This window comes from Pinus tabuliformis, chromosome 1_2 (assembly GCF_031772625.1).
Source record: "Pinus tabuliformis cultivar Carrire ecotype Pingquan chromosome 1_2, CPIR1, whole genome shotgun sequence".
NCBI classification, from domain to species: Eukaryota; Viridiplantae; Streptophyta; class Pinopsida; order Pinales; family Pinaceae; genus Pinus; species Pinus tabuliformis.
The window spans coordinates 1,184,378,756-1,184,450,844 of record NC_142298.1 but is presented as its reverse complement, the minus strand read 5'-3'; the positions used below and the strand labels follow the sequence as shown (position 1 = coordinate 1,184,450,844).

The window sequence follows — 72,089 nt, the reverse complement described above, 5'->3', positions numbered from 1 at the left end:
CCAGGCTAGATCACATGCTCATGAAAAATACTGCCTGCCCTCCAAAAGCAGTGCGATGACCTAGAAAACCACCTCCCCCCCAAGCCAAAAACCACCCACTGTTCATTTATAGTTTCTGTGCCAAAATGTGACCTTTATCCTTTAAAAGGCTAGAGAAGCCCCATTTCACTCTTTTCGCTCATTTTCATTGTAACTACTGCTCAAGCCATTCTATGACACCATGAATCTCTGTGACTAAATTGACCACCGTCTGCTGCCTGAAGAAGATACAGACACCCAATTCGAGCATCCAATTCAAAGTTGAAGCCATCGTACCCTCTGCACTCACCATTGAACTCAGTTTGCAAGCCATACCACCAAATTCCAGGTATTCTTGGGAAAACCAGAACGACTCTTTAATTTGAAAACATACAATCCAATTGAAAGATTAATTAATTGAAATTAATTAATATATTTGCCTAAATTGAAGAGTAATTTACTTATATACCCCAAACCCTTCCTTTACAGACTGTAACTACCAACCTATTGTTACATGGTTTCCATACCTCACTTCTACAACCACTACAAGCCTAATTCATATCCATAAACGCAGTCATGGCTTCCCAGACCTCTCTGGACGTGAGACCTCTATCAACCCCTCACCTGGACATCGACCACTTGGAATTAGTAGACAAAGATTTTCAAATAAAAGATACTGCTTCACCAGCTTACCTTCTAAAGCTCCACTACTTGAGTAAGGACACATTCCTAAACCAAAACAATGACATCCACATTTGGGAATCCAATTTACCCAAATATTTATTCCCAGAAGTACACCCATTCCCTGACATCATACATTTCTGTCATGCCTGCTACATTCCTAGCCAAAGGGCTATTGTCACCCCTAACCAGCAAGTGTTATTCACTATCACTGCAGAATCCATCAACCAAATGTTACAGGTCCAACCCAACCCTAATGAGACCCCACTGTCTATTGGTGACTTGCTGGATTTATATGTCAAGTTAGACCTGGCCAAAATAGCCCAAATATTCCATAATTTCATCATAGAAGACTGCCATACTTCCACAAATAGTCCCCCTTATGTTGCCACCATTTTTTTAGAAAGAGGCAGATAGATAATTACTATGCTCTCTTACATCCTAGGATATACCTCAGATGAGCATGTGGATGAGGTTGTACTGGCCTGTCTTTCCATTTTTAGCCCAGGCCAACCTCCAGCTATCATTTACAACTATGCTTAGTTCATTGCAGACAGGATGCATGGACAGTTCACAAGACTGCCAACGGAGAGAGTCTTCAAGTACTCCTCTGTGTTATTTCATATGTTTTTATATTATCAATCATATAAATTCCCTGTTAGCATCCAGAAATTGCATACCAAGGGAAATAATGTTGGGTGTGGAGCGTGATTATCTTCTATATTCAAAGGTATCGCCACATAGGACCCCAGTTCGAAATGGGGGCGGCAACGCCGCCCGTAAAATATTCGCTGCAGGGGGGGTCCAGGGGGGGCGGCTGCGACCTTTGGGAGCCCCCCCTTGGCGGGGGGTTTCGGGGGCAGCGCCCCCGAAGATAAAAACAGCTGTAAAATTGCCTTGTAAAAGTATAGTAATTTCTAGTCAATCTGGGCCGTTCATTAGGTGGATGATCTGATGGTAGAACTTATGTTTAGTTTAGGGTTTTTTGCCCTAGAAGGCAACCCCTCTCTTTATATGAGGGCATTGTATTTGAGGCTGTGTGATAGATGTGTATTCTGTGAGCGAGAAATAGAGAGGTGAGACTGTGAGAGGAAATAGAGGATACTACAGCAGATTTGCTGTAGGTTGTGTCTCTTCATTTTGCTGGATAATAGAAAGGAAGGACTGGCTGTTTGGGGTGGACGTAGCCCAAACTGGGTGAACCACGTATATCTGTGTCTCTCTTGTTTTGTGCGTTTTCTATGTTTATATTTCTACAATATTTTATGTGTTCCATTGCTCCGTAATATATAATTTTCTAACAACTGGTATCAGAGCCGAAGGTCTATTTGGTTGATAAAATCGCAGGAAAGAAGGGTTCCTGGTTCGAGTGGGAGCAATGGTGGAAGATGGTAAGTTTAGGGTCAAGAAATTTAATGGCCAAAACTTCTCGCTGTGGAAGATGCAGATGGAAGATTATTTGTATCAGAAAGATCTATACCTACCATTGGGCGGAAAAACAAAGATGCTGACGGGTATGAAAGACGAAGAATGGAACCTTCTCGATAGAAAGGCACTCGGGACAATACCATTGTGCCTTGCTGCGTCAGTCACCTTCAACATTTCGAAGGAAACCACGACAGAGGGTTTGATGCAGACGTTGTCGAAACTATATGAAAAACCCTCGGCCTCAAACAAGGTATTTCTTATGAAACGGTTATTTAATATGAATATGTCGGAAGGTGGATCTGTTGCAAACCATTTAAATGATTTTAATACAGTTACAAGTCAGTTAAGTTCTGTAGGGGTAAACTTTGATGATGAAGTTAGAGCTCAGTTATTCTTGTGCTCATTACCAGAAAGTTGGAATGGTTTGGTAATGGCCATTAGTAACTCCGTTTCTGGATCTAGTACTTTAAAGTTTGATGATGTTTTCGATGCTATCCTTAGTGAGGAAATGCGACGGAAAAGCTCCGGTGAGACATTGGAAAATGCTTTGAGTGCAGAGTCTAGAGGAAGAAAAATGGAAAGAGGAAAAAGCTCAGGATATCGTAGTAAATCAAGGAAAGGCAGATCCAAGTCCAGATCAGGGATAGTGTGCTAGAAATATGGAAAGAAAGGACACCTAAAGAAAGACTGTAGATCTTGGAAGGGAAAAGAAGGAGATGCACAACAAGAAAACAATCATGAAGCAAATGTGACAGGTGAGGTGTTACAAGATGCTTTGATTCTTTCTTTCGAAAATATTATTGATTCCTGGGTGGTAGATTCAGGGGCTTCATTCCATGCCACACCTGATAAGAAATACTTTCATGACTATGTTCAAGGAGATTTTGGACAAGTTCGTCTGGATGATGATAAACCCTGTAAAATCGTTGGAATGGGTAAGGTTCTTGTAAAACAGCAGAATGGAAACCAATGGCTATTAAAGGAGGTAAGGCATGTTCCACATCTAAAGAAAAATCTGATTTCAACAGGGCAGTTAGGCGGTGAAGGATGTGTGACAACTTTCACAGATAAAGCTTGGAAGGTCACCAAAGGAGCCCTGGTAATAGCAAAAGGCGAAAAGGTTGGTACATTGTATTTATGCAATGGTATTTCTAACTCTGTTAATGCTTTAACTTCCAAAGGAGCAGATGCAGCATTATGGCATCATAGGCTCGGACACATGAGTGAAAAGGGGATGAAGATCCTTCACTCAAGGAATTTGTTGCCGGGTTTGAAAAATGTTGATTTGGACTTCTGTGAGAATTGTATTTATGGAAAACAGAAGAGAGTCAGATTTCTCAGAGTTGGGAAAGAAAAGAAGAATGAAAAATTAGAGCTTGTGCATACAGATGTATGGGGACCTGCTCAGGTATCATCTCTCAGTGGCTCTCGTTATTATGTTACTTTTATTGATGATGCAACTAGAAAAACATGGATTTATTGTATTAAGAATAAATCTGATGTATTTGATACTTTCAAGAAATGGAAAGCTTTGGTTGAGATTGAGACAGGAAAGAAATTGAAGTGTCTTAGATCAGACAATGGAGGTGAATATTGCAGCAAAGAGTTTGATAGGTACTGTTCAGAGCATGGAATTTGCAGAGAGAAGACAGTTCCAAGAACACCACAAGAAAATGGTGTGTCGGAAAGGATGAACAGAACAATCATGGAGCGTGCAAGGTGCATGAGATTGCATGCAGGATTGCCTTTACAGTTTTGGGCAGATGCTGTAGATACTGTTGTTTATCTAATAAACAGAGGGCCTTCAAGTTCCTTGGATGGTGGTGTTCCAGAGGAAGCATGGACGGGTAAAAAGGTAAACTACTCTATTTTAAAGCCTTTTGGTTGTGAGGCCTTTGTCCATATTGATAAAGAAAATAGAACAAAGCTTGAGGCAAAGTCAAAGAAATGTACCTTTATCGGATATGGTGTTAATGATTTTGGTAATCGCTTATATGATTACGAAAATCACAAAATCATTAGGAGCAGAGATGTAATATTCAATTAAAAGGTCTTGTATAAGAACCAGTTGTAGGAAAAGAAACAGGAAAAGGAAAACAAGGAATACGCAGTTCTTGATGAAATCACTGAAAAAGGAAAGGTGCCTGAAAATAATAATAATCAGCAACCACAACAACAGCAACCACCACAACAACAACAGGCACCCCAAACACCTGAAAGTGGTGTTAGAAGATCTACCAGGATAAGTAGACCCCCTGAACGATACTCTCCTTCATTATATTATTTATTGTCGACTGATTCCGGTGAACCCGAATGTTATGAAGAAGCAATGCAGGTTGAAAGGAAGAAGAAGTGGGAGTTAGCCATGGAAGAAGAGATGGACTCCTTAATGCATAACCAGACTTGGGATTTAGTCAGGTTGCCTATAGGAAAAACTACATTGAAGAATAAATGGGTTTACAGGCTGAAGGAAGAAGATGGAGGAAAACAGAGGTATAAAGCTAGACTTGTGGTGAAGGGGTTTGCACAGAAGAAAGGTATTGATTTTGATGAAATATTTTCTCCTGTTGTTAAAATGACTTCAATCAGAACCATTTTAAGTCTTGTAGTAGCTGAAGATTTGCATCTTGAGCAGTTAGATGTAAAGACAACCTTTCTCCATGGGGATTTGGAGGAAGAGATATATATGCAGCAGCCACAGGGATATGAGGTGAAAGGGAAGGAGAATCTAGTGTGCAGGTTGAAGAAGAGCTTGTATGGCTTAAAACAGGCTCCAAGGCAGTGGTATCTAAAATTTGACAAGTTTATGTCTGAACAAGGTTATACTAGATGTCACTCTGATCATTGTGTTTATTTGAAAAAGCAAAATGATGGCAACTATATTATATTGTTATTGTATGTAGATGACATGCTTGTTGCAGGATCTAACATGCAGGAAATAAATGTGCTCAAAAGAAAATTGGCAAATTCATTTGCAATGAAGGATTTGGGAGCTGCAAAACAAATCCTTAGTATGAGAATAACTAGAGACAGGAAAAATCGTAAATTAACATTGTCTCAGAATGAGTACATACAAAAGGTGTTGAAAAGATTTAACATGCACAATGCAAAACCAGTTAGTACACCTTTTGCTAGCCATTTCAAACTTAGCAAGGAAATGTGCCCAAAGACCCAAGAAGACATGGATTATATGTCTAAAGTTCCATATGCATCAGCAGTTGAAAGCTTAATGTATGCAATAGTCTGCACAAGGCCTGATATTGCACATGCAGTGGGAGTTGTAAGCAGGTACATGAACAATCCAGGAAAGGAACATTGGATGGCAGTGAAATGGATTCTCAGATATTTGAAAGGTACCACAAATAAAGCATTATGCTTTGGTGGTTCAAACATCTCCCTACAAGGATATGTTGATGCAGATATGGCAGGTGACAGAGATAACAGGAGGAGCACTACAGGATATGTATTTACTGTTGGAGGAACAACTGTTAGTTGGGTTTCAAAAATCCAAAGTGTTGTTGCACTTTCAACAACAGAAGCAAAGTATGTTGCTGCTATAGAGGCTAGTAAAGAGATGATTTGGTTACAAAGGTTTATGGGTGAATTGGGTAAGGAGCATGATATGGGCACGTTATACAGTGATAACCAAAGTGCCATTCATCTTGCAAAGAACTCAACATTTCATTCCAGGACTAAACACATACAACTCAACTACCATTTCATATGATCAGTGTTGGAAGATGGAGAGTTGAAGCTGGAAAAGATACACACTAGCCAGAATCCTGCAGATATGCTAACAAAAGTTGTAACCAGGGAGAAACTGAGAATATGCTCAGTTTCAGTTGGTCTTCAAGGATGACGATGAAGATGAGAAACAGCCAGGTCCAAAGAGGAGTAATTTTCCAGCAAATGGAGCAGCGGTGGAGTTGCTACAATCAGTCTCCAAGTGGGAGATTGTTGGGTGTGGAGCCTGATTATCTTCTATATTCAAAGGTATCGCCACATAGGACCCCAGTTCGAAATGGGGGCGGCAATGCCGCCCGTAAAATATTCCCTGCAGGGGGGGTGTAGGGGGGCGGCTGTGACCTCTGGGAGCCCCCCCTTGGCGGGGGGTTTCAGGGGCAGCGCCCCCGAAGCTAAAAACAGCTGTAAAATTGCCTTGTAAAAGTATAGTAATTTCTAGTCAATCTGGGCCGTTCATTAGGCGGATGATCTGACGGTAGAACTTATGTTTAGTTTAGGGTTTTTTGCCCTAGAAGGCAACCCCTCTCTTTGTATGAGGGCATTGTATTTGAGGCTGTGTGATAGATGTGTATTCTATGAGCGAGAAATAGAGAGATGAGACTGTGAGAGAAAACAGAGGATACTACAGCGGATTTGCTGTAGGTTGTGTCTCTTCATTTTGCTGGATAATAGAAAGGAAGGACTAGCTGTTCGGGGTGGACGTAGCCCAAACTGGGTGAACCACATATATCTGTGTCTCTCTTGTTTTGTGCGTTTTCTATGTTTATATTTCTGCAATATTTTATGTGTTCCATTGCTCCGTAATATATAATTTTCTAACAAATAAAAGGTCAATTATCTATTGGACACCCTTGATCCAGATATACTCCACTGTATTCACCTATAAGGACTTCATCGATTCATTTGTCCATCCAGTCATGAACATGTTGACCAGTAGTCCTTAGCCCAGAATCAGCCAAGAGATCAAGAGGGTGTTACAGTTGGCCAAGAACAACAAGGTGGGAGACTGGTATCTGTACCAGAACCACACAGAAATTAGAGTTTATGGATGCCAACTTGCCCCTTATAAACTGCCCAAATACCTCCCTATGAGGATATTTTCACTGGAATATTTTAGGTAGATCATCAATTCAGATGAAGCCAACTTCCTAGCAGCTAGGAAGAAAACCCAATTTAAAATGAAAAATCAATTGGGCCCCTTCATTTGTAATAACAGAGAAGCTGGACCTGAGGCAGACAAGATGTTACAGGAAATGAAGTTCAGGAACAGTTTCATGTGGCAGTATGACCCTCATGGGGTCATAAATAAGTTGAGAATCAAGGTCAAATTGGGACCTTTCATCCACCATCCTAGACCTGATATTGAGAGGTTTTCCAACCAATCAGAATGGTTGGAAAACACATTAATTGACATGGATAACACAGTAGTGGATGTAGAAAATACATTGTTTGATGTAGAAAAACAAATTGATGAAAGTTCTTTCCTGCAGGTTCTAGAACTAGGGGAACCCATGAATATTCCTCGTGTTTTATAGACCCCAGCAAATGAGGAGAGGAACCTAAAAAGAAACAGGGAGGAGGGTTTCAGTTGTGCTATGGAAACCACAGATGAGAATTTTGAGCTCAGAAAAAGGCCTAAGCTGAACCCTATGACTGAACAAGAAGAAACCATTGAATCAGTGGAAATCATTGACACTGATAGAATGGTGGAAAGAAGCAAAGGCACAATTTCTTTAGGAGAAACACAACAACCATCAACATCTAACACTCAACTGATTGAGAGACAGCTCAGTGTTGAGGGTTATTCTTTCACCAGGCCAGCAGATAAGGAAAAAGCTATCAAATATAGGTATAAAGAGATCAAGTTAAGAAATGAGAAGTTGAAGGCTGAAACATATGCCTAATACTTCAAGCACACACCAGCTAATGAGAGCAAGTTGATGTCAGCTTTTGACATCAAAGCAGGAAAAATGCAAGTGTCCTTCATGTAGCCAATTGTCCATCAGCCAAAGACATAAGTTGATTACAAAAAAACCGACTTCGAGGTGTTGGCCATGGATGTTCATCCCATTGACCAGATAGAATTTCACAAATAGGCTGGAGAGATGATATACTCCACCCTGACAGGAAAGGCCATGGCTGCACATAAGCTGCAGAGTTCACTAGATAATGTTACAGCCCAATATAAATTGGAAAAAGCCTCCTCACAGGCCAAGGACAATAGGATCAAGTCATTGGAGGACTTGGTAATTGAGCTGGGCCATGATCCAAATGACATCAAAGCTACTGAAAATTTGATCAAGAAGAAGAATGAGGACATTGCAACTCTGAAAAAACTACTAAAGCTGCCTCATTCAGAACACCCACAGACAAAAGAGGTCTTGCAGAACCAAACACATCAGGAGGCGATGATGGACTTGATTTTACAACTAAATGATCAAATGAAGGAAATAGAAAAGGAGTTAGATAGCTTAATACAATTGAAACAAGCTAGTCTTGACATTGTCCCTACCACTGTTATCCCAACAGTTACTACTGCAGTACCTTCCACTTTGGCATCATCATTAGCTCCTACAGCTCCAATGGCTACAACACTGCCAGCATCTACATCGTCTACATCAGCAACACGATCAATAGGTGATGAGGCAAGTAAGTTGGTCAAAGCAATGGAAGACATGTCCATTCAGACCACTAAAATGAACAAGCTCAAGGAAAAGGTGACTAGTCTAGAGACTGACTACAAGCTTGCCTAGATTATGCATAAGGAAGAAGTGTAGCAATCCACCAGAATGAATGAAAGAATAAAAAACTTGGAGAAGGAATTAACTTTGAAGGAACCCCTTGGACAAGCTAAGGAGCAATTGTGGGCCAATATCATTGACTTTGTCAATGATATTTGGCCATCCATCCAAGTGATTTTTATACAGATTGACTTAGTAAAAGAGGCTACAGAAGCCATACAGAGAGTAAAAGCAGAACTGGGAGACATGCCAGAGGAAGCTGCAAGGATCATTCACTTCCACAACTCCAAAAATAAGTATGAATTGCAAGAATTAGAGATACCTAATAGAACAGGTACAATACTGGAAGTGAAAAGGGTCCTCACCAAGAGGAATTTAATGCTAAACCTTGAAGATAAGTGCCAAACCATGCAATTGGCTATAGATAGGTTCATGGTTAAATTCGAAGTTTTGAGGCAAAAGGGTTTACCAAATCCCTTGGTAATAAACGATAAGTTAATGCCACATGAGGACTACAATAGAAAAATAACAGAAGTGGCCAGAGATCAAGTGAATACTTCATCTATGAAGGGGATGCCAACTGGCAAGGTCCTATACCAAACTTTTGAGAATTTGTTTTACCTCCAGCATGAGGTAAAACACCTTTTTGTGAATAATCCTACTTTTACCAAGTACACAGAGGCAGATGAGATTTACAGGAAGATGATAAATATCCAATTACCAAATGCTGAAAAATGGGAGAAATTAAATGACTTATTGTAGAAATACACGGTCAAAATGTAAAAATGTACAGTAAGATTGAAAAGCACAGTAAAAGGATAATGACAGGCCAGCCAGATGAAAGTGTATCAGGTAAAAGTGTATCAATTGAAAGGTCAGAGTGAAGAGAACATCTAGCGTGAAGACCAAATAGCAAAGAAGAGATTAAAAGGCAAAATATCAAAGATTAAAGACAACACAACCTAATAAATAGGGACAACAAACAACAGTTCAATATCTGTCTCTATCTTCTTGCATGAAGATATTTCTTTTTCCTAGATTAATTCCCAAGACAGTTTGGGATATTTTGTAAATTATTTTTGTATAAATACTTCATAATTCGAAGTATTGAGTGTGGATTGCTATACATTTGTAGAGTTATTTTGATCATAAACCTAAGGGTTATTGTACTAATTTTTCAAGTCAGCAGACTGGAGCAAGTAATAAAGAGATTGCATTACAGGATTCATGTGTTGAGCTATTGTAGTGAAGTATTTTCTTTGTTAGATTTTGTTATTTTCTCATGTATTTCACAAACTTAAATGTTATCAAACGTTGAATGAATTAACTGGAAATTTATCTCAAAATTTGTTTAAGTACACTCTGTTTTGAATAGTTGATCATTTCTATGTTTTCCTCTGATATCCAGGTTTGAGAATTTTTAATTACTCTCCCATCCCGGTTGACCTCTTTCACTTTCTTCATAATCCGGCCTAAGGAACCCTTAATTACTCCCTGGATCCGATTGAAAACCACTTCACCGTCCAGCCCTTGGGAACTGAAGTAACTTAACTATCTTGCCTTGTAGACACTATTTTTAGAACTTGATCTAGTCTTGTTTGCTTGACATTTGACGCCATAGCCCAATGGTAAAATATACCGCTCTACGATTTATGTTTATGTTCTATCTAAAATTTTCTTTAAAGCTAATGTGATTGCTAACTCTGAAAATTAAATAAAATTCTCTAGCATAGAACATACCTAAAATTAACATGGTATCAAAACTAAGGTGAAGACAATGTCCAAGCAAGAGTGAAAGAGCAACCACCAAAGATAGTTAGGAAAGGACAAAAGAATCAGTGGATTCCTCATCTCTCTTCAAATTCACCGAGGGTGAAGTTGAAGCAGAGAATATTATTAGAATGGTGCATCTTGGTAATATTTTTTCTGCTGATTAGGATCATAAGACTTCTTGGGGGAAACCAATCTTATGATGGTTGCTCTAAAGTTCCTATATCAACCTTTTTTATTTTCCCTTCGCTGGTCACAATATTAATATTTGGTTGCATAATTGAATTTGGGTCTTGAGGCTTAATATTAATTAAATTATCACCTTTATCTTGATTACCATCCTCCCACCGAGAAATAGGTCCTGGAAAATCCTTCGTAGCATGCGTATTAATTTGACAATGTGAACACCAAGGCCTTCTTTGCATCAGAAAATCCCTTGCAACATGACCTTCTTGATCACAATTGTAACATCGGATCAGGCCTCTTCCTCCTATCCTTCCTCACCTTGGAGCCCCTCCTCCTCACCCTCAAGGAGTCTAATTAATTCGAAAGGTCGAGCAATCTAGACAATCAACCAATGTGTTTAGAGAGTGACATTAATGGGTATGATGTGTAAGTGACCAACAAAATTTAGAAAACATATTGTTTGTCATATTGTAATAATTATGTAAAATGGGACATAAACGAGGCGAGAGGCTAAAATTTTGGAAAATTTCAAAGAATTCGTTCATAGACATATCTTGATGATTCGGGAAGGCATGATACTTTATATGCCATTAGAAGGGAAATGCAAAGGAAATCTGCACAAATCCAACACTATGTGGTGATAGCAGAGGAGGTCCCATTGGTGCACTAAATAGTCCAGTCCCCCTTAGTCGTAGTCATTCTATAATATGACGTCCTTCAATTTGATAGTGCATACACCAAACATGATGTCTTATTGGTCTCATTAAAGCAAGAGCCTTGAATTTTTCAGTCAGATTGGAAATCTGGTTTTGGAGACCCATAATAGCAAGATCAGTAGAGGAAGTACCTACTTTATAATCCTGTGGGTATCCCACCATGGCTTCTATCTGAATCACCTACTCCAAAGAATATTGTAATGTATCAGTCTTCGATTGCGACAGGGGAATCCTAGTCATAGACAACGAAGCCTTAATAAAGAAATCTCTTTGATGATGAGGATAAATCGGGTAAGATAATTTACTAATGGCACACTTAAATCTATGCATGCACTGCCAAGCAGATTCACCCTCCCTGTGGCGAATATCCAACAATTCTGCCAAGCCTTGTTGATTAGATCGGGGTAACTTAAACTCTCGAAGAAATTCTCATTTGACTACATCCATGGTAACATTAGGATTTACATCAATCCACTTGATAAGCCACCGATGTGCTCAATCTCTTAAAGTAGTTTGGAACTCAATAGGCTTGGTTGTGTCAGGAGTCTGATGAGCCCCCTATACAACTTCACACAAATACCAATGTTGTTTAATATCTTCACCACCTTTCCATGAAAAACTTTGGATACTGGGTAAGCGATCCAACCATGTTTCCAACCATCGTTGGTGGCCCAGGTCGAAGAATTATAAATCCCTTGGAACCCAGTTGAGAACAACTGGTTGAACTTGATTAAACACCACAACTAGAACTACTTCTTCCACTAGAACTCTCAGTACTATATCTAGAATGTACTCGCAGAAATTTGATAATATTATGTAACTTAGAAAACAAATGATCAGGGTTTTGATAAGTACTAGGGGAAGGTGAGGGAGAGGAGGAGTCACACCACTACATTACGGGCTTCTATGATCATGGATTAACTCATACTCAAAGAATAGTCGCCTTATTACAAAGTGCATATCATCATCTGTAACCAGTGTATGCTCACTAGACATCATAATTGACTGTATAAATGGCTTAAGTGTATTATATCCTACTGATTCTTAGTGGGGTCTGCTAGTCCCATCCAATCCTTCTACAATACTTCCATTGGCACCTCTTCTTTCTCCAGAAAGAGATCCATCGTTTTCCTCTTTTCCTCACAACTCAGGACTCTCCATCATCTTTCTCCTCAAGCTTGAACTCATTATTGCATCTCCTATCCACTGTAACTCCCTTCTTCTAAGCCTAATTTCCCGCAACATCCATTCACACCACTCATCGGTTATCCGTTCCCTCTGCAAAACTCTAAAATCTCACGCCTTCTGCAACTCCTCTTGATTCATTATAGTAGCCTCTTCATTTTCCACGACGATAGAACACTCCTCCCCCTAAATCCAACCCCCAACACTAAGGGTTTAAGTGGTCATTCGATCTTATTGGAACGGTAACAAGTTTTCTTCAACCATTAAGATCTTAATCCAAAGAAGGGTCTCTTTTAACAATATTCCCTACAACCCGACCTTAAATATTGCTTATGTGTGAGAGAAGGATTGATGGTTTTCAGTTGCAAATTCAATAATATTGCCTTCTAGTGTTGCATTCACCCATAAATCAACCCTTTTTAAATTTGTGTTTAATTGGTGAAGCTGAGTTAGATCAACCGTAGACCAGTTTCTACGCAACCCATGTCGACTTCCAACTTCGTCCTTAACCTACAGCCGCCTCAACCAATTATGTAACTCTTCATGGAATTTACACCAAAAGGTCCCGTATTGGTTGCAAGCAGGTTCAACATACAAAACTTCTTCTCTAACCCAATCTAGATTCTTTTGTCTCAATTGTGCCTGCTGCAAAATAAAGTGATCATTCTTCTCATGCCACCATTCCTGAATACCTCGACCAAAGGTTTTAGACGTCGTGATCTAGATCCCTTCTGAAGTTTGGGTCCCAACAACGGAACCATTTGTTGGCTGAAAATTTAGAATCATGATAGACCTAGGGTTCAGCTTGAGTTTGCCAACAAAAAAAGTCGGTGTAGTCTAGCTTATCACTGAGATTTTCACTTCCTATTTAGAAGGAGTGCCTCACAAATATATCCTATTCTTCTCCACAACTAATCTGTGAGTTGGTTTCAAAAATATTTTCAAAAAAATGAAGGACTCAACAAACTTTGTGCTCATGCATAGGTTATGAGCAGTGGGCTCGCCTCATGGTGCTTTCATTGGAGAGTTTGACAAACCTTATGGTATGCATTCAGCAGTGGGATTTGTTCGCGCCGCTTGGGCTGGAGAGTTTTGTATAAATTAATAAATTATAAAATAGTTTTATTAAATACAAAAATGATTTCTCTCTACAAATTTAAAAGACACGCCAGTGATGCTTTTGGCAATATGGAAGTCATATGAATTTGATGCCCTATGTTGGAAATACCGACATTTTTGTTTTGTTACTTGAGTTTTGGAACAAGTAGATGTCCACTGGTGTAAAGAAATAGAGAAGCTAGGAATCAGTGTCATCTTCCAAGACTATGTATTCACAAATGCAATCAAATATTAGAGTTGCTATGTGTGAAACATCTAATGTTTTTGGAGAGGCTTAATTCATCTAGCTATCCCAAAATCAAGCGGCGTGCAAGAGTAGTGGAGGATAATAAATCCAGGGTTAGGTTTATCCACTATTAAATATACACTACCTTAAGAAAATCCTTGGCATGGGTGAAAATGAAAGTGGTCATCCTCACTAAATTTGTTTTGGCTACACATCTATGACACTTGGATGATTCTTTAGTTCCACTTTGCAATAAGGTTAGCATTATCTGCTAGAGATATATGTAATTCATTGAATCTACTTTATCTCAATACCACTTGGATGATTCTTTAGTCCCACTTTGCAATAAGGTTAGCATTATCTGCTAGAGATATATGTAATTCATTAAATCTACTTTATCTCAATAAAATACATGCCACACCAACTTGCTCAGTCTAATGTAGTAAGTGTAGTGATACATTTTATTTATCCCAATTTTTTTTAAATAATCTTTATATAATATTTATTCTATTAAAAATAAGAAGTTTTATATTTAATTTTTTAAGATAATCTTCCAAAATCTATTATTTCTATATATATATATATATATATATATATATATAAAGAATCACTAGTTATACAATCAATACAATTTAACAACCAAATAATTGAAAGAATAACTTCGGCGTAAATCACATGTAGACAGACATTTGTCGACATGTTTCGAACCAACTAATGTGGTTCATCGTCAGGACAAGTTAACATAAATTTCTTCCCCAACGAGTAATGTCGCCACATTTTGAGTGCATGCACCACTGTCGTTAGTTCCAAATCTTCCAAATCATAGGCGGAGTATCAATGCTCATGCTCCTTTAGTTTGCGTGACTCATAAGCCACCACTCTATCATCTTGCATTAAAACTCCCCCAACACCTTCCTGGAAAGCATCCGTACAGATCACAAATTCTTTCCTTGGATCAACAATCTTCAATACCAGAGTTGTGCTCAGCGTGTGCTTTAATTATTCAAAGCTATGCTCACACTCTATTGTCCACTTAAATGCCCTTCCCTTCTTTTTGTTGAGGGACAAAGTCCCCTAGGGTTTTGGGTCAATACCCTAGCAGAGCGGGGGTTATCTACAGTAAAAAACAAGCATTCCACACAGCCATGATACTAAAATAAGCAAACTACGCGAAGAGAGGTGCACTTGGGGGTCCTTCATTCGGGTAGATCCAGCTAAGGTCCAAACCCTCTTGGAGTTCCTTTCGATCCTTAAACCTGCAAAACAATCAATTCAAAGAAGCATAGTATTATATGGACCAAGCATCATATAGAAACCAACTTCATAACATATTGAAAGGTAGTTAGTTATACAATTGAAACAATGATTTATATGCAAACCATAACGACAACATCATAAGCATGAAGAAGATTGATTTCAGGAACAAGACATGTGTTTCTTTATTACAGATAACTAAAACAAAGTAAGGAATGATAGCACCTGAATCTTCCTCTCGTTGCCTCCAAGCGGAAGGATCCGTCCAATCCCAAGTCTTCAAAAAGCTCCTTCCATGACTCACACAAGGATATCTCAACCAGTGAAAAGACATCATAACTCAAGGAAACAAGGGTTTCCTGTAATGGGGGAAGTGCCAAAAGCACAAGGATCCTCAGACCTGATCAGGGATAATCTCAGCAGAGTGATTTTTCTCTCTATTCTCTCCTCTTTTATGCCTTCCCATTGAAGCCTTTTTATACTTCTCCCAAAGTAGTTTTTTAGTTGGGAATGCATTGGGAATAGTTGGGCCACGGGCACTAATAGGTAATCAACAGGTAAAACCCGTGATCTTTGCCCGAAATTAAGGAGATTTAATTTTTTTAAGTGTTTTAAGACATATACGTGGGTTGGGTATACACAAACCCACGTACACACGCATTTATCTCAGGGCAATATCGCGTATAGGGAGTAAAACACTATTTTTTTAAGTATTTGGACCAGGTCTGGAAGGAGGGGTTGCCCTAGGCCATGAGTGCAGCATCACAAACATCAAGAGTGAGATTTGGAGCTATAACACTTTTGTAAAGAAGTGATTGGATAAGAAATTCATGAAAACCCTTATATAAAATGATGGTAGTACCTAACTAATCCCATAAACGATCTAATGTCTGATACATTTATGTGTACTGACCATTCCATGATAGTTCTGATTTTCTCTAGATCTACTGCTAACCCTTCAGAATAAATTACATGCCCCAGATATTGAATCTGGTCTTTAAAGAAATCACACTTGTTGAATTTAGCATAAAGTTGTTTTTCTCTCAGTGTTTGCAGCACTATCCTGAGGTATTCTTTGTGCTCTTCTACACTTTTTGAATAAATCAAAATATCATCTATGAAAACTAGGATGAACTTGTCCAAATATGGATGGAAAATTTCATTCATCAAACTCATAAATGTTGCAGGGGCGTTAGTTAAGCCAAACGGGAGCACAATAAACTCATAATGGCCATAACGAGTTCTAAATGCAGTTTTGTCGATATCTTCTTCCTTTATTCTTATCTGATGATAACCTAAGCACAAATCTATTTTTGAGAATACCTTTGCTCCCTTTACCTGATCGAATAGATCATCAATTCGGGGTAAGGGATATTTGTTTTTAACGGTCAATTTATTTAACTGCCTATAATCGATACATAATCATAACATGTCGTCCGTTTTCCCTACAAACAATATTGGGGCACCCCATGGTGAGACACTAGGGCATATGTATCCTTTGTCCAACAATTCTTGCAACTGTAATTTCAACTCCGTCGATTCTGGAACACTCATATGTAAGGAGTTTTTGACACAGGGGATGCTTCAGGTATCAATTCAATTGTAAAATCAATATTTCGCTTGGGTGGTAGCCCCAAAATTTCTTCTAGAAAAACATCACTGAATTCCTGCACCACTGGTATACCTTCCAGTGCAGAAAGCTTGTCCTTCGAATTGGTGTATCCAACTTGCACAATGTATATTTGATAGCCTTTCCTCATGCATTTGCTCAGTTGATTTGTTGTGATTGGACGTAGTCTAATTCCTTTCTTAATGCCCTGGATTTGTTGTCTATTTCCCTCTTCATTGAGGAAACTGATGGTCTTTTCTTTGCAGTTCACCACAGACCAATGTTTCTCCAACTATTCCATGTCGATCAATACATCATACGATCCTAATAGCAACACATAAAATGTTTCCTTAATCCACTGGTCACCAATTCTTATCACACACTCCTCTACCTTAGAGGTTACTTTTCGTTTTGTTCTAGTAGCTAATTGTACCAGCCAAGCGTTATTAAACTTAACACTTTGTAAATGATAGGATTCAACTATCTTAGGACTAATGTAACTTAATCTTTCACCAAGATCTATTAAAACAGAAACATAACGGTTGACTAATTTACCTTTGAATTCAACCATTGTTGGTTGATATTCAACTTGGTGATCCTCCAACGCTGCATTAATTCATGGAATGTTCCTTGCTATCTCTCCAACTGTAGAAACCTCTTGAATATTTGCAGTTTGCTCCGGTCTTCCCCGATGAGGACAATTTTTTTAGTAGTGAGGTTCTCTGCAACCCCAACACTGCAGAGGGGGTTTTGAAACCTGATTTGGATCAGGCTTGCTGGATGCTTCCATTTGTCGGGACTCATTAGGAATACAAGTCTTCTGTTGATTCTTTTCCAAAAATTTATTAAAGGGTCTTTTTGTGGAGTTTTTGTTGCTAAACATCTTATTTCCTTTCATACTTTTCATGCTCTTGTGTCCTTTCCTCTGTACCCAACTTTTACTGCTGTCATTTTTCAACTTTGTTTGTTGATAACAAATCCTGTCTTTCCGAGTTGCCTCGTCCATCGTTTTCGGATTGTCAAATTCCAATCTCTCCTTCATGAACACCGATAGACTACTAATAAAACGTTGCACCTTAGCCTTCTCTTCCCTAATGTAGGGTATGTATCTCAACAACGAGGTGAATTTAGTTATAAATTCATCCATGGTCTGCTGACCCAGTCTCAGATCATGGAATTATTTCACTTTCTCGTCATAAAAACATTCTGTTAGATATTTATTCTTAAAATTCTTTTGAAATTTGTCCCACGTTACTTCCTGCTCATCAATCTGCCTAATTTCTTTTACCTCCTCCCACCACAATGTGGCTTTATTCTGCAGTTGATATATAGCTAATCGAGCCTTCAAATTATCATCATACTCATATATCTGAAAATACTTGTTCATATTAATCAGTCATGCCTCTGCAGCTTCCTCAGCCTCCCCGTCAAATGTTGGGGGTTTTATTTTCTTGAACTCCCCATGCAACTCTACCTTCTGTTTCTTGGTTTTTCCACCAGATACATTTTCAGACTCCTCTTCATTATTCATTTGACTTCCTCGACCTCATGTTGTTCCTCCCCTTGATGATTCATTTTCGGTCTATGTCCATTATCAACACTTGGGTTTGGGTTCCTTTGGTTCTGTTGGTCTGACAAACTTTTTATGATTCTTTCCTGTTCTAATCTCAACCTTTCATTATCAGCTCGGAGATTGGTCATTTCTACTCGTAATTGTTGGACTGTTTCCAGTAGTAGTGCATTCACATTCCGATTGTTTTCCCCTAACTGGACCCACATTTCTGGGTTGGTTGTCATATGGAGTCTGGACTCATCCCTTGGTTATCCCAATGGGCTAGTTTCCACACCTCTTCACATGACACCTAGTCCTTCTCCTCTCTTTCTTTCTCTCTATGAATCACACATAAATTTTATTTTGTTATTATAATTTTTGATTTGGTGCCTATACAGGCCTCAACTTGTAACTTTGTTGTGATACCACTTGTAACATGTTTACCACAACAATAAATAAAAAACATAAATAACAACTAACTGCAATAACCAAACTTCATTAATATATCTATTACGTGCTTATACATATCTTATAAAATTTGTTTTCCTCGAGGGCGCTGCCAACATATATAGGTACACCATTCTTAATGTAATTTAAATGGTATCATTCACTATGGTACTACGAGACAAGGTCAGAGTGGGTGCCAAGCTAGCTACACCTGAGCGTACTGTCCCAAATCCCATGCTGGGACACTTGTAAATGTTTCCACTATCAATTTGATTAGGGTTGGATCCAACAACGTTTGCTTTTTCCAAACGAATTAGGTAACCACCCACTTCGTTTGCCTAGGAATCTGTCATTTGCACTCCGCCCAACCCGATGATATGGCTCAACAACCCACGTCGTCTTCTCAACCAGGCATACCAGGTAAATTTTGTGATTTTCCCCTTGCAATGTTACTTGTCTTTGCGGTAAGAGAGTTCAGAGGTCTGAAGGCATTTTCAAAGATGGTTTTCAAGTCTAATTTCTCTGCTTCTTTTCGCAAGTAACCTAGATCTGGAAGCTTCCATGGAGAATCCTGTCTTAGGATTCAATCCTGTGCCTACAAAATGCTTGGAACAGGTTAACCCACTTCTAGGTCGCTTTGTTTCTATCGATTTTATGGGTTCTGGGTTAGTTGTTCTGAGCCTTTCTCAATTCTGTTGGTAGGTTTCCAGTTGCAACCGTCGACATGAACATGTAGTCCCAGGGAATTTCTTATTTTTATTACAATACTTAGAGCAAACTGGTTATTCTTAGTCTAAACCTGCTCGACTTCTGGTGCAGGTTAAATTACTCTGCTTTCTCGTTACTCTACTTTTCTTGCAGTCATGGATAGTGTGGAGGGTTAACGGGACTAAGTTGCTGACCCCAAGTTCTTCTTTACTTCCAAGTTTCTCTTACTCGCTACATTTCTGGTTTTTATTTACTCGACCTCAGAGATTTCATAAGAGGTCAAGATACAACTGTGATCTATTGGCTTGTCTAGCACATTAGAGTTTAATGCATACAAGGGTCTGACAGTCAAGACTTAGATAATCTTAGAACAAGAATACTATCTAGCTTGTAATTTAATATTGATTCGGAATTGCCCACTGAGGGGGTTTTTAAGTTTACCTTTGTATAATTCCTTTTGTTTGAAGGATCCTTGCGTACTGAAAAAAAAGGATTCACCTCTAGATAAATTTATATGCTTCTATTTATTAACTCTGCGGTTGTAGTTTCATACTACTAGCATATTGCATTAAGATTTTTGTTCACTGCTCAATTAAAGAAGCTATTACTTCTCATGTTAACTACCAACTAATCTCTACATTTATTTCTAGTTCCATTGAGATTTATTGAGCTTGGAAACAGGAGCTTTACTCTTTTGGTAACTCGAGATATAACAATCAACACAATATTTAATTTATTTCTTTCTACAATTTGTTTATTTTATGAAATATTACTAATTCAATTATGGTTTAATGAATTTTTGTCTTTGTCTTACATTAATAAATCACATTTATTCAAAGAAAGACAGTAATATTATTAGTTACTTATCTATTTATGATATTTAATAGTTAGGAATGCTCTGTCTGAGTGTGCTTTCCTCCCAACCTATGCGACCGACAATTACGTCTGAGTCTCCCCTGAGCCCTCAAAATTCCATAGTTATTTCTAGTCTTTCTGAGTCAAGTATTCAGATATCAAGACCACTCGGGTCCAATCTGAGTACCTAGACCTTGTCTTCAATGGAGTAACTCCACCGGCTCCAACCAGCGCAAGAGTTATCCAACTCAGGTAGCTCCCTTGCTACCTCATTCCCTATGAGCCTTCCCTTTGATTTTCCAAGAAGAAGCTCCTTTCATTCATTGATATCTTTTATTCTCTAGAATGGGGTTTCTAGTCTTTTTGAGTCAAGTATTCAGATATCAAGACCACCTGGGTCCAATCTGAGTACCGAGAGCTTGTCTGTCAATGGAGTAACTCCACTGGCTCCAACCAACTCAAGAGTTATCTAACTCAGGTATCTCCCTTGCTACCTCGTTCCCTATGAGCCTTCCCTTTGATTTTCCAAGAAGAAGCTCCTTTCATTCACTGAGATCTTTTATTCTCTAGAATGGGGAACACACTCATAGGTTTGGTAATTGTTAGGAAGTTAGGTTTACTTATTCAAACATGAGCTCCTTCAAGAGTTCTTTTCTTGTTACAATGAATTTATACCGAAGGCAACTAAATGAAAACATGCCTAAAAATTGGTTTGACTTTTTGACAATAAAATTAAAATTTCTTCTTTATTTTTAACACTAAATTAAAATGAATTTATACATGTTAAGAAATCAACTACTTGAAAAAAAATGAATTTATACATGTTAAGAAATCAACTACTTAAAAAAATAGAAACATTTGAAAAATGGTTATAGTACAAATTCTATTATTAGATAATAGTTCATTTTTCAAGCAACAAAGAAACTTAGTTTGTCTCTTCAATTTCTTCTTTTAGTAGAATTTTTTTGATTATGCAGTGGAATCTTTGGGTGTCTTCTTGTACACCTACATGGCATTACAGAAAATCCACATGTCATTTTTATTCCTTCTATGTATCTTTACACTCTTAAGGACAATTGCTAGTAAATATATATATATATATATATATATATATATATATATATATATATATATATAATAATTTAATTTGACCTACCATAGAAAGTTTTTTTAGATTTTTAAATATATTTGAAGGTGAACAAAAATTCTAAAACTTTAAAAGTAAAAAAAACTAACCTTAAATTTGAGATTCAATAATTCAAATAAATAGTTTCACTATCTTGGAACTAAAACATGAAGATCTGCATCCTTATATTTTAATCCATAATTATAATTGGTTTATCCGTTTAAATTGATAAAATCTGAATATATTAACTATAAACTAAATGGCTCTCCAGGTGAGATACTTGAAGAGTGTACAAACACTCATGTAAGCCCGTTTACATTGAATCAGATGAACCTCAAATATATAGGCTTTCACACTAACAGGATGGTTTCAACCACTCCCTAGATATTAGGATATGAGGTCTAAGATTAGAGTCTCAAACCTATCATCATCATAACAATAATCTAAGTTTAGCTTTCTCCATTACTTCCAACACTCCCCCTTAATGGAGAAAGGGTACTAAACAATAACATATGCCTGCTAGTTTAGTCTCAGCTAGGCTTACAATTAAAACATGAAAAAACTTGGTAACAAAGGTTTTCATTTTGGTCTTTTTGCTTGTGAGTCCAGGCTTGTTCATCTTGAGTTGAGGCTTCATCTTCACTTTCTTCGCCATGAGGTAGTGATGTATCTTCACCTCATTTCTTCCCCAGTGAAGGAAAGCTTGAATTCTTATTCTTGCCCTTCTCAAGATTATGACAGGGTGGGTAGGAGAATTTTCCCTCTCAATATTTCCAGTGTCAAGCATCTAAACATCAGCTATGATGTCCTCATCATTCATTGATGTAATGTTTGCACACACAGAAATATTAATGAGATAATCACAATTTAAATTCTCTCCAACTTTGTCTTCTTCTGCCACGTCTTTGCAATAAGCTTCATGTGGCTCGTCCAATTGATCTTCAAAACTTTGTTCCTCTTTACACCCTTCCTGAAGATAAGCTCGTGTGTCTTCAATTTCTTCTGACTCGAACATACTACTCATGCTAATGCCTCCAAATGCCCACATGAGAAAATCATCATCATCAGAATAAAAAATATCTAAAAATATAGACATGTTGTTAAAGTCCAGCTTATCTCGCTTTATCTTGCTTCGAGATTTCTTTTCAACTCCACATGGTCCTCTAACGAGCTCCAACAACCTCGTTACCATGCAGGCGGGAAAATTCTCCCTTTGGCAGCTCTTCAACTGTAGAACCTTGTTGGCTGTGGCTTCTGTGCCACATAGGTCTTAGTGCCCTTGGCTCTGGTGACGAGCAACAAAACGACCTCTCACAAGCTGGAAACGCTATCAATATCTAATTCTGATGTATGTAATTAGCAATTTCTGATAACACATATTTCTAAAGATGGGTTCAAATCAACAAGAACTTTCGCATTTTCATTGTGGCATATAATAACTTAGAAGAAAATTTACCCAATTGGTTTTGGAATCTCCTCAACCTGCAACTTGAGTTTCTCAAACAATTAAATTTCTAGGACAAATCTGCTAGATGACGCTGACAACAATACCAGATCTATGGCCTGGATGATGATTCGGTTTGAAACTAGGCAGAGAATTCGTCCTCTCAAGCTGATTATATAATTCTGCCCCTCAAGAATTAATGCTCAGAACCGGGAGCAAATCACCTTGAATGGCGTTCACCACTTCAACGCAATCCTCCACACCACTTACGACAGATGTTTAAGGTTTTTCTTTGATTCAACGCAACAACATTCTGCAGCCTCCGACGATTTCGCGGCCTCCTGCACGCCTCCACAGAATTCCAACGGCCTAATCTGGAAATCCAATGATCCAACGTCTGGCAATCCAACAATTCAAGCTGCTGCCTATCTCCTAGCGGCTTGCAAACAAAAAACAGAGATCCAGCCTCCTCGGCCTCCTCCTCGCGGCCTTTGGGCAAGTCCGGCCTCTTGCGATCTCTTCACAGCAAAAGAAGTCACACAACACAATTTTTTTATTGTTCTGCACGGTTGGCACGATTTACCACGGCGGGTTCACGTCATTCAACCCTTCAATCGTGTCGTTCCACTCTTCAGTCACGTCATTCCGCCCTTCAGTCGCGTCGAAATGTCAAAATAAAATGCACGCAAGTCTCACAGTGGGATTGACGCGATTTTTCCACTAAACCACGCGACGATTTCGCCTCAGGCGCGTCGGGAAATCCTTCACTCATCATACAAGTTCCTCGACCCTGCAGCTCTGATACCATGATGAAATCTGAATATATTAACTATAAACTAAATGGCTCTCCAGGTGAGATACCTGGAGAGTGTACAAACACTCATGCAAGCCCGCTTACATTGAGTCAGATGAGCCTCAAACATATAGGCTTTCACACTAATGGGATGGTTTCAACCACTCCCTAGATATTAGGATATGAGATCTAAGATTAGAGTCTCAAATCTATCATCATCATAACAATAATCTAAGTTTAGCTTTCTCCATTACTTCCAACATAAATAAATAGTTTCACTATCTCAGAACTAAAACATGAAAATCTGCATCCTTATATTTTAATCCATAATTATAATTGGTTTATCCGTTTTCTTCTTACGTGAAAACCTTCTTACAAAACAAACTACTGCTCATTGCAATTTCACCAATAAATTTATTTTTCTGCAACCATATTTCACTATATATTGTCAATTTGCATAGTTTTAAATAAAACAAATAATAATATTAACCATTCCAATTATACATTTTTGTTAAATTTTAAACTGAAACTTTTGAATCTAGGTCAATTATTTAAATTGATAGTTATTTTCAACTTTTAATAAAAAAAAATTAGTAGTTTTACTCAATACAAATAATTAGAAAAGTGTCTTTTTAAATGCTCTATATTTAATAGTTAAGACTATTTTACAATGAAGTGTAAAAACAAGTGAGTAGTCTAATGAGGTTGTAAATTTGCCGAAAATAATGGAAATATTTTTATGATTTTAGTAAAATTTGGTGAATTTTTTTGAAAATCTAGGTTATATGTTAAACTTCAAAATTTTGAATACCTCATGAGTTTTTACTGGTGCTGAATCTATTTCCACCATCAGAAATAAAATTCAAACACCCCTACCTATTTCCACTATCAGAAATAAAATTCAAACACCCCTACCGTACATTATTTTTTTTTTTATTATTATTATAAATTTTAACTTGGCTAACAAATTTGGGGCCTCTTGGACCATGACGCTAAAGTGAATTTGAAATTCCAATGCATCCAGGCCTTTTTCATGAATTTGCCACGACTAAATTAAACGATGACCGTCTTGTGTTCCATTAAATTCCAGGCAGTGTCCACGTTATGTCGGATGAAACTTTTATGTTTGTTCTTTTAATCATCAAACTTCGTGGATACAGTTTGTTGATGTGACATATAGACTCTCTAGTGTGAATACAGCTCCAGGAAACGTTATCGGTAGTCGGTGACGTGATATTCTTTCATTTAGTGGAATACAACCTGTCTATATGATATATATAGAAGCTCTCCTCTGAACAAGTAATACAGCTAAAGCTATATTGGAGTCTGGAAGTCACATGTTATGGGGTGCCCCCTGGAACTATATGGGAACTGATGTGTTGAAAATCTCAAGTCCCTGACTGGCTGTGTAACGAGTTGAAGTTAGCGACTGGAGTCATTTTTCATCACTCTTTCAGAGTTGCCCCTCTTTCCTGCGTTATCAATAATTTATCAACCATGACTGGAAAAAAAAGCCGCTTCTTTCCTGGTAAATCTGCAAAACCTGATTCGTCTAATATTAACCCCTCTTCTTCCAATAATGCGGCGCCCTCCTCTTCTCAACGTACTGGAACATCATTTGCCCTCCCCATTACTCCTCAGGCCAATGCTCATCCTGCTCAAGACGAGATTTCAGAAGTAGGATCCTCTTTGACCTCTGATTCTCCCAGCCTTGCACATGCTGGTCGAGACAAGGTTGCAGAAATAGGATCTCCTTCGACCCCTTCTGCTCCCAGCCCTGAAAAGCTACGGGATCATGCTGAGAGGGCAAGGGAAGCCGCTGAACAATATAATCAGCGTATTAGGGAAGCCGCTGAACAATATAATCAGCGTATTAGGGAAGCCACTGAAGGACCTAATGAAGAAAGTGATGTTGACGATTTATATGCCGCCTTCAACCTCATGTCGCAGCTTTCCGATTTTATCAAGGTCTATCCCTATCTTCATTCTTGATGCTCTTTTCTTCCTCCATTTGTGTTTAATCCCAAGTAGATGAAAATCAGAAATTCGTTTAAGCTTTTTATCATGTTTCATCAAACAATTTTTTACGTGATTAAATAACAGTTATCTGTTTAGGCTGAGATAACTGTCAAGAAAATTTTTATTCTGTTCATAGGATTTTGAGATTTAAATATGTAGTAACATTTATTTAATTATGAGTGTAAGTCTTGTTTATGTAAATTACGTAGGTTATTAATTTTAAGTTGTGTTTTTTGGTTTTTCTAAAACATCTATGGTTCATATGCTCATAGGCGGGTAGATGCACAATTCTAATAGCATTGTAATATTTTTTTAGACGGGTAGATGCACAATTTTAATACGATTGTAATATTTTTTTTTAGAATTTATCTTTAATATACAATTTTTGAGCTATTGAGAATTTATTTTTAAGATACAATTTTTTGAGCTAAATTTTTTAATAACAAGATTGATTTGTATATCTTAACAGTAAATACTATTCATTTATAAATAATGAAAATATATTTATTAAATGCACAAGTGACATCAATAAAAACTTCCACAACAATTAATTCCACCAATACACTTTAAACTAGAGTTGATCAAACACAAATAGATGATTTACATGTTCATCAATCAACACAATAGGGCTATTTACCTTACAACTGCAACCTTATTCCTGGTTGTTCTCATAGTGCAAACCTTTGCTACCTTCGGAACACTTACAACCCTTTGTTGTCCTTTAGGAAAGACCTCTACTACTAAAAGAACTACCTACAACATTCAGTTATCCATCAAAGAGGAACTCCGCTACCTCAAGAACCCTTCAGCCCTGTGCTACCACAAAAAAGAGGGTTCCAGCCGTACACTGCCTCAATTGGAGACTCTGAGATATGTCGCTACCCAGAAATGCCCTAAATGTGGCCCATAACCATAGGGTTAGTTCCTTGCTTCCATAACAATTTCAGATGACCATGTTGCTATAGTAAATGGCCTCAAAGGCCCTCACTGCCTCAGGTAGAAGCTTCGTTGCCTTGAATAACCTTATTTTCCATATGGAAATCACCTCCTCGAGTAGGAAGCTTAGTTGCCTTGAATAACCTTATTTTCCATATGGAAATCACTTCCTTAGGTAGGAAGCTTCATTGCCTTGAATAACCTTATTTTCCATATGGAAATCACTTCAAGAGGTTCATTGCCATAGATCCCGGTATAAGGGGATTCCATAGCTAAATAACTAACCCCCAAATAATCTCACTACTACAGGAACCTCCTTTGCATTGCTTGGATTAGGGGTATTTTGCTACTCATAGACTCTCACTGCCCTGTAATTGCCTTAACATGCTTAGGTTACTTAAAAAAAAGGGCTACCTGTTGACTAGCTAAGGTCTTTGTTGCCTTTGGAATTATTTTAGACAGCTCTCATCGAAGTATTTTAGACAGCCCTCAATGTCACATAATTGCTCCTCAGACCAATCAATCCACATAAGTCCAGACCACTCAATCCACATAAGTGGATTTATTACCAAAATCAGAGGAAAGATGCCTAAAAAAATTATGCCAAACAAAATTGAGAGAAGTGATTGGTTAGGTAGAATCTTTCACCATCGAAATCAATTAAAAAGTATAGGGATTTAAAAACCTTCAAAAAGTCTTACTTCACAAAACAGAAATGCATGATGAGAAAAATGATTCTCTTTTCTTTTATTTCTTGAGGTTCCTTCTCCTAATTTTAATTTGAGGGACTAACAAGTTTCTCTCCACTCAAATTTAGATTTTTTCACAAGTTTTCCTCCAATTACCTCAATTTACCCAATAACATTAAATAATGGGGTACCTTATAAATGACTCTAGCCTATAAAATTGGATAAAAATTTTGGCGGTTCTTGAAACTTTAGGCTTGATTCCGTATCGATTTCAATGGCTTTTGTTATGCAGGGAAGAGTGGGGTTTTTTTTATTTTTCGTTGAAGTTGGGGTTCTTCGAGATTAGAGTTCAAAACCCGGTCGACCCTATTGCATAAAGTGGTTCCTCAGTTAAATTTTTTTTGCTGGGAAACCACCAATTGTATTAAATGGGTTAATGGCAGATCCATCCCTCAATGGTTTACTCTATGACTATTGTTGATGTTGAAGGAGATGAAATTGTCATCCTTTTGGGGCAGAGAAGGTGTTTGCAGAATTCTGTAGACAAGGAGCTTGCATTGATTACTATTTTTTTCTTTTTTATTTGTTGTTGCATGGTAATTTGAACTTCCTATGTGGATTTTTGATGTGTGGATTTTTAATAGTAATGTAATTAGAAGTTATTGGGTAATTTTTAAATTTTGGTAATATTTTTTATTAGGAGTTTTCAATTTTACTAGATTTTATTACTGTTTGTTTGCTTGTTTTTTTTTTAAGTTTTTGTTTTGATTCTCAATTAATTCCAATTTTTTGTGGATCATTTATATGGTTATTGTAAATGTTTTCTATCTTTATGTTTTTGTAGCTAGTCTTTTTTAGTTTCAAAATTTAACCATATTCTTCCAAGTTATTTGACTTTTTCTTCAAAGTTTTGGTCATAATTTCTGATTGGAGCTTTCAACCCCCATAGGCCTCATTTTTTTGCCTTTCAATACATTTTTATGGATCTTCTTTAGTTTTACCTCCAAAGTGTTTTATCGTTGGTGTTGTGTGTTGTGTTTAAACATTGACGTTGCTCCCTTTTAGGAGCCTTGTTGTCCTTTGCATTGCTAATAATTATCCCTTAAACATTTTGTACATCATATCTATGGGTCTTGTAGCCAAGCTCTACTTTAGAAATTTAACCTTTTTTTATGTTTCCTTAAATTTCCTTTAATTTTATAATTCCATAAATTTCCTTAGATGTGGAGTACATACTTGATTTAAATTCACTTAGATAAGATATTGATGTTGAGTTTGTATACCTTCCAATCACCTTCTTATAATATATATGCAAAGTAACCATCTTTAATGTTGGGCTTCTCCCAATTTATTATATATATATAGGTGCTATACTTGTAATTATACAACTCATATAAAATAGTTTTTATTTTTGGGTCAGTTTTTACTACTTTGTTTTGTCCTTTTTGTACATGGAGGTCAAACTAGTATATAATCTTGATGAATGTTTTTTTCTGGGTTACAATTATCTTTTATAAAATCTAATTACTTAAAATAACTTATTACAATTAACAATAGATTTTTATTTCTCTTAATCTTTTAATTATCTCTAAACACTATATTTGTAAATTTATTTCTAATATAATAATAATAAAATCTTATTTATTTAAAAATAATTATAAAATATAAGCTTCCACCCTGCAATATAATTCAAGATTGCCATTAAAATAGAGTCTTACGTATGAGGAAATTTGAGGTTCAAATCCCCCGATTCACCAGGTACTTACAGAAGAGGCATATATAAACATAAGATTATAATAATAACAATTGGAATTAACCCTAAATCAATAATACTAACAATCAAAATCAACCCCATACTATACAAATACAAAACTAACCTAAATACCAATTCTTTTAAACTAAAAAAAACCTAAAAATAAAATACAAATAAATAAATAATTAAAATGATAATTATAAAATATAATCCAAAACTATAAACACTATTTATCCTACTCAGCAATATCCCTTATATATCCAATATCCCATTTCATCATCTATCAAATATGATAGGTTATTCTTATCACATTTCTCGTTTGGTAGGTTATATCAATTCGCTTTAGCTTTCATTAATTAAATTATTATATATATAATATAATATAATATAATATAATATGAAATTTAAAAAAATAAAAAACGCTTTTACATCATTTTCAATTAATTTTTTTGTTTAAGTAAGTCAGAGGTTATATCATATTCGAGAATTAAAAAAAACATCCATAGATATTGTCCATGGTTGGTCTAATTGGAAGCCACACCATTTGTAAAAAATAAATTTCAGCCTTTGAAACTTTATATTGTCTTAAACTCATTATGCTATCAGACCGAAAACTAGAATTAAGTACATACTTGAAAGAAAAACACTAGTGAGAGGAGCTGCCCAAGAAATGACTATACAACTAACTATCAAAACCCCAATCAATGGATTTAAAATGACAGGCCCACTGGGTAGAGATACAAAAAAGGAAACAAAATTTCCAAAACATGGGACTTAGCTGAGCTGGGATAATCCTCGCCAATAGTGATGGGTTTTTGTTGGCGACCCTCCAACTAGAACACTATCTTGCTTCACCTAGTCGGGGTTAAGGACAAAGCATTCATCCCCTTCCTTATTCTTGATTGCACGACATTTGAGTTGTTCATAATGCAGCGAGTCCTGTGGTGCACCGATTCTACAAAGACTGTGAACTTCACATCCAGTAAATCCAACTTCTCCTCCAAAGCTTTTCTTGCTTGAGTATTCTCCTGCATAGCCAGACCCATGATGGTTTTCATGGTCCAAGTGAGCTTGATGGTGCAACTGTAAGGATTTTCACGAGCTCTAGTCAATCTCGGGTCCGAAATTCACTTGAAATGTTCGTCCACCTCTTCTATGCTGATATTCCTCCTAATTTCAGTGGTTTTCTCCTCCAAATGGTTAATGTTCTCTTTTACCTCTAGAGGGATGATGTTATGAAAGGTGAGAGAGGCCTTACGGGCTGCAATATCGACCTTAGTTCTTGGTTTCATGTTGTGTTGGCACCATTGATCCATATTTCGGCCTCTCGGTCTATGACTGGATGAGGGGCCTCAGGAAAAATTAAGGGTTCGAGCCATATGAGATCTAACTAGAAGGAGGGAGCTAAAAGGGATGGATTGCAAGGGACAATGAGCGAAAAACCAAGCAGGAGAAAATAACAATGGAAGGAAAAGCAAACTTGAGTGGGGGGTGACATTAAGCTTCCTGGGGTTGAGAAGGCCAAGGAGAATAATGGAGACATCAATGCAAAAAATCCTCGCATGTACAATGATATCTAGCTTAAAATTTGATTGATTCATTCAGTTGGTGGAAGGATGTGGTGGGCGGCTATTGCAATCATTCATCATTCCATAGTTCAAGTACTCATTAAGAGCATCATTTCGTCTCACAACCTTCAAAGTTTGCATACAAATCCATCAAGAAATGACATGCGAGTTGGTAGGATGGTTTGGAGGGTCATTAAGACCATAAATGTCTATGTCCTTGTGGTGGAGTTCTTCACATTCTTGACACATATTGTCGTCAGGTAATTCTTTCCATGCATGGGAGCTTAACGTGAGGTTGTCCTCTGTCCCCTCATTCGCCAGCCAGTTATCTACACAATTTTCCTTGTGCTTAACTGCACGGAAGTGAACCCCACCGATGTTGGTGATGTGGTGTTGAATGAGTTGAAGAGTCTTCGAAAGCCTCCAATTGGCGGTCACTTTGCTAACTAGAGTGTCATGTTGGAGCTTACGGGCAACAAGGGTGGCCAACATTGAGTCCCTTCGACAATTAGTGTTAATGAATTGCATGGACATGGCGATGTCGAGTCCATGCTCCATAGCCTGCAACTCAGCCACATTGTTCGTGTTGATCCCCAATTTCCCATAATAGATCCAATTGATTTCTCCCTTATTATTTTTGAAGATTCCTCCGAAGCCTACAGACCCAAGGTTACCCTTAAAAGCATCGTCATAGTTTAACTTGATAACGTTGATACTTGGGGGAGACCATGTGTCAGGGGTATCAAGGTTGATAGAGGGATTTTTAGTAACAATGGATAGAATGTTTTCTAGTTTGAGGAGCTAAAGGATATCAAGGTCTGAAGCTCGAGGAGGGCCTTGCAAAGGAGGAAGACTGGAAATAGAGTTAGAGTTTTGAATTATCTTCTTTAATTTGGTAAGTAGAATCTCCCCTGTAACCTGCATATTTCTGAAGATTCTCACATTTCTTTCTTTCCAAATTACCCAAGAGAGGGCCCCTGGAAACAAGTTCCAAGCTCTGTTGAAAATTAAATGAGATGTGATGTGAGGTCGCTAGTTGTCCAGGGTGCTCTGAATTGATGCCATTTTTCTATCCGAAGTTATGAATACCTCCATCCCCTAGTCCCATAAAGTTGAGGCATGAATGTAGGAGTTCATAAGTTTATTAGTGGTTTCCTCCTGTTTTTCACATAGACAACAACGAGATGCACCCAAAAAGCCATGTTTTATGAGGTTATCCCAGGTAAGGATTTTACCATAGAGAACCAACCAAAGAAAGAGAGTATTTTTTGGCCACTGTTATTTTTCCCATAGAAAAATCCACAAAGGACGTTGTTCCAATTGATTGTAGTTGTGCAAATATCCATAAGCCTCCTTGAGGATAAAGTCACCTCTTGAGTTTTTGTTATGAAACCAGCTCACAAAAAGATAGAAAAGAAAGATCAATACCTTAGAAATCAGTCTCTTCGAGGGGGCAACCTCCTTTACATTACACAAATGAACAATTCTTGGATGATACAAATAAAAAAACCTCCTTTCTATATATAGGAGTCTAAGGGGTCACAATATAATCAAAGCTGACATAACAATAATAATATAAGGGCACAATAATAACAATAGTGGGCTTCTACGGGGCACAACAATAACAATAAGGGCTACAATGATAATAGTAATGGGGGAATCACTAGTATTATAGGGACCTAACATGCCTTTCTCCTTAAAAAAAGTGTTTTCCTCAACGCTTAAGTAGTTCTAGATGATTCTGTATAAAATTCTCATCCTCCCATATGGAATATTCAACGGGTAAGTGCTTCCACTTGACAAGATACTCCGAAATTGATCGATTTCGTAGCTGTCGAGTTCTTGTTTCTGTGACTGCTTCAGGTTCCAATATGATTTTTCCTTCCTCGTCAAGTTATGGAAATATTGTTTGAACTGGGAGCTTGTCACAAGTAACCTTCTTTAAGCATGAAACATGGAAAATTGGGTGCACTTGGGAAGCTGCAGTAAGCTCCAATTTGTATGCCATAGTACTAATCTTTTGCAACTACTTGTACAGATCATAATACTTTGGTAATCATTTATTAAAATTCTTAGCTTGCCTGAGGGACATTTGTTTATATGGTTGTATTTGTAGAAATACCCAGTCACCTATATCAAAACTTCTTTCGATGCGATGTTGATCTGCTTGTTGTTTCATTCTATTATGTGCCAAAGTTAGGTTATCCTTTAAGAGTTGGATAACTTGTTGTTGATGCCCGATGTGATCTTCCACTGCTTGAACCTTAGAATTTTCTCTTAAATATGATGTGATGGACGGTAGGTGATATCCATAAAGTGCCATAAATGGGGTCATTTTTTCCGCAGTATGGAAGGAAGTGTTATAACACCATTCAACCAAAGGAAACCATTTGACCCATTGTGTCTGTTTATCAGATACAAAGAAATGAAGATATCCTTCCAAACATTTGTTTACTATCTCAGTTTGCCCATCAGATTGAGGATGATAAGATGAGCTATGAGCTAACTGAATACCAAGACAAGAAAATAATTTTGTCCAAAAATTTCCAGTGAAAATGGGATCTTTGTCGCTTACAATAATCTTTTGGTTTCCATGTAGCTTTTGCATTGTTTCCATAAATGCAGTAGAAACTGTATTGCCTTTAAGTGGATGAGATAATGCACAAAAGTCTGCATACTTGGTAAGTCTGTCAACTACCACCATGATGACACTCTTTCCTTCAGACTTGGGTAAACCTGTGATAAAATCCGTTGAAACCTCCTCCCAATGTTGACTTGGAATGGATAAAGGTTCTAATAGACCCAGGGTCTTAATTGTTTCAACTTTATTTTGTTGGAAAACCAAACATTTCGCCACAAACTTTTGAATATCAGATTTAAGGTCATCCCAAAAAAATTCCTTCTTAACCCTGTGGTAAGTTTTTAAAAATCGCGAGTGCCCTCCTAAGGGAGAGGCGTGCAATTCCATAAGAATATTTTGTTTGAGTCAGGAATTCTGACATAGGTATAAGCGATATTTGTACCATAACGAATCATTTTTCCAGCTAAATGTATCAGATGCACTGGGATCTTGTTGTAAATTTTGAATGAGTGCCCACGCTTTTTCGTCATTCTTCCATTCATCCCTTGCTTTGTTTATCCAATATGGTTGGATAATAGAAATGGCACAAAGCAACGCTTCCAGCTCCTCATCCTTTCTTGAGAGTGCATCTGCCACAACATTTTCCTTCCCTCTTTTGTATATGATTTCAAAGCCATAACCTAACATCTTTGTGACCCATTTTTGTTGTTCTTTTGAATATAATATTTGTTCTAAAAGGTATTTAAGACTATCATGATCCGTTTTTACCTTCAAGTGTCTTCCCATTAGGTATGGTCGCCATTTCTTAAGTGCATGTAGTATTGCCAACATTTCCTTCTCATAAATAGCTTTGTGTAAATACTTTCCTTTGATTGGACGACTTTCAAAAGCAATGGGTATTTATTTTTGCATTAAAACAACACCAATTCCATTTCCTGAGGCATCACATTCCACAATAAAGGTTTTTGTGAAGGCCTTCGCTGCTTCTGGAGTCCATAAAAATGCATCTTTTTTCAATAATGTTGTTAGAGGTGTTGCTATTCTCCCATAATTCTTAACAACTTGCGATAATACCTTGTCAACCCCAGAAATCCTCGCAGATGCTTTATGGATGTGGGGATTTTCCATTCCTTAATGGATTTAATTTTGCTAGGGTCTACCTTAACACCTTCATGAAATACAATATGACCTAGATATTCTACCTCTTGTACTCCAAAGAAACATTTGGAGCTTTTTGCATATAATTGTTTCTCCACCAATAGTTTGAGCACCCTGTCAACATGTTGAACATGATCCTTCCAACACTTGCTATAGATTAGTATATCATCAAAAAATACGAACACAAATTTTCTAAGGAAGGGTTTGAAAATGGAATTCATCAAACCTTGTAATGTAGAAGGTGCATTGGTAAGGCCAAAAGGCATGACCAAAAATTCATAATGACCCTCATGAGTTTTAAATGTTGTTTTCGGAATGTCTTCAGTCTTCATTCTGATTTGATGATATCTTGAACGAAGATCCAACTTGGTGAAGTAAACTGATCCATGCAATTCATCCAATAGTTCATCAATGACAGGAATGAGAAATTTATCTTTAATAGTGAGCTTGTTGAGCTCCCTATAATTCAGACACATGCGCCATGATGCACCATTCTTGTCCACCAATACTAGAGAAAGAACTTTGACTAGGTTGAATTATACCAGCCTCTAGCATTTATGCAACCATACGTTCAATTTCACTCTTTTGGGCATAGGGATATCTATAAGGCTTGAGGTTTGGAGGAACACTTCCTGAAATCAAATGAATAGCATGATCATGATCACGAATAGGTGGGAGACCTTTGGGAGTCTTAAATACCTTGGAATGATTTTCCAAGTCTTTTTGGAGATCTGGAGAAATAGATGATTTCGATGTGGGAACCTCTAGCGAACATAATTTTGCAATTACGCCTCGTTGTTATTTATTTAGAAGCGTTGTCATTCCATTAGAGCTGATTATCTTTCCTGGTTTCCCTGCGATACCTCTTAACTCAACTTCCTTTCCTTCCGAAGAAAATTTCATGAAAAGTTCTTGAAAAGTAGCAGCTATTGTACCCAAGGATTGTAGCCATTGGACTCCTAATACAACATCAACACCACCCATTGGAATTGAAAGCATTGGGCTATTCAATACATATTCTCCCATGGATAGCTTGATATTATGGCACTTTCCATAGCAATTTATGATTCCTCCACTTGCAACCATCACTTAACACTCTGGTGCTGGATATAGGAAGCAATTCAATTCCTTGGCTATCTTACAATGAATAAAATTATGGGTACTGCCAGAATCAATCAACACTATTACCTTTTTCTTCTTGATATGTCATTCTATCTTGATAGTTTGAGGAGTGGTAATTTCGGCCAACACATTACAAGATATGGTCGGATTCATTTCTTCTTTCTCTAGGGTTTGTTCCTGGTGTATATCCTGTTCTTTTGATGTTTCTTGTTTCTTCTCTTCCTCCTCTTCACAATCTATGTAAAATAATTTCTTCTCAGCACACTTATGACCTTTAGTGTATTTGCTATCACAACTATAACAAATCCATTTTGCTCTTTTTTCTTCCAATTGTTGGGGTGTCAACCTTGTAGGTTGTGGAAGGCTATGGGAAACAACACTTCCATCCTTATAGTTGTGAGTGGTAGGCTTCCTTGTTGCCATAATTTTGCTTTCCATTTTTCTTGCCAACCCGAATGCCTTCTCCAATGAGTCAGGTTCCCAAAGGCGAACCTCATGTTGGATGTTATTCTTTAAAGTCCCTATGAACACATCAATCCTATGCTCTTCTGGAATATCTTTTACCCTTATATTCAATTTTTGGAAGTCCTCAATGTGCTCCATCATTGAACCCTTTTGTTTGAGGTTTATCAATTGGCTAAAAAAAGTGTTTCTTTTTGTATCCTCATAATGTGCTATCATTTCTTCCATAAAAATTGCCCAAGTGACAATTTGTTTACGAGAGCAAAGCCATCGATACCATACAAACTGATTTGGTTCCAAATATAAATTTGCAATGCATACCTTTTGTGTGTTTTGCACATCATGGAGATCGAAATATTGCTCCATCTGTAGTATCCATGTTACCGGATCCTTGCCATCAAACTTCCTCATATTGATCTTTGGAACATGGTGGGTCTTCAATCCAACGTTAGAGTTTATGAAATCATGACTAACATTTATTTTGTTCTCATCATGAGTTTCCTCTACTACCTTTTCGCCATTAGGAAGCATTTCTTGTAGTAACTTTGCCACACCTCCTTTCAAACCTTCCATGTCTTTCTTCAAATATTCAATGTTTACTTCTAAACCATCCATCTTAGCTTCCACGCCATTCATCTTAGCTTCCACGCCTTTATTTAAACCATCCATCTTAGCTTTTGTTACCTTTTGTGAGAGTGAAATTTGTTGCACTTGGTCTCGTAATTTTGATATATCATGTTGCATTTCTTCCTCTTCTTCATGATTCATGCTAGAGCTTTCAGGTTGCTTACTAGGTGTTTCCATTTTCTTTCTTCGGGACATCAATTAATGATAATTATGCTTCATTGTGCCCTTTGAACTTCAAACTAATTTTTCAACCCAAACTTATGCAAAATTTTAAAAAGACTACACACATTTTTTTTCTTTGTAGAAGCTCGATATTGAATCTGTTGCATCTCTGTAATTGTGGATCTCCAAGGTCTAAAATTGCTTCCTGCGGTAGCCCTCTGAGTCCTCTTTCCAATGCCACCAGTATGATCAAAATTGGATTCTCCAAGAAAGAGTTATGCCCAATCTCTCAAGATAACCTGACTATATAATTTTTCAGTAGAGCGAACTTATACGATGTGCCATGTGTCACTGTTTCGACCTTTGTGTTGAAAATGCAACAAGATGATGGAGCTTAGTGAAAAGAAATCCCCTTCACTAAGTGGGCCCGCTGGGTATTTTTGGTGCAAAGTCTATTTTTAGACTATGTCTATTTTTAGACATATGGATCATAATCTATTCTCATGCAGGATTGCGCAGTGGAGGCAGGCAAACAGCGGAGGAGATTTGAACCTGTGATTGATTCAGATCTGAGCTAGTTTGTGTGTAGCAGGTGGAGATAGTACTGAGTACTTGCGAGGAGTATTGTACTATGTATTGTTACATGTTCTCAATCAATATAATATACAGATAGTAGGGGGTTTTCAGCTATATGCTTTCCCCAGTACATACTGTGTTGATATGTGTGATTGATGTTTCTATGTGTGCATGCGATTGTTTCTGATTCCGCAAAATTGATGATCAATAGTAGAGGACGTTATGTATTATGCATGCATTATGCAAATAGTGTATAATCAGGATAATCTCTGTGAATAAGTGTCATATTATTCAAAATTTCTACATGGTGTCGGAGCTATGTTGATCATCAGATCTATTATTCAGGAAGTGTTTACATTTTATTTCTTCAGGCAGAGTCTGTAATCGGGCCAGGTAGCTTCTGGATTCATCCTTCTTTTGGAAGGTGAGATATCCGGTGAATGCCCATACAGTCAATCTCTGTACGAGAAATACTTTGTTCTCACGAATTTTAGATCAGAAGCGGTTGAGTTTTGAGCTGGTGGAATTCGAATTTGTAGCAGTGTTTTCTTGGTGTCAAAGTTGAAATGTCTTTCAACGGATTGCGATTGGAGTATGCCCTTAAAGGCAGCTCGAATTATATTGCATGGAAAGACAGGATGGAGGCGGTGTTAGATGACAATGGGTTGAAGGAGTTCATAGATGCTGAAGTCCCAAAGCCTACTGATGCTGCTCAAGTTGAGGCTTGGCAAAAGAAGACAGCAAAGTGTCGAAGGATTCTGTTGGAGGGCGTGAAGGATCACATTGTATCCAGCTTGCATGGAAAGGCTTCTCCATACTTGATGTGGAAAGCGTTGACAGATTTATTCCAAAGCAAGAGCGACCAGAGGAAGTTGACGCTCAAGGATAAACTCAGAAACATTAAGTGTGAGAATGGAGACAGTATGCCCAAGTATCTCACGAAGTTCACCCAATGTCGGGATGAGCTGGGAAGTGTGGGGGTGACTGTCAATGATGAGTATTTGGTGAGCTTGGCTCTACTTGGTCTTCCGAAGAGTTGGCATTACTATCAAGACTCTATCAATGGTCGGGAGAAATTGCCAAGATGGGAGAGACTTTGGTCGGATCTTGTGCAAGAGGAGATCAGGCAGAATATCAAGGACGGATCTTCATCAAAGGCATCTGATGAAGAAAATTGCGCTTTGGCTGCCAAAGAAAAGAAGGGGAAGGAGAAGGTTTCTCTTTCCAAATCTAGTTCTTCCAATGATGGGAAGAAGGTTGACAAATCGAAAGTGCGATGCTTTTGTTGTCATGAGGTGGGCCATTATGCTGCAAATTGTCCACGGAGGAAATCCAAGAAGGGATCCGTGGAAGGATCTGAAGGTGAGGCACTTGCTTCACAGTTTGAGTTGGATTTCACACTCTTTGCATGCATGGTTTCATCCATGGTGGGAAGTGGTTGGTTTCTTGACAGTGGAGCTTCTTTCCACATGACCGGTGACAAGAGTTTCTTCAGTACTTTGGAGGAGAAAGATCTCCAGATACTCATAGCGATGGGTAATGATGAGAAGTATAGTGTCTCAGGTGTAGGCACGATTATTTTTCAGAGGGAGCATGGAGCTCGCATTACCTTGACCAATGTCAAGTATGTACCAGGACTGAAGAGAAACTTGGTGTTGATCACGATGCTGGAAGACAGAGGCTATGATGTAGTCTTCAGTAAGGGAAAGGTTTTCCTTAGACACATCATCACTAGACAGGTGAAGCAGATTGGTTCACGGGTCAAGAACCTGTATGCTCTTGAGGTTCAAGATGCATGCAAAGCCTTGAGCAGCGAGGCAACTGATGGAGACTTGGTGGTTGAGAGGGAGCGTATATTACCTCTCAACATGCAGAGCTAGAAGAAGTCTCAGACGATTGTGGAGGAGCCACGATTGGTGCAGCAGCTTCAGGAGGTTGTGGAGCAGCCACAACAAGGGAAGCTGAGAGGAGATAAAGTAGAGACATCTACTCATGCAGATACCTCCAGTAGGGGGAAACTTCGAGCCAGGTGGGCTGAGGGATCACATGCAACCATACCTCCAAGTAGGAGGTGGGGCGATATAGAGTGATCGTCCCAAGGAGGAGGGGTAGGATCCTTGAGGTACCCAACCTCTTGGATGAGACCTTGCTACGGGAGCCCCGATGTGGAGTAGCAGGAACTGACTGATTGGGTAGAGACAGATGCGGATGGAGCGGTAGAGAGAACGACAGTGTAGGGAATCCCAGGACAGCGCATAGCTAGCAGGCTACAACAATGTGAGACGCATAAGTGTTTTGCACAGTGCTAGGTGGCACAGAGAGGTGTCCAATGGTGCGAGATGCATGGAGATGTTGCAGTAGTGCAGATGTCAGAGAGGGAGCACTTGTCAGTAGCAGGTAGAACTTCAGCATCAGAGTATGTTCCTAGCCCAACAGAGTGGTCAGTTGGGAGTGTTTTTGTTCCAAGTGTGTTGGAGCAAGTGGATCGGGCAAATGTGTTACATGCAGAACATTCTAGAGTTGCAGGATAAGGGGTTGCAGATAATCCACATCTTGTTGAGAGGGAGTGTTGAAAATGCAACAAGATGATGGAGCTTAGTGAAAAGAAGTCGCCTTCACTAAGTGGGCCCGCTAGGTATTTTTGGTGCAAAGTCTATTTTTAGACATATGGATCATAATATATTCCCATGCAGGATTGCGCAGTGGAGGCAGGAAAACAGCGCAATAGATTTGAACCTGTGATTGATTAAGATTTGAGTTAGTTTGTGTGTAGCAGGTGGAGATAGTACTGAGTACTTGCGAGGAGTATTGTACTATGTATTGTTACATGTTCTCAATCAATATAATATACAGATAGCATGGGGTTTTCAGCTGTATGCTTTCCCCAGTACATACTGTGTTGATATGTGTGATTGATGTTTCTATGTGCGCATGCGATTGTTTCTGATTCCGAAAAATTGATGATCAATAGTAGAGGAGGTTATGTATTATGCATGCATTCCGTAAATAGTGTATAATTAGGATAATCTATGTGAATAAGTGTCATATTATTCAAAATTTCTACACTTTGTTTCTGAAAAAGATACACAGAAAACTACAGTCTGTCTTCTTTCTGAAACTTCTTACGAAATTTCAATCTGATGCTAAGAGAGAAAGTTATGACGATTTTCCCAAGGTCACCTGTTTGGAATGTAATTTGGGAGTCTGCAAAAAACCTAACTTCCTCAGATCATATCTCCGAAAATATAGCGAGACTTTGGACCTGAAGTTCAGTTTCGGCTCAAATGGGTTTTTTTTAGCTTCTGAAACGTCACAGAAAAAAATTTATAGTGAAAATGCCACGATGACCTGTTTCGAGCAATGAAACCCTAGAATCCAAAGCTCTCATACCAAATGTTATGAAACCAGCTCACAAAAATATAGAAAAGAAAGATCAACGCCTTAGAAATCAGCCTCTTCGAGGGGGCAACCTCCTTTACATTACACAAATGAACAATTCTTGGATGATATAAATGACAAAACCTCCTTTCTATATATATGAGTCTAAGGGGTCACAATATAATCAAAGCCGACATAACAATAATAATATAAGGGCACAATAATAACAATAGTGCGCTTCTATGGGCACAATAATAACAATATGGGGACAATAGGGGCACAACAATAACAATAAGGGCTAAAATGACAATAGTAATGGGGGAATCACTAGTATTATAGGGACCTAACAATTTTTTCCCCATCTTAATTTATCATCTTCCTGATCCATAAGGATCTGATGATCTTGGAGATTCCCTTCGAAAGTCTCCCAATCGAAATTATCTAAAATTGTAATAACCCCACCCCACATTTACCCACATTAACATACTTACCAGGGTAAACATTATTTGAGAGTTACTATGCATGACCCAACTTCCATGGTGCAGTTACGGAAATAAGGTCTAACTTGCCACCAGATGCTATTCATATTTACAAACACTTTGTGACTATAGTACCTGTAAGTCATTGATGCATAGTTTTGTTGTTGCCTTTGTCAAATTGAGAAAATATGAAATTTCCACATCAACATAAAACTTGGAGGCAATTAACTGAGGTGACATGGCTTTTGTCACTTAGTTAGCTTAGTAAATTTGAGTTAGAGGGCTTGGCGTTCAGTTAAGCATGTGTGATTGATTATTTGTAGCAGTCCAGTTTAGTTATTTAGAGTTATATTCAGTTAAACTAGTTCTAACTGTTGATAGAACTAGTTGGAGGTTAGTTGTGTAGTGGGATAACAGTCTAACTCAGTGATCATCCATTTAGCTAATTAATCAACCAAAAAATAGCTAGTGCATGCAAATAATTCGAGTTCCCCATCTATGGTGGAGATTCCAAGGCAATGTAATATCATTTGTAGACTAGTCTTAAGTGTACAAGTGTTGCATGCATCCAGAGGATCAACCTTGGGAATTATGCAATCAATTGTAGGAAAATTCCTAAAAAATAGGGGCCTAATTCCTCAAGATTTGTGCAAGGAAATAGGGTCTCAAGCAGAGGCAGAAATTGACTAAGTCTGAGTCAGAGCTTCTCATTGAGCAGAGAGGAAGGTTATTCACTTGCAGGTTGTGCTCAGAGAGAGCAAGCAATTGTAATACATTCTCTATTCATTTGATTAATGCAAGCAAGCTTAAGGGGTTTTTTACCAGTTGGTTTCCCCTGTATAAATTTGTGTACTTGTGTATGTGATTGATGCACGTTTGGGAATGTTGGTCTAAATTGTGAATTAATTTCGGTAGAGCAGTATAGTAGAATTGTGTCTCTTGATTTAGATTAAATTTCTTAAGTAGTTGCAATTCTATCAGCATATTTCTACATGGTATCAGAGCAAGATTCAAATTAGAACAAAAATTTTGAAGTTGTTCCTTAGGAGGTTCAAATTTGCAACTTTAGTGTAGCAATATCTCTTCATAGTTGGGAGAATGGCCTTCAATGGATTGAGACTAGATTATGCTTTGGAAGACAACTCAAATTTCATTGCATGGAAGGATCGCATGGAGGCGGTTCTTGATGACAATGGATTGCTGGAATATATCAATATAGACATTCCAAAACCAGGATCAGTTGATTCCAAGAACCTAGCCCAATGGAAGAAAGATGTAGCCAAGGCGAGGAGAATAATATTGGAGGAGTGCGAGACCACATTGTCTCAAATATCCATGGGAAAAAGACTCATTTTGCAATGTGGAAGGCACCGACAGAGCTATTTGAGAATAACAATGACCCTAGAAAATTGATGCTCAAAGAAAAACTTTGAAATATCAAGATGCATAAGAATGATACTATTCCACATTATCTCACCAGATTTACACAAGTTCGTGATGAGGTTGGAGGGATTGGTGTGAATGTTGCAGAAGATGACTTGGTGCACCTAACTCTTTTAGGCCTTCCCAAAAGTTGGGATAGCTACCAGGACTCGATAAACAGGAGGGAGTAATTACCGAATTGAGAACGCTTATGGTCCGATTTGGTACAAGAAGTGATCAGGCGAAGTACCATAGATGGAATTTCATCCAAGGGAGAGGATGAAGAAAATTTTACATTGGTTGGAAAGGGAAAGAAAGGAAAAGGGAAGAAGTATCAAACCAAACCAAAATCCAACCAAGGGCATAAGAAGAAAGACTTGTCCAAAATAAAATGTTTCAATTTTCATGAATTCGGGCAATATGCTACAAAGTGTGCACACAAAATGTCTAGCAAGAAGTACTCAGGAGGAGTAGCAGGTTAAGCTTTAGCTTCACAGTTCAAGCTAGATTTCACCCTTATTACATGCATTACCAACACTATGATGGGGAGTGTGTGGTACTTGGACTCTAGTTGCCTCGTTCCACATGACAGGGTGTAGAGAGTTTTTCAGTGACCTGGGGTGGAAATGTCTCTAGATGTATATTGAGCTTGGGGACGAAGGAAGGTATAGTGCTACCAGGATTGATATAGTAACCTTTAAAAGGGAGTCAGGATTCCCTCTTCACCTCGAAGATGTCATGTTTGTACTAATCTTGAAGAAGAACCTCATCTCTATAGTTCTTTTGGAAAACCATGGTTATGCTATGATCTTTAGTAAAGGTAAAGCCTTTCTGAGGCACAAAGCCACTTGATAGGTGAAGCAAATCGAGGTTCGTGTGAAGAACCTATATAAACTTGATGTCGAAGATTTTTCCGCATTAAGTAGTAAGGTAGAGAAAGTGCAGAGTTGCGATGTCGGTGAGCTCTGCCACGAAAGACTTGGCCATTTGCATCACCTTCGACGGGATGTTGGGAGGTACATCAGATCCTGCACTGCCTATGTCATTTCCAAACTGACCATCAAGAAGCAAGGCCTATATACTCCTCTGCCTACTCTTAGTCGGCCTTGGGAATCCATATCCATGGATTACATGTCGGGCCTTCCTTCTACTAAGCATGGAAATGACTACGTTTTCGTGGTCATCGACAAATTCTCTAAGATGGACATTCTTGTGGCCTGCAAGAAAAGTATCACAACAGAAGCCACTGCTAAGCTCTTCTTTGAACGAGTGTGGGTATACTTTGGGATCCCACAGTCCATTATCTCAGATCAGGACAACAGGTTCCTGAGTACATTTTGGTCAAGCCTCTGGTCGATGCTGGATACCAAGCTCACTAAGTCCACAACCTTCCACCCTCAAACTGATGGCAAAATAGTGGTCGTCAAGAGGATGATCATGCACATTTTGTACATGTACAACTCGAAGCATCCAAACACATGGGATGAAAGCCTCACCTATGTCCAACACAGTTACAACAGAGCTCTCCATAACTCAATTGGCCACAATCCCTTTTAGGTGGGATTGGGATTCCAACCACTATGTCCCATTGATGTGGCCATACCATTTGCAGCTACTCAAGTAGATTCGGCTTATGTCCGGGCCGAAACTGATAGGGCTAACAACATCATTGAGCGCATTCAGCATAGCCGCCAACAGGCATATTGGACAGAGCCAATGCTAAGTACAAAAAACATCATGATCAACATGAGGTGCTACACAGGTTCCAGGTGGGAGACAAAGTTTGGTTACATTTGTAGAAGGAGCATCTCGCTGGGGCCCACCACAAGCTTCGCCTGCTTCGATATGGGTCTTACACCATCACTAAGGCTGTAGGAGACAATGCTTTTGAGCTTAGAAATCCCCCATTCCTTGGCTTGCACCCAGTGTTCAATGTGGACCGCTTTTGACCATACTTTCCACCATTACATGACACATCAGACATTGCAGAACAACTCACACCAGCAGAGCTAAACCCAGACTGCATGGAACAAGCCACAACTGATCGAATCATGGACACACAGATTAAGAACACTCGCCAGTAGAAGATCCAATTGTATCATGTTATCAAAGTTGGCCAACTCCTGCACCAAGGCAAGTGGCTCACAAGGGACCAAGTTTAAAAGAAGTTTCCCCATCTCATGGAGGCACTCAACGCAATGGGGACCATTTCTTCCTAAGGAGGGATGACTGATCCAGGTGGATATTGGTGGCCACCCGCTTATTCCACTTGGACCCACACCATTGTTTCTTTTCACTTTCCTTAATTGTAGCACAAGTTATTGTTTTTGGCAGTTTTTTGGGTCCTAGTCTTTCATAGCCATTTTGAGGGTCAAAATATGTTTTTAGGGAAAATAGAGAGTCCTGAAAAGTGCCCAACTAGTTGACTAATTTATGTTTGGCCTCCTTTTCGAGATCTTTGAAATGAGATATTATGATAGCCAAACAAAGATCGTATGCCAAAGTTACGACTTCGGGAAGTTGACGTTCCAACTTACCCCAACGGGGCCAACAAGATTTTGGCGCTTCATCTCCTTGGGTTAGGTTTTTGGATGTTTCGAGGTTTCTCATTGTTTCTCAATGATAAAAAGGCCACTGAGTCTCATTGTAACACAGTTCAGAGGCATGTATCCGCCACATCTCTTCTCAGAGATAAGTTATCATCGCCCAAGCTAGTTTACTTCCATTATGTATGTAAGCATATTTCAGTGCTTTGATATTAATGAAATGAAGTTTTATTTTTGTTGCATCTTGATGTTTATGTTTGTATCTATATTTTGTTGCATTCTTGTATAAGGCGGGATCAAGCTTTGTCAAGAGGGAAGTTTGAGATCCACACGTGCAGGATAGGGGTGGTTGATAATCCCTTTCTTGCTAAGAGAGAGTGTTAAAAAATGCAGAAAGAAAGTCTCAATTTGACTTTGCCTTGGTCAAATTGAGAAAATTCAAATTTCCACACTAGCAGACAATTGGGATGCAATTAATTGATGTGACATGGCAATTGTCACTCAATTAGCTCAGTATATTCGAGTTAGAGGAGTGAGAGTTCAGTTAAGCATGTGTGATTGCTAATTTATAGCAATCAAGGTCAACTATTTCAAGTTGTTTTCAGTTAAACTAGTTCTAATTGTTGGAGGAACTAGTGGAAGGTCAGTTGTGCAGTGGGACAACAATCTAACTAAGTGATCATCTAGTTAACTGATTAATCAACGCAAAATAACCAGTGCATGTAGAGAATTCGAGTTCCCCAATTGTGGTGGAGATTCCAAGGCAAAGTAACATCAGTTGTAGACTAGTCTTGAGTGTAGAGGTGTTGCATGTAGTCAGATGATTAACCTTGGGAATTGCGCAAGCATTTTGGAGGAAATTCCTAAATAATAGGAGCCTAAGTTCCATAGGAATTGCGCAAGGAAATAGGGGCTCAAGAAAATGAAGAAATTGACTAATCCTGGGTTAGATATTCTCAGTGAGCAGAGAGTTAGGTTATTCATTTGCCGGTTGAGCTCATACTGAGCTAGAAATTGTAATACATCTCTATTCATCACATTAATGCAAGTAGGAAAATGGGGTTTTAGTAGATTGCTTCCCCCTGGAAAAATATTGTGTGCATGTGTGTTATTTCTCATTGCATGTTTGAGATTGATGTTCTAAATTGTGAATTGAACTGATTAATCAACGCAAAATAACTAGTGCATGCAGAGAATTCGAGTTCCCCAACTGTGGTGGAGATTCTAAGGCAGTGTAACATCAGTTGTAGACTAGTCTTGAGTGTAGAGGTGTTGCATGCAGTCAGATGATTAACCTTGGGAATTGCGCAAGCATTTTGGAGGAAATTCCTAAATAATAGGAGCCTAAGTTGCATAGGAATTGCGAAAGGAAATAGGGGCTCAAGAAAATGAAGAAATTGACTAAGTCTGCGTTAGATATTCTCAGTGAGCAGAGAGTTAGGTTATTCATTTGCTAGTTGAGCTCATACTGAGCTAGCAATTGTAATACATCTATATTCATCAGATTAATGCAAGTAGGAAAAGGGGTTTTTAGTAGATTGCTTCCCCCTAGAAAAATATTGTGTGCATGTGTGTTATTTCTCATTGCATGTTTGATATTGATGTTCTAAATTGTGAATTGAACTGATTAATCAACACAAAATAACCAGTGCATGCAGAGAATTCGAGTTCCCCAACTGTGGTGGAGATTCTAAGGCAGTGTAACATCAGTTGTAGACTAGTTTTGAGTGTAGAGGTGTTGCACACAGTTAGATGATTAACCTTGGGAATTGCGCAAGAATTTTGGAGGAAATTCCTAAATAATAAGAGCCTAAGTTCCATAGGAATTGCGCAAGGAAATAGGGGCTCAAGAAAATGAAGAAATTGACTAAGTCTGGGTTAGATATTCTCAGTGAGCAGAGAGTTAGGTTATTCATTTGCTGGTTGAGCTCATACTGAGCTAGCAATTGTAATACATCTCTATTCATCAGATTAACACAAGTAGGAAAATGGGTTTTTAGTAGATTGCTTCCCCCTGGAAAAATATTGTGTGCAGGTGTGTTATTTCTCATTGCATGTTTGAGATTGATGTTCTAAATTGTGAATTGAATTCCACAGAGAAGTAGAATAGGATTGTGTCTTGTGATTTAGATTAAAATTTCATGAGCAGTTGCAATTCTACACCATAATTTCCACAAATTCCTCGTCTCCTCTCCTCTGCTTGTTATTCCCTCTACATGGTCCCCTCCCCCAACCTTCTTTCCTAAGCCTAAATTTCGATAGTGCATCAAAATGGAATTCGATTCCAACTAGTTTTGGAGGTATATTCTGAGATCACATAGGGCTCCCACTTTACATATACTCTGGTACTTTGGGCATTAACAATAATAATGAAGTGGAACTCACTTCCTCCATCACAATGTTGAAAATTGCAAAAGTACAGGGCTTCTCCAATATTTTTGCAAAATGGGACTCTCAACTTATCATCAACATGCTACGAAATATATAGAACAATACCCCAGTGCATAATGTATCCAAAAGCTAGAGTTTATAAGCACTCATATGTGATGCTTATTCTCTTATTGCTAACATCCCGGTCATTGTCTCCTCCCATGTTCAACAAACGTGAATTAAATTTGTCGATATGTTAGTTAATTATGGAAGTTTGGACTCCTCACCAGTGCTATCCTCCACCTGGAACCTTCTGCAAGACTCCCCTCTAAAGGATATGTGCTAGACGCTTGTTCGAAAGGATACATTTGTCCTAGATGGGGTGTTTATGGAGCAATAGGGGTTGGAGGTTGGGCTGCCACTGCCCCACCAAGCCAAGAGGCTAGAGGATGCAACAACACGCTCCTGTAAAGAATGTTTATGATTCCTATGATCCCAACGTGCTACCACATGTGGGATACACCCATCATTCTTCATCCTACACTCCATTTTGAATTCCAATTACTCCTCCAACTAGCTTATATGGTCTCCACTCATGTGAAGTTCGAACTAGCTCTATTGTGGACTATTGTGTCCCTCCTCATTGCTCAATTTGTATATCATATAGTTATTGCTGGCTACTTGAGTCTCTTTCCTAAAACATAGGCCTTGTCTCTTGTTGATCACAATTGGGGTCTCCACTCATGTGAAGTTCGAACTAGCTCTATTGTGGACTATTGTGTCCCTCCTCATTGCTCAATTTGTATATCATATAGTTATTGCTGGCTACCTGAGTCTCTTTCCTAAAACATAGGCCTTGGCTCTTGTTGATCACAATTGGGGTCTCCTGTCGGCCCACCTTCTTGATCCCTGACAAAGCATTATTTTTCTTTCCTTTAAACATGTTTGTAGCTTTAGAAAAGAGTGACCCTCCCACACAGACTTGAGCTATGGAAACGAAGGAAATTTCCATTTGACTGCGAGGAGAATAGGTTCTGCTCAATTGTTTCTTTCCCTTTGTAGGTTTGGTGCGCGTGACACAACTTTTAAATTCAATTCCTCCTACATACAAGAGGATTCCTCATTCAGGTGTCAGACACCTTCTATAGATGTGCTCTTGATGGGCTTTGGCTTGAGTAACACCCCTTGTTTAGTCATTATTTTCATTTATGGACTCCCTTCTTGTATTTCTCCACACAACATTCTCATCTGGTGTATCCCTCTAGGTATTCAGCTTGCTTCAGGGCCCAAGAGACCTCTCTCTAGTTTGTTCCCCTCAGTTGTTTCCCTCCCCTCAATGTTATTCTCATCTAACTCTACATCACTCGCCCTGCACCCTCCTGAGCTGGCTCATTCTCTTTGTTTGATGTTCATTTTCCATGTCCTTCCCAACTCTTGACCACATTTGTTGCCATGCCACTTGGGCCTGACCCTCCTACACCTGGATTTTCTCTTTGTGCCTATCACTTATGCCTTTCCTTTATGGATCACATGCTCTCCTTTCTTTCTTGGTCCCTCCACCACGAATTGTCATTGTGCCTATGTTCGTAGAGGAGTAGCTTACTACTAGGAATGGGCCTCTCAGGAAACACATGTACTCTTCATCATCTAGAGGGAATTGTTGCTTTATTTTGCGAGCTTACCCAGGGCCCCATCTAGGACGAGCTCACCTGCATGGAGAGAGAAGGAGACCTCATCGATGCCATCTCTCAAACACAAAGGTTCTAGAGGTTCTCACTAGGAGGGAAGACCGAGTGCCATATGTCGGGTATACACGTGGAAATTTCAGCCAGTACATGTTCACTTTTGACTGGTACCGACATTTGAAATTCCTCCTTTGCATAATTTTGATGGATTGATTTTACCATTGAGTAGACCTCCTTCACTCTATGCAGCATTTGCATCATCACATGAAGGAATTGGATTAGAGATTGGGCCGTATAGAGAAATATCTCAACATTCTACCCTCAGCTAGTGGAAACAATCAGGACCTATCCAAGTTGCAGCTACGGATTCTAATCCCTTTGCCTAGTTTTTTGATACACTTAAGCTCCTATTGTTTTTTAGTATTATTGTCTTTTCTTAAGGCCAATTTAGCTTGTTTTTTAGGTTATGCATGTTCTTTTTTTCTTTTTTGAATACTACGCTATCGTATCTCTCTCTATGGAGAGTGAACTTCTCATTCTGGTCTAGTCTTCCTAGCCAGAGACTGACCTAAATCATTCAACATTTCCATATACACTCCTTTTTTTTTAATCGCAGTAAGACCCCTAGTCAGGCCCACCTAAAGGGGCCACATGCCCATTCCACTCTACTGAAGGAATATTGACCTAGATTGATCGAGGAGGATAAAACCAACGCCTTGTGATAGAGGGCCAATGACTTGGTTGGGAGGTTTGACCAACAGGCTACCCAACTGAGATATTTCCATATATGTTCATGTTTAGAAGATAATACAAAATTTACCTATGACTATTAAATGTCTTTTGACATTAATCCATGATAAGAATCAAAACACTTATTACATGATACATCTCACATTGCTAAAATTTAAAAACATTAAAGTATATATATATATATATATATATATATATATATATATATATATATATATATATATATAACTAATAAAATTATAATTTTTTTCTAGATTATTATTACCAAATAAAAAAATAATAGATAAGTTAAACATATATACATTTTTAAAACATGGAACAATATTTTTAACCATGGAGATTTACCCCACTTTAACATGGAGATTCTTAATCTGTAAAGAGGCCTTGTTACAATACCATGAGCCAATATCATTTTTTATCAATACCACATGTTCAAAAAAACATAACTTACTTCATATGGCACATATAATTATGACATTTTTTTTTATTAATAATTATTTATAATTAAATTAAAATTTTGGAAGTCTTATTCCAAGATAGACATGTCATCCATGTAAATATTATTGCACCAAAGGAGCTCTCTAGCCTAGAATAGTAGATATGTTGTAATGTAATGTAATGTCTTGTAAACATTTTGACTAGGTCAAAATAAAATAAAATTAAAATAAAAGAATAATTAATAATTATAATTAACAATAAAACAAGTTCAAATTACATAAAAATAAACTAAAATAAAAAAATTATAATTATAATTATTAATTAAATCAACCTACTAAACATTTGGAGAGATCAAATCTCTTGAGATATAAAAAGCGAGTTGTTTTTAGTGAGACTTTTTGGAAGTTTTTCCAGTCTAATTTCTCTAGGAATTTATTGAAATCACAAGTTTGATGGGTAAACCCTGCACAATGAAAGTGCCATAATAGCACTAAAGACAACGCATATAAAAACTAGAATAAGAGAGAAGGATGGCTCTGGCTTTGAGGGAAACGAGGGTTTCGGTAATGAAGGCATCAGTGACGTAGAGAGTAGGACAAAGGGTACTGTAGGTAACCCTGCAGCGAAACGAGCAGGGAGCGCAACTATCTTGATATAAGGCCGGAGCAAGGAATACTAAAGCACGACTCGAAGGAACGAAAAGGGAAATAGCACTGAGGGTTTCAAATGGAAACAAACCAGGGGAGGGGAGAGATCCCCTCCTACAAGAGCATGGCAACGGGAGAGGCAAGCAGGGAGCGCACGAAGATAGGGACGAAGATAAACGGCAACGAAAACTCGGCAAGCGGGGCAAACTGGCAGGCGGGACTGAAAGGTAAATGTCTGCCCAGGGCCACGAAGAAACCCAGGTTCGTAATACCAAACAATAAACTGGAAGAATATAGGAGTTATATGAAAGATTATGCTTTAATCTGTAAATTTATAGGGTTCTGGCCGTCAGAGAAAGATCTGTCCAAATGGATACAACAGAGATGGAAACCGAAGGGACACGTAGAACTAAAACTAGGCGCAAAGGGTTTTTTTACAGCGATATTCTCCAACTTAGAAGACAAGGAAAGGATCTTTGAGGGAGGACCCTATTTCATGAACAACGCAGGCCTATTTATGAGACATTGGGTGGACTGCTACAACCCAGATAAAGAGAAAATGCTGGCGGCCCCGGTCTGGATCAGACTCTTTGGGCTCCCAATGGAGTTTTGGGACCCTGAAATCTTAAAAGGCATAGGGAATACAATAGGTTCCTTTGTGAAAGTTGCAGAATCCACGAAGAGAGGAAGATATACATCTTATGCCAGAATATGTGCTTATATGAATATAACAGAACCCCTCCCAGACTATATTGAGTTGGAATATCATGACGAGATCTGGCAACAACCAGTGGACTATGAACACATACCCTTCCGTTGCAGGCGTTGTCACGAGTATGGGCATCTATTCAGGCAATGTCCTCTGAACAGAACAGAGGAAGGAAGGGAGAGGAGGGAAGAAGAGAAAACAACAACAGAGGATACGGAACAAGGCGAAGAGGGTTTTAAGGAAGTCCAACAGAGAAAGAAATCAGGATCCAGCAAAACACAACGACAAATGACAAAAGAGAATAGTACCTTGGAGACACAGAATAAATTCAAAATCCTACAAGAAGAAGAAACTGAGGTGGGGGAAAAAGAAGACAGCGACGAAGAGGTAGCGGAAAGTCCAACGGTAACAGGGAAACAAATATCAGAACAAAAGGGAGTAGACCTTGGGAAGACAAAGGAAAAAAATGAACAATCAAATGAACAAATACAAATGGAGATAGACCCCCAGAAAGAGAGAGGAGGAGAAGAGGAATACATAATGAAGAAGCTGCTGCAGGAATGGAGATCGTTAGATGAAAGGTTCATCCCGGAGGAGCAGAAGCAACTGTATAAAGAAGCATTTCAAAAATATAGAGAAAAAGTAGGAGGAACAACAGCAACCAGCTTGGAGCCGATAGATCCACAGGGAAACCAGAATATGGGAATGAGCAGTACTGGCAAAGGAGGGAGAAAAAGGGGCAGAAGGACACTGAATGAGACAATTCAGGAAGTAGGAGAGACATTGGTAAACTCTGGAAGGGTCATACCTCTTTCAGAGGTATTCCAAATACCACCAAAAGTTTTGAAATGATAATTACAAGTTGGAACATAAGAGGCCTCAACAGTAGAGGCAAACAAAGATACTTGAAGGAGAGGTTAAATAGAGACAGACCAAGCATAATGATAATCCAAGAAACAAAGATTAGTACAGAAAGAATGAAAGAGATAATGAGCAAGGGCAATAACAGATATGAAATAATGGGGCAGGATGCAATAGGCAGCGCAGGTGGATTGGCAATCATATGGAACACGGAAGAAATACAATTTGAAAGCTGGATAAGTCTCCCACGAATGCTATCGGGAACATTCAAGGTTATAGGATCAACGGAATATGCTGTCCTAACAGGAGTGTATGGGCCACATACTCCGATAGAACGAAAAAGGTTCTTGCAAAATATAAAAGCAATGAGAGAGCTTATCCCAGAGAGGCCGTGGATTATAGGGGGAGATTTCAACATGATCAAGACCCTAGAAGAAAAGAGAGGAGGGCTGAGAAGGATAGATCCAGATATGGAAGCGTTTAGAGAAATGATAACAGAACAAAGATTAGTGGATATTCAAACTATAAATGGATCCCACACATGGAATAACCGTAGAGGAGGGACAAATCAAATAGCCTCAAGGCTGGATAGGTTCCTGATCTCCGAACAAATCATGATGAAGGATGTGTTTATAGAAGCCATGATCCTTCCAGTAGTAGGCTCAGATCATTGGCCAATAAAGCTGGAGATTGATTTCAAGCAAAGCCCCAAAAGTAGACCTTTCAGGTTCGAAGCTTTCTGGCTCAGAGACCAGAAGCTCCTACCGAAAATAGAAGAGTGGTGGACAAAAAGCGAACAAAGAGGTAGAAACAAAATGCAAACCTTTCAACTTAAACTGAAAGAGTTAAAAGGAAGAATTAAAAAATGGAACAAGGAGGAATTCGGGGACATCTTCAAGGAGCAACAGCGCCTAGAACAAAAGATGAGCGAAATGCAGCAGAAGGACATTCTGGAAGGTAGAAATGAGGAGAGAACCAGAGAGGAAGGCATAATAATAAGTCAATTAGAAGAACGCAGGATACAGGAAGAAATTTTATGGAAACAAAAGTCCAGAATCTAGTGGCTTAGAGAAGGAGAGAGAAACACAAAGTTTTTCCATAAGGCTATGATTCAACACAGACAAAGAAACAGGATCTTTTCTATCAAAAACAAGGAAGGCCAGCGCATAACCCAGCATGAGGATATGGAACAGAACTTGGTAAAGCATTTTAAAGACCTTCTCAAAGAACCCCAGAGAAACAGATCAGAGGCAATTGCCAAGGTAGTAAGAGAAATACCCAAGTTAGTAACCAGAGATCAGAATTTAGCCCTGATGAGGAGTGCTACTTTAGAGGAAGTAGAGGAAGTAGTGAAGGGTCTGAAAAGAAATAAAGCCCCTGGTCCTGATGGGTACACTGCAGAGTTCTACCAAGCTTGCTGGCACTTCATAGGGGAAGAAATCCTAGAAGTGGTGGAGGAGGCACGCATTCACCAAAAAGTTTGGCCGGGGTTAAATTCAACTCTATTAACTCTAATCCCTAAATCGGCCCAATCTGAAACAACAGAAGGCTTCAGACTGATTGCCCTATGTAATGTTATTTACAAGATTATAGCCACTTTAATGGTCAGTAGGCTCAAACCGATCCTGCCTAGTATCATATCCCCTGAACAGATAGGGTTCGTGGAGGGAAGACAAATCCTGGATGGATTGGTAGTCTCTCAAGAAGTCATACATACCTTAAAACAAAGAAAAGAGCCAGGCATGATGATCAAGCTGGACCTTTCAAAAGCTTATGACAGGTTGAATTGGAAATATCTGGAAGCCATACTTCAAGCCTATGGGTTCTGTAACAGATGGGTAAATTGGATACTCAGTATGATAGCCACTCCGAATTTCTCTATACTCCTAAATGGAACACCGACAGCAACCTTCAATGCAACAAGAGGCCTGCGCCAAGGAGACCCCCTGTCCCCTTTTTTATTCATAATAGCAGCAGAAGGGTTAGGCAGGTATTTCAAGAAAGAACTAAGAGAAAGGAAAATTAAAGGGTTGCGCTTGTGGGGAAACAACATCTCAATTACACACCAGCAGTTCGTTGACGATATCATGATCTTCTGCAAAGTATCCTTGAGAGAAGTGAAGAAGGTAAAGGAGATCTTGGAGGTATTTATGGAGGCTTCAGGAACTGAAATAAATAAGGAGAAATCGAGCACTTTCATATTCAATTCATCGGAGACTGTTAAAAATCATTTAACAAGAATCTTGGGGTACAGAAAAGGAGAACTGCCTACCAAGTATCTAGGAATTATGCTCGACCTAAGCTCTCTAAGGATAGCCAACTGGCAACCCACTATAGAGAAACTCAAAAATAGACTCGAAAACTGGTCTTTTCGGTCTTTAAATATTGCAGCTAGGCTGGTGCTTCTCAAATCGACACTCCAATCTATCCCTATATACCCCCTATCGGTTATGGCGGTACCGAAAGGAGTCTGCACCAAAATGAATGAAATCTACAGGAAATTTTTATGGGGAGGACCTAAACAACAGAAGAAATGGGCCCTATGCTCATGGAACAGCTTAACAAAACCTAAGGAGGAGGGGGGGTTAGGGCTGAGAGATCCATTCACCCTAAATCAAATCCTTGCAGCGAAGCTCTGGTGGCGGTGGTTGAAAGGAGGCAAAGATCTCTGGAAAGAAATATGGACATCAAAATATAACATGCCCACTACAACTGAAGAAATACTGAGAAAGGCAGATATGCCGAAAGGTTCAGCAATATGGGAACTGGCATGCCAGAACAGAGATATCATAAGAGAACATGCATTCTGGGAAATTAGGGACGGACGAACAGCAAAATTTTGGGAGGAAGCTTGGCAGCAGAGGGGAAAAATGTTGGAAAATCAGGGAATGCAAAACACATACAGGACAGCCAAGGAGAAAGGATTAACCCTAGTCAAAGATTACTGGAAGGAAGAAGGCGAAAATGAGATCTGGAGAGAATGGAAAGGACCGGAAGAATGGGATAATAACATAGAGGAAGATCTAAAAGCATGGATAAATAAAGAATTGGACTCAAGAAGGATTAAAAAAAGAGATGGCCCAGATATCCTCAGATGGGGGGGAACACAAAAGGTACTTTCACAACCAAAGAAGCATACACCATAAAAATCAAAGGCGCTCAGGACGATCACAGCCAAGACTGGAAACAACTATGGAAGAACAGATGGTGGCCTAAGGTCACAATGTTTGCCTGGCTGGTAGGAAGAAAGCGCATACTCACATGGGATCAAATTCAAAAAAGAGGATTCTCAGGACCGTCAAGGTGCAGCCTATGTAAGCAAAGAGGTGAAAACCAGGAACACATCTTGAATGGCTGTAGAGTAGCCCAACACCAATGGGAAGAAACTAGAAGCCTCTTCGGAAAGACAAAAAGAGACCCCCAGGATATAACTCAAACTTTATTCCAGTGGGGAAAGGGACAATTCCAAAGTCCGGTGATCAGAAGAGCCTGGAGCCTGGTAGTGGGGTTCAACATATGGAACATTTGGAAAGAGAGAAATAAAAGGATCTTTCAAGGTAAAACATCTACTCCGGAGGAGGTTTGGAAAAGAACTCAGAGCCAAATAAGGGAAACAATTCTATCGGAAACATGGGCAGAGGAGGACTGGAACACCCCGGAGGAAGAGAGATATATCCTAAGAAATCTAAACTTGGAACCAGGAATGGTCTTTCCACACCACCAAAAGAAACAGGTCACAAGAAACCAAAGCCCTACTGTTTTTATCCGCCCTCAAGAAGGCTTCACCAAATTAAACTTCGACGGGGCATCAAAAGGAAATCCAGGTCCGGCTGGATACGGTGGAATCTTCAGAGATAGCCAAGGTCAAACCAGATGGATATATGCAGACAGAGGAGGTTTAATGAGTAACAACGAAGCCGAGTTCATGGCGGTATACCAAGGAATCAAGATTGCCATAAGGAATGGATATAGGAAATTAGAAATCGAAGGAGACTCTAATTTGGTTATAGAGACTATAAAAAAACTTAACCATGGCAAGTCTTGGGAACAGGTGGCCAAGAGCTGGAGAACAGCGGGGTTAGTACAGGATTTAGAAGAAATCATGAAAAATATTGATTATAAAGTCATACACCATGTAAGGAGAGAAGGTAACAGACCAGCAGACTATTTGGCAAATTGGGGATGTAATGAAACAGGGGGAAAAGTGGATAGCAGATGGACAGACCAGCTGGCCGCGACAAGATGGGTGGACTTAGATCGAATCATAGAACAAGACTATAATGCAGCAACACAACTATGAATATGATAACAGTTATGCCCCGATCGGGGTGGTGAACTACGGACATTGCAGGGCACTGATGGGATGGGAAGGTGGTTGGCAGACGTCATTCAGAACGACGATCATTAATCGAGCTGAGGTGAAGGGTGGTGGAGCAGTGCGCATACCAAGGAATGAAGCGAAACTAATCATGGCAAGGGCAGGAATAAGACCCGGCGGTGATCATCTGCAGCCTCAGATGCTAGGTGGCGAAATTCATTTAAGAAGGAACGCAGGCGGAATGACAGACAAGCGGAAGGCAAGGAAGGTGGGGAGGGAAGAATTGGTCTGGCAGAGAGACGTAAATCAAAGACTCAGGCACAACATAAGTATTAGGATGGAGGGAGGAAGAAGGGAAAAACAGGAGGTGGAGGGTGAAGGGAAGAACTCTGGGAGAGAGCAGGAGCATCTGACGGTGGCGACTGATAGCTCTGAAGATAAAGATATGGAGATAGGAAAGGCGGATGGCGGGGTGCGAGTGACCTTTGAAGTCGGGCAGAGCAGTAGAAATAGCATCAGAGGTAGGCCGAGCAAAAGAGGGAAAGGAAGAAGACGCAGAGGGCGAGGGAGAACGAGGCAGGAGGACTATGTTGGAAAGGAGACTCCAGTTTCTGAACAGCCGAGGAGAGGACGACGCTCCATCGGGCAGGCAGCTTAGGAAGCGGAGGCAACCTACAGTAAGGAAACCAACGCAGACGTTAGGAGAATCATCGATGCGCTGGAGAACAGAGTGTTGGAAGAACCTTCGGACCCCGAAATGGAAGAGTGGGACACCCTGCTGCCAGACCCTGGGAACACGCGAGGGAGATTAACACTGTACAAGCAAGCACTTCATATGTACTGGGTGATGAAGCACCTGCTTGCCAGGGCCATGGAGCAAGTTGCAGTTGAGATGATAGAGATTGCCCAAGGGATGCCGGACATGAAGAAAGAGATGGCCAGCTTGCAGTTTATGGCCTGGAATCAGGACATCAAATTAGAAGAAATAAGAGGTATGCTGAAGGACCTGATAAAGGCAAAGCGAGAGGAGGAGCCCAAGCAAGAGATGTAGGCAGACTGAAGAGTATGCCCAGTCACTCTTTTTGTTTTTGCATGATGATATAAACTGCAGTGCTCTTCTGTTTAAGATAGCTTGTTAAGTTTCTGATTATAGACAGCAAGGAATATATAGCAGATAGAAGACTGTAAGGCTTATGTTAGATGATAGTTTTGATGTTGGATAAGTAAACTGCTCTAAACAGTATTTTTGAGGGACCAACAGACCTGGTTTCCCTTCGGGGCAGGTTGAGGTCGCCTTTGCATGTATATTCTATTTTCGATGTATATAATAGAAATGGAAACACCGTAGCTTACAAAAAGAAAACTAGAATAAGAGAAAAAAAAAAATTGATCTCCAAGAACTAACATAAAACTACATTATTAGTTTTTAACTCTATATACATTATATTAGAAAATTATCTTTTATTCCTATAGATTATATTATAATAATTTTGTTATATAAAATACTAAAAAATATTACACTGATTAAAAAGTAATTTATTATTTTATTTTTTAAAGCTACATTGATTAGTTTTTAACTCTTTTTACATTATATTTAACTCTTTTTACATTATATTAGAAAGTTATTTTTTATTCTTATAAATTATATTATAATTTATTATTATTATTTTGTTATATAAAATACTAAAAAATATTACACTTTTTAAAAAATAATTTATTATTTTATTTTTTAAAATTGATTTAATTTTTTATAGATTCAATTTTTTTATTGTTCTGTTATATTAAATATTTTATTTTATTTTTACAGAAAGAGAAACGGGATAAAAAGGAGAAAAAGATAAAAGAAAAGGAAAAGAAGAAAGAGAAAAAGAAAAAAACAGAGGAAAAAGAAAAAGGGAATAACCTGCCAAAGCTTGCTATAGATTCCTGGTTACGTTCAAAGAACTTACTGGAATTAAAAGAAGTCCTCTATGAAGCAATTAATGCAGCCGTAAGTATTAGATGTATTTCGAATTTTTCACGATTATTTATCATTACCTACATTTATTCTATTAAAACGTGAAGGTATCTTACATTAGAAATGTTCTTACTCTTCCTTTTATGGTATCCAGAAAGATTTTGCATCCAGCGGCGACGCGAAGAAAATGGTTCGGGGTTTTCTCAAAGACATTGGAGGAGGACACGTGTTTAATATAGTTTTTATTGTAGTGGCAAATGCTTGGGAGCGGTACGAAGACATGTCTAAGAATGAAGAAGCATGTCTGTCCCTATTGGAGGAGATTAATAAATTCGCCAAAATTGTTATAGATCTTCAAAAAGTGCTTCAAAACGACCCTGAATCGAAGAAAAGGATGGAGGATTTAGTAAAGGAAGCAATAGAGTTGATAATTGAAACCTCTATCGCTTGCTGCACTCAAATTGAGGCTTCAAAACGTCGCAGGTGAACGCTCACTCAACATACTTTAATATTTTATAAACATTGTGTAAATGGATGCTGAATTCCTATGTCGTCTATAGCGTGGGAGCTTCCTTGTCCCACCTAAATAAATTCACACGTCTTTTTTAAATGTTGGACACCATTTATTAAATAGGCTTGTAAATAATATTTCTTAATACAGGTATTTCCGGACAACTGAGTGCGAAGGCGAGCTGACTAAACTTAAGGAACGGTTACAGAAAATGTACAGCCATATCCAGCTGCAAATGAGCACTGTTCTTTTCGTAGCACTGCAGCAGCCAAGATCACACCATCCAGAATGTTCTAAAGACGCAGGTAAATTGCGATAACTGGTGAGAATGTGTTATTTTAAATATTTTTGAAATATTATTTATTAAAATACTCTTATTCATCCTTCTGTGTTTAAATACTGCTACAACAGTTGGAACCGAAAAACCAGTGCAACTGCGAAAACCAGACTATCCAGAATATCCTAAAGACGCAGGTAAATTGTGATAATGGATGAGAAAGTGTTATTTTATATATTTATCAAATGATATTTATTAAAATACTCTTATTCATCCTTCTGTGTTTAAATACTGTTACAACAGTTGGAATCGAAGATCCATTGAGAGAAGTTATTGAACGGCTAGAAATGGGAAGTGACAAAAAAGCGGTAGCAGTAATCTTGCATGGCTTTGGTGGCATGGGAAAGACTACCCTTGCCAAAGCTGTGTTTGCAAGTCTGTTTGAGGGAAAAACAGAAGGATTCAAATTTTCTTTTGTTGAATTGTTTCAGGATATAAAATCAACCCCAATTGTAGTAGACTTGCAAAAATGTATATTAAGAGATTTGAAGGGAGATGAGCCAGACGAGATTCAAAGTTATGATGGAGGACGAAATCAGATTGAGTGTATGTTAGAGCAAGAGGAGGCTTTTATTTATATCGACAATGTTTTGCTTCCTGATGATACGCGTGAACAAGGCCAAGATGCACTCACACGGCTTCTCCCTAAGAATATGGCAAATGCAAAAAAATTGAGGTTGCTCATAACTACACGTAATTGTTGGAATATTAATTCCAACTGCACAGCGGCAGGCGGACGTGGGCAGCCAACTCAGCCAGCACGCTGCACCCGAAACCGCCAGAACGAAACCACCCTCTTGTTCGCACCACCTTTGGCAAAAGGCTGTATCCGCCGGAGGGGCTCCGAACACATTCACTTGCCGCCACGCGTCCCATGTACGAGCACCGAAAAACCACTTTCCCCGGACGGTAAAAGTCGTGCTGGTTGCGGAAGAGTGGTGTGCGAATTGTGTTGGATCGGGTCTGCAGGGTCAGATCTCCGAGAAGCTACGCAGACTTTATCGACTGGGCCCGATGCACTGTGGTGGCGACACGTGGCACCAGCCCGCGTCAAATCAAGAATTTACGTGGAGTGTTAGTCTTCTTGGTTTGACCGCCGTATGGAAGAGTTAATGAGTTTAATGTCTTTACGTATATTTTTTGGTGAGGCCTTTAATAAGGTGATGGGCATACGTCCCATGCCTTTTAATATGCTTATGGGTCACGTTTTTTTTATATGTTTTTATATATCACTATGTAAGCCTACGTGAGGCAATGGTTATGTAGTTTTTTTTTATGTGCGGTAGTTTTAGAGTGTCTGAGCGTGAATTTTTTTTGTAGTTTTTGTATTGTGTCTGCGCACGATGTATGGGTGTGCTGTAGTTTTATGGGCATGGTGACTGCACATGATTTTTTTTTGTATGCGTGTTGTTCATGAAGAACAGAGGTGTGCCTGCGCGCCGGGTGTATTGTTCTTATGAGAACAATGTAAAGAATGTGTTGAGGCTGCGCAGCAGTATTGCTCAGGGAACAAAGAACAGAGCACAATGAAGCCTGCGCACAGAGATTGAATGGAGAACAAGAGAAGAACGCACAGCAGTGTAAGGGAAAGGAAAACAGAGGAGCATTGTAATGGTGGTTTGTCATTGTAAGACACAGGAACACCATGAAAGTTTTTTTTAATACCCACAGCAGTGGAAGAATGAGAAGAACAGAGACAGAGTCTGTCTTGTAAATCCCTCTCTGTGCAGAGGATGAAGTTTGTAACAGTTTTGTTTTTAAAGCAATAGAAAGTGTTTTTTGTGACTGTGTAATGGACTGTTATTAGCAAATTTGTTTAAAAAGGCTTCCCTGTGCAAAGGTCCTGGAACAAAGGAAACAGAGCATTGGCTCTGTGATGTCTGTTTGTATGGTTTTGGTATTTTCCCCATGTAAAAATACCCAACAGTGGTATCAGAGCTAGTCCAGGCTCTTTGAAGACTCAAAGAAGCTGAAGGAAGGTGTTGTTGCAGCAGTCAAACCTCTCCAGCAGTGTGAAGCCACAACCAAAACAGTTAAGGTATTCCTCAAGCTTTCCTCTGTGTTACTGTTATAGAAACAGTCAGTGATTAAAAAAACACAGTCAAGTATTTAAAGCCTAGATAAGAATGGCAAGGTCAAAGAAGAAAGCCTCCAGGGCTGTTAAAAATGTGTCTCCCTCCTCTACTAAACTAGAAGGGAATCTATTTGAAAGCATTGTATTTGAGGTTCCAAAGTTTGATGGAAACTTTGATGTATGGGAAATAATGATGAGGGCTTTCCTAATGTCTGAGGGCATTGAAGTCTGGGAGTCAGTGATTGATGACAACCAGATGGATAAAGAATCCATTGAGTATGATGCACAAGCAGCAAAACTAATCTTGGATGGACTCCCTGATTCAGTGAAAAAGAATCTTGGAAAATACACATCAGCAAAGGATATTTGGGACAGACTGCATGACCTTCATGCAAAGGGAGCACTGACCATGACAATGGGTCAAGATGAACCCATAATAGAAGCTGAGAATGAGAAGCTTGACCTCATCAAGCTTCAAGTAAAAGAAAGGGATGAAGAGCTTGCCAAGCTTAAGAAGGAACTTGAAGAAAGCAAGAGGAAACATTATGAAGAAGTCATATCCATGACAAATCAGCTGAATGAAGCAAGGAAGCAGGCAGATGCCTTGTCAAGTCAACTTGAACAAAGGCACATGAGGGTGAACAAACTTGTGGAAGAGATTGGACAATATAAGGTAGAGGTCTCCTCCCTTAAGTCCGAACTACAAGAAGCCAGGAAGCAGGTACAAGGAGCTGAAAAGAAAATGAAGAGCAGTGAAGCAAAAGATGAAGAAATCTCCAAAATGAAGACAGAGATTATCTCCTTCAAAGTAGTAGCAGCTGAAGCTACTCATAGCAAGGAAGAAACTGAGGGACAACTAGCAAAGAAAAATAATGAATGTGAAAAGTTAGAAGAAGAGATTGTCCTCCTCAGGATGAAGGTTGAAGGGATGAACAAGATCATGAAGAGCTCTCAAGCTTTGGATGACATGCTCAGCTATCACAGATCTCCATATGATAAATAAGGACTTGGGTATGTAGGTGAACCCTCAAACAAGCATGAGGATGCTTTAAGCAAAGGAGATGTGAAGAAGCCAGAAAGAGATGGTGAAGCTCCTAGTTCCAGCAAAGGCAAGGAGAAAAATGAAGGTTGCAATAGAAGAGATCCTGCTCCAAGTAGAAAACCAGCTCCAAGAAGAAATGTAGCTGATGGCAAAAATGCAAGAGGCAATGGTGATCATCAAAGGATCTCAAGGCAGCAAGGCTTCAGAAGCACATCAATGAAACCTCCGTCTCCCAGGTACCAAAGTTCATTTTATGGTTATTGTTATGCATGTTCAAACTTTGGTCATATGGCAAGAGACTGTAGAGCATTTAATAAAGATAGATGTTGTGGTCCCCAACAATCTCCAAGAAATAATTTCACAAGAAGAAATCATGAATTCTTATTCATGAATGAAGTTGAATGCTTCAAGTGTCATAACATTGGGCATATGGCACGTGACTGTAACTTGACATGGGCTCTTACACAAGCTAGACCCATGCAAAAGAAGAAAGTTACACAAGTATGGAGAAGGAAGGAAAGGCAATATGAAAACCCCTTGAACTCCCCAGTGGATCTAAATTTGTTTTGAGAAGAGTCTGCTAAAAGAAGACAAGCACACATTAAAGGGGAGCTTGTAATTTTTTTTGTTTGCTGAACTGTATTAACAGTCATTTGTTGATGGAGGGTGTATTGCAGCGCAGCAGTTGCAAATGAAATCTTTGTTAATCCCTCTGAAAGGTAACATGCAGCGGTGATGAAATGAGCAATGTTTTTGCTTTGTGTTTATGCAATATGCACAAAAATGCATAAAGAAGAAAAGATGACAGCGCTGAAATGTAAAGAGCAGCAGCGGGATAAAAAAAATGCAAAGCATGGAGACCCTCACAGCAGTGGGAAGATAGAATACAAAACAGCAGTTTGGAAATTTTTTTTTATGGAGCACATGCAAAGAAATGCATAAAGAAAAACAAGGACAGCAGAATTTTAATGCACATGGGTGAATGAATATGTGAGGCAGCAGAAAATTGAAAGGGATTGCACAGCAGTGCGTTGTGAAAATAAAATGAATGAAGCTGAAGATTGTGTGAAGCAAGGGTGCATAAGAAAAGGCAGCAGCCCGTGTTAAATTTTTCTCGTGGAGAATGAAGTGCCAAGTGTATGTGCACACAACAGTGCAAATTGCAGCAGCAACACAACAGCAAGTGTATGGACAGCAGCAACTTGAAGAAAAGTTTTCCCATTGTGAAGAAGGAGAAGCACACAGCAATGCAAATGTGAAAAATGCAGCAGCAAGAAGTTATGGACAGCAGCACAGGTAAAAGAATTTTTTTACAGCAGTAAATGTAAGTGCAGTGAGTGTGTTGTTTGCATTTGAAATGCAAGTAAGACACAGCAGAAGTATGATTGTAATTAATGAAGGGGAGCACGCAGCAGCGCGAAGAAAAGCTTTCCCATGGTGAAGAAGGGAAGCACGCATTAGTGCACAAGTAAAAAATTCTCACACAACAGTGTGAATGTGAGAAAGGAAAGGCACAGCAACGCACATGTGATTTTTTTATTGACGCATAACAATGCAGAGTTTGTAAAGAAATGTAAGAGAAGTGCAGGTGTAGACGCAGTAGCGTGGAGCAGACACAGCAGTGTGGGGTAGATGCAGCAAAGAAGATGGAACAACAGTGTAGCAGAGAATATGCAGCAACATAAAAGAACATTGTAATGAACTTGCACACACAGCAGTGCAATGATTGTTTGTTTTGGAACTGCATTTGAAGCAGTCATTTGGTGAAACCCTCTGTTAAAGAGGAAGGTGCTTTTCAGCACATTGTCAAGGTAAATCCCTCTATCAAGAGGATGATGCTTTTCAGCATAGTCATTAGTGAATCCCTCTGTTGAGAGGAAGATGCTTTTTAGCATTGTTTGGTAAATCCCTCTGTTAAGAGGAAGATGTTTTTATAACAGGTGAATCCCTCTATCATGAGGAAGGTGCTCTTCAGCACATTGTAATGGTGAATCCCTCTGTCATGAGGAAGGTGCTCTTAAGCACAGTTTCAGGTGAATCCCTCTATTAAGAGGAAGACAACTTTGTTTGTTTGTGAACTGCATCAGAAGCAGTTGGTGAATCCCTCTATGTGAGGATGATGTTTGGGTAAGATTGAATGCCCAGCAGTTGAAATTAAAGGGGAGTGTTGGAATATTAATTCCAACTGCACAGCGGCAGGCGGACGTGGGCAGCCAACTCAGCCAGCACGCTGCACCCGAAACCGCCAGAACGAAACCACCCTCTTGTTCGCACCACCTTTGGCAAAAGGCTGTATCCGCCGGAGGGGCTCCGAACACATTCACTTGCCGCCACGCGTCCCATGTACGAGCACCGAAAAACCACTTTCCCCGGACGGTAAAAGTCGTGCTGGTTGCGGAAGAGTGGTGTGCGAATTGTGTTGGATCGGGTCTGCAGGGTCAGATCTCCGAGAAGCTACGCAGACTTTATCGACTGGGCCCGATGCACTGTGGTGGCGACACGTGGCACCAGCCCGCGTCAAATCAAGAATTTACGTGGAGTGTTAGTCTTCTTGGTTTGACCGCCGTATGGAAGAGTTAATGAGTTTAATGTCTTTACGTATATTTTTTGGTGAGGCCTTTAATAAGGTGATGGGCATACGTCCCATGCCTTTTAATATGCTTATGGGTCACGTTTTTTTATGTTTTTATATATCACTATGTAAGCCTACGTGAGGCAATGGTTATGTAGTTTTTTTTTATGTGCGGTAGTTTTAGAGTGTCTGAGCGTGAATTTTTTTTTGTAGTTTTTGTATTGTGTCTGCGCACGATGTATGGGTGTGCTGTAGTTTTATGGGCATGGTGACTGCACATGATTTTTTTTTGTATGCGTGTTGTTCATGAAGAACAGAGGTGTGCCTGCGCGCCGGGTGTATTGTTCTTATGAGAACAATGTAAAGAATGTGTTGAGGCTGCGCAGCAGTATTGCTCAGGGAACAAAGAACAGAGCACAATGAAGCCTGCGCACAGAGATTGAATGGAGAACAAGAGAAGAACGCACAGCAGTGTAAGGGAAAGGAAAACAGAGGAGCATTGTAATGGTGGTTTGTCATTGTAAGACACAGGAACACCATGAAAGTTTTTTTTAATACCCACAGCAGTGGAAGAATGAGAAGAACAGAGACAGAGTCTGTCTTGTAAATCCCTCTCTGTGCAGAGGATGAAGTTTGTAACAGTTTTGTTTTTAAAGCAATAGAAAATGTTTTTTGTGACTGTGTAATGGACTGTTATTAGCAAATTTGTTTAAAAAGGCTTCCCTGTGCAAAGGTCGTGGAACAAAGGAAACAGAGCATTGGCTCTGTGATGTCTGTTTGTATGGTTTTGGTATTTTCCCCATGTAAAAATACCCAACAGTAATAAAGAAGCAGCGAGGATGACAATGTGCAAAGGAGTTGAAAAAAAATTCTACCCAATTGAAAGCCTGCCCGAACCCAAGGCAGTGGAGCTCTTAGAAAAGGAACTGCATGACAATGGAAATCAACTAGATGCTAGCCAAATTGACGGGATAGTCAAGATTTGTGGAGGAGTCCCGGGGCTTTTGAAGGTGTTAGCAGGATTCATAAATGGCGAAGGAAGCGCAGTGCAAAATTATGAGACATTGATGAAAGAGGCTAAAGAAAAAAACTGGAAAGGTGATATTGGGGAGAGTATAGAGCAATACGTCTTTGCTTACGACAAACTTGAAGATAAATGGAAAGATCCCTTTCTCGATATTTGTTCATTTTTTCGAGGCTGGGACTGGAAAGAACTTTCAGATATTATGGGAGAGACAGCACTGAAAAAGCTAGGACAAAGAGCGCTGGTGACCCGAGATGTGAAAAGCATGACTGCAAGGGTACACGATGTCATTTTGGAAGTTGGTCTCACGAGGACAAAAGGAAACAGATTCAGATTGACCACTGCAACTGAAATTGAAGAGTTCTCAGATATAGAAGATGAGGTACGCAATCTTTCAACTAAAATATTTATCATATACAGCTATGTTTCAAAATGACTGACTCTAATATTTAATAAATATACAGGACCTTCAAAAGATCAAGGGCATATGGGCAAGTGACAACAAAGATCCACTGCGTATACCCGCGTCAAAGCTAGATTTGATGTCTGGATCTTTAAGAGTTCTTAAACTCGGACCCTTAACACATGTGGAGGGAAAATGTGAAAAGAAATTTAAAGAGCTGGTTTTTTTCAGTGCCATAACTTCCCCTCTCCCTTTTGATTTGTCAAAGCTAAAGGGGTTCGATAACCTCAGACATTTATGTTACAACCCGGCAGATTTACAGAATCTAAGTCAAGTAAGTTCACCTAAAATACCTGGTTGGTCCCACTTATTTCTCTCCTTATTTTTCCGGGAATATCTAAAACACCTGTATCATGCGCACTTTTATTAGTTTTTATGGTTAGAACTTGGAGTGTGATTTTCATATATCACTAATTAAGTGCATAATGTGCAGATGCCCTCCAATCTTAGACACGTCGATATCAAATTAAATTCCCCTGCCTTCCAGGTTTCTTCCAATTGTATTCAGCGACTCAGAAATTTGCGAGTATTACGACTGAGTAATGCACAGTTCAAAAGCTTACCTCAAGAGCTAGGAGATATGGGAAATGGTTTGGAGAAAGTATCAATTTCAGGTTGCCAATATCTAGAGGAGTTATCAATTTCAGATTGCCAATATCTGGAGAAAGTATCAATTTCAACGCTTAAATCTTTGAGAGTGTTGACAATGGGTCGCTGTTCTGGTTTGACGCAGCTGGCAAAGGGCTTGGGATCATTGACTTCTCTGCAAGAACTCTATTTGTACGGCTGTAAAAGTCTACAAGCGCTTCCTAGCGAGCTTGAAAATCTTAGATCATTGCAAAAACTCAATTTGTCCCAGTGTGAAAGTCTAAAAGAGCTTCCTAGCAGTCTTCGAAAGCTCACATCATTGCAAGAACTCAGTTTGTCCAGCTGCAATAGTCTAAAAGCTCTTCCTCCCAGTCTTGAGGAGCTTTCATCATTGAGATTATTGGACTTATCCTATTGTAGAAGCATTCAAAATCTCCCTTGTGGCTTAGGGAAGTTAACATCGCTTTTTGAACTTAAACTAAGTAATTGTCAGCAACTAAGTAGTATTCCTGGAACCATTGGACAACTGAAGTTGAATTTAATCGACTTAAGTTGGTCCGATAATTTCAAAGAACTGTCCGATGGATTTTGCAACTTCTCCACTTTAACAGAGCTTGACATGACTTACTGCGAGCGTCTAGAGGAGCTTCCGGGGCGATTTGGAGAAGTAACAAGTTTAAGAAAGCTAACGCTGAAATGGTGTCGTAGTCTAAAGAAGCTGCCAGAAAGTTTCAGCCAACTCGACAACTTGGAGCACTTGGATTTATCAAAGTGCTCGACTCTTGAAGAATTATGTAAAGACTTCAAAGGTCTCTCACTACTGCGAGTTCTATCACTGAAAGAGTGCGTCAACCTAAAGAAGCTCCCTGAGGATTTCCAATGCCTCAACTCATTGGAAGTTCTGGATGTAGGAAATTGCCATAAGTTGGAAGGGAAATGGATAGACAACATGCTAAAGATGGAAAAGCTACAAATTTTGCGCATCGCAGGAAGCAAGTTGTTGGAGGAAAGATGGGAGAAAATTCAAGCACAACAATGCAATCAATCATGGTCTTGTGCTGTGTATACAGAGCAGGTGATCCACATTTTCAAACATGTTTTCTGTTCCCACATCGTAATTAACTCTTTTAAAGTTTAGATCCTAAAACATATCACAGGGGAAAAAATTGCAAAGCATACATTATTTTCCCTTTCCACTCACTTTAGCTTTCTCTTCAGGGTTTATCAAATGTGGAGAATCTTCTCAAGCAGTTCCAATCAAAACTTGATAGCATGCTCACTAATGGAGAAGGAAAGCCATTGAATATATCTGGTCTTCCTCTGCACACGCTGCTGCTTGTTATGTTTGATAGCCATCAGGAATTCCGTCCTGATCATTTTCCTTTGCCTTTACTTGAGGAGAGTATAGATGATATTCAAACACATTTCGAAATGGTTTATTTTGGCAACCATTGGGATCAGTTGCCTAAGAAAGTGGCGGATAGAATAGTGGGGCATGCTCCGGCTAACAGGGACGCTAAAGCATTGTTTCAAAAACTGCTCTCATTAGTTGTTCCGGACCAGACGGACTTTCATCGGCGCGTTAACGACAGTTTCGAAATGACCGCTAAGATTGTGAGGGGGGAAAAAGGTGATATATACCTTTCTCATTGGAAATTTCCCCCAAAGTGTCACGTGGAGGACTTTGTGGTGAGGAAGTGCGGAAAATACCTTAAATTGAAGCAACTGGCAGAAAGAGGTGGAGGGAGTCCTATAGCTTTGTTAAGAGAGCTCTTCGCAGGGGGGGAAGAGGAAATTTCTCTTTCCTTTCTTAAGGACAAGGATGGTGAATCCACGAAGGTATTAAGTTCTATATTTTGTGGATAACTCTTCCTTCAAATATTTTACAATAAAAGTTTCAAATTCCCTTTATTGGCTATTGATTATTTTGTTTGTGTTTATATGAAAATTGTAGGTCGGAGTCGACGAATTGCAAGGGAAAACGATTTTATTAGATATCAGGCCTGCCAACGTCCCTTTTGATATTCCTCTTCACGCTTTAGTGGAGATGTACAATGTGGAGAAAGAGAGATTTAATTTTGAAATTATAACAGTTCCAATAATGCAGGTTGACACAACATTGGATGTATCTGAGAAGTTTTCAAGTGAGGTTCCATGGTTGGTCCTCCAAAATCCGTGGCAACTGACAAATGCAACCAAGTGTTTTCTCGTTGGAAAGTCTCGATCATGGCTTGAACGATGGCACCGCAAGTACCCGAATAGAATGAGGATAATAGAAAGCAACGGGACAATCGCACCGTGTGGGAATCTTGGTGTAATGCGTATGGTGAACACATGGGGGGCAGCAGCTTATCCTTTTACGGCGGAAAAAGAGGAGGAATTAATACAAGAAGAAAAGACACAAATGGAGGCTCAGGGTATGTTTCATGCAATGTTTCTTTTCCAGCATTTGGAACGTGTGGCAGAGCAGGTCAGTAACTACCTGTTATTTGTTTGCTTTTTGTATATTTTGAAAAGGAAAAAGAAAACGATTTTCATTTCTAATTGTTTTTTCTCCTCTCCTTGTCGTTGATGATGAAAAGTTGAGGGAGGCAACGCGTCAGCAAAAAATGATATGGTTATGCTGCTGTGACGAAAAGGAGTTTACAAATCCCATGAAGGATGTGTTGACAGAATTGAGTGATATCATTTACATTATTTATATTCCAAATTATCATAAAGGAGGAGGACGAGGAAAATTGGGGTATTTCACTTCTACATTGTGTGGATGGTATTCTTTGGAACCTTTCAAAATGTCATCAGAAAAGATGGGAGAAATCTTTTCGTTAAGTTTATCTGAGGATGAAGCTATGAGATTTTGGGCGCGTATTCACTCTTTGAAAGAGGGAATTGAAGCCACAGATCAAATTCAGTTACGGCAAATGATTCATTATTCATGGATGCTTATAATGGATGAAGATGGAAATTTGATAACAACAAAGGGGAAAGAAATTGTAAATTTGTTATCTGCAAAATATGCAAAATATTCAGCTGACAGAGTAAAAGAATTGAAGCAACAATTGCTCAAAGGTGCTCAAACAAGTTGGAGGAAGACGCTGCTTGAATTAGAAGAAATGCTATGGCGAAGATAATGAGGGTTATGCTGACGATGATGATGTAGATAGCGAGGGCGAGTGACCTCCTATAGGCGAATGCATACCTTAATTAGGGAACACCTAGCTCATTTAATGATGATTCAATATTGTACACTTCTTAAGGGTAAGATTTTTCATTTCCAATGATTTTAGTTTTGCTTAGTAATTATTGAGGTGTAGTATATACTTGTACCTTTTCAATCTTCCATTTATTGAGCTTTTAGGATGTGTGTATTTTGAGCTGTTTTATTGTATTTTTATATAAAAGATATTTAGTTGTTAAATAAATTAAGTTATTTTATTTTAAAAATATTGATATTTTATAGATTTTTAAAAAATATTGATATTTTATAGATGTTTTTTTTTTTTGGTAGGTCAATTGGTAATGGTCGTGGAAATAAAGTCTTACCGAATCTGAAATTCTTTATTTACAATTCCGAATCTCAAAGTTAGTGATGTCATTTTTTATTTACAATTTAATTAAAAAATATTATAAAATTAAAGTGAAATAAAATATAAATAAGATATTTTGATTGTGACATGAGTTATGGTTGTTCGGGTATGTGGCATTGATAAACTATGGTATTGGCCTATGGTATTGTAGCAAAAATTATTTACAAATTAAGAACCTCCATAAAAAAAATAAGGGTGAATCTCCAAGGTTAAGAATCTTGTTACACATTTTTTTAAATGTATATATATTTAACTCATATTCATTCTTTTATAACTAGTGTTTGCACATATAGCATAGAAGAAAGTAGTCAAAATTTTATGGAATTTTGTTTCTTTACTGGTGTTTCTTTTTTATCATATGTTATGTTTGAAGATTCCAACCAGGATATGTTCAAAGTGAAGGTAATGCACAACACTTCACTCTAAAGGATTTATGAAAATGCTCTTCATTAAGATTCTGGAACCGTTATAAGTAAATGATTTAAATCAAACATTTCATAACAAAGTAATCTCATATCACCTTAATTCACAATGCAATGGATAATAGTTTTTGTTCATTAGAAATTGGCCTAATTTTATGAGGAAAGCTTAATAGAAAGACTTTAGTAGTAAGGGGAACATTAATAAACTGCCTCATCATTTGTTATATGATGTTGTTAATTTAGTTACTTGTTGCTTCTTATCCTTATTTCACTTGTGTAAAATGTCCAAACTATAGAAGAATGGTATTATTTCGTCTCTTTGGACCATTGTATTTTATCTAACTCAATCATTTCCATAGCCTCAACTAGGTTCGTCATTCTCTTTCCATAGTGACTCAATGTCTTCAAATGCATTTCATAAATTTGGTTTAATAAATGTTGGTGGAAAACCAATATATTTCACTTTGTAGAAATGAGTGTACATTGGTTGGAATAAATTGTATTTCTCTTACCATGTGATGATGTCATCTAAATCTTGAATCTTTCTCGCCACTTATGAAATTCCCCATTCTAATTGTTATTTGACCATGATGATATTGGCATCATAATCCTTGACATGTTGAGAAGTCTTTGAGGTGAAAAGCTTGGATGTGG

At 38.7% G+C, this 72,089-nt stretch overlaps 2 protein-coding genes across 2 annotated transcripts; both read left to right on the top strand.

Moving 5' to 3' along the window:
* The first annotated feature begins 24,833 nt into the window (after positions 1-24,833).
* LOC149210457 (uncharacterized) lies at positions 24,834-60,890 on the top strand. Its single transcript, XM_089396725.1, has 6 exons — positions 24,834-25,570; positions 58,666-58,848; positions 58,970-59,298; positions 59,477-59,631; positions 59,738-59,800; positions 59,907-60,890. Exons 1-6 carry the CDS (start codon positions 25,100-25,102, stop codon positions 60,740-60,742), a joined length of 2,037 nt encoding a protein of 678 aa, XP_089252851.1. The 5' UTR covers positions 24,834-25,099; the 3' UTR covers positions 60,743-60,890.
* Positions 60,891-65,572: 4,682 nt separating this feature from the next.
* On the top strand, positions 65,573-70,820 carry LOC149210456 (uncharacterized). Its single transcript, XM_089396724.1, has 6 exons — positions 65,573-66,757; positions 66,840-67,112; positions 67,272-68,501; positions 68,645-69,265; positions 69,381-69,896; positions 70,009-70,820. Exons 1-6 carry the CDS (start codon positions 66,191-66,193, stop codon positions 70,555-70,557), a joined length of 3,756 nt encoding a protein of 1,251 aa, XP_089252850.1. The 5' UTR covers positions 65,573-66,190; the 3' UTR covers positions 70,558-70,820.
* Positions 70,821-72,089: the final 1,269 nt, after the last annotated feature.

Bases quoted from the DNA above. Each gene is read 5' to 3' on its own strand.
- LOC149210457 (XM_089396725.1), top strand. From the start codon at position 25,100: ATGACTGGAAAAAAAAGCCGCTTCTTTCCTGGTAAATCTGCAAAACCT. The intron at 59,632-59,737 runs GTAAATTGCGAT...CTGCTACAACAG, and splicing joins AGAATGTTCTAAAGACGCAG to TTGGAACCGAAAAACCAGTG. The intron at 59,801-59,906 runs GTAAATTGTGAT...CTGTTACAACAG, and splicing joins AGAATATCCTAAAGACGCAG to TTGGAATCGAAGATCCATTG.
- LOC149210456 (XM_089396724.1), top strand. From the start codon at position 66,191: ATGACAATGTGCAAAGGAGTTGAAAAAAAATTCTACCCAATTGAAAGC. The intron at 68,502-68,644 runs GTGATCCACATT...CTTTCTCTTCAG, and splicing joins GTGCTGTGTATACAGAGCAG to GGTTTATCAAATGTGGAGAA. The intron at 69,897-70,008 runs GTCAGTAACTAC...GATGATGAAAAG, and splicing joins TGGAACGTGTGGCAGAGCAG to TTGAGGGAGGCAACGCGTCA.